General features: G+C 46.2%; 1 protein-coding gene and 4 pseudogenes across 1 annotated transcript; 2 read left to right on the forward strand and 3 right to left on the reverse strand.

The window, feature by feature from the left end:
• Window positions 1-9,018: 9,018 nt before the first annotated feature.
• LOC127756378 (glycine-rich protein DOT1-like) lies at window positions 9,019-9,375 on the reverse strand. The gene has a single exon (XM_052281726.1). The coding sequence runs from the start codon at window positions 9,373-9,375 to the stop codon at window positions 9,019-9,021; it is 357 nt and encodes a 118-aa protein (XP_052137686.1).
• LOC127758172 (uncharacterized) lies at window positions 9,228-10,079 on the forward strand (annotated as a pseudogene).
• A 326-nt stretch (window positions 10,080-10,405) lies between these two features.
• LOC127756380 (uncharacterized) lies at window positions 10,406-19,359 on the reverse strand (annotated as a pseudogene).
• A 22,259-nt stretch (window positions 19,360-41,618) lies between these two features.
• Window positions 41,619-45,318, forward strand: LOC127757962 (uncharacterized; annotated as a pseudogene).
• Window positions 45,319-53,199: 7,881 nt separating this feature from the next.
• LOC127756381 (uncharacterized) lies at window positions 53,200-54,985 on the reverse strand (annotated as a pseudogene).
• Window positions 54,986-72,089: the final 17,104 nt, after the last annotated feature.

Consider the following 72,089-nt stretch of genomic DNA (forward strand, 5'->3'; position numbering starts at 1 on the left):
TAAAGGATGAGGACATGGCTGTGTTCGGAGGAGGGGTTAGGAACCCCTCCCCGGCACGTATAAAAGAAATTCGTTTTATTGCATGACTAATTAAGTATTAACTATTTTTTTTAAAAAATAGATTAATATGATTTTTTTAAACAACTTTCATATAGAAAGTTTTTGTATAAATTACACCGTTTAGCAGTTTGAAAAGTGTGCGCGCGGAAGACGAGAGAGGTGGGTTAGGAAAATAGACGAAGAACACAACCTATTAAGGGCCTGTTTGACACAGCTCCAACTCCAGCTCCACCCAACTCCAGCTCCACCCCTCCTGGAGCTGGAGCTCAGCCAAACAGTTTCAACTCCACCAAAATTGGGAGTGGAGTTGGGTGGAGCCCTCTCACAAAATGTACTACAGTTGTGGAGCTGGGTTTAAACAGCTCCACAATTTCACTCCAGACTCAACTCCTGGAGTTATATTTAGGAGTTGGAGCTGTATCTAACAGGCCCTAAGTCAGGAGCTTTGGGACGGTAGCAACGCCCATTTATTTGACACTCTTAATATAATTAACAACAAGATTCCCTATAAAATATTTTATAGATCTCGTCAAGATTTATTGAAGAGTTTGAAACGTAGTTCAAAGAGATTTTCTAAAAATTGATCCAAGATTTATAACAAATATTTGGAGCTCTGAACAATATTAAGTAATCAGTTGTCAACCACCAAAATTACGGATTTCATTGAAATGCATAATTTTGATAAAATATTTGACCTCGTATGACCTATTTTAAAATTTATAAATTCAAAAATCGCATCGTTGCGTGGCTCGTGTGACCACGGACCATCCCCATGCGCACGATAGAATTGATATTTTTTTTATAAGAATAAATTATATATAGTTCATTTTACCTTCGACCTAGTTTGATACTATATACGGGATGGATTAATATTGCATGCTCTTGGAAAATAAAATTGTTGCACGTGCTCCTGTCGTACAGCAAAGATGTAAGTACCCATGTTAAATACTCTATCCGTCCCAAAATATAATTAATAATTTAAGATTGAATGGGATGTATCCTAGTATCATAAATTTGAATAGCTCACTAATTTAGTAATATAAATGTTGCTATATTTTTTTATAAACTTATCAAAATATCAAAATGTTTGACTTACAAATGATTTAATAATATGAAATGGAGGATGCATGTAACCATTGCAGAGCACATACATCTGACGACGGCTTGCCTGGGAAAAAGATGTTCTTATAGGGTACGTATAAAATATTCAGATAGACATGCATGTTATATGTAGCTTGACCAGTGCCGAGACATTAATTTGGTGTTATGTCGCAGGTGTACTCGCAGGTGGACCAAGGAAACAACCAACATGCAGTCTCTATATAGGAGAGGAACGGGATAGGTACATGTTGCATCCCATTAGAACATAATGGACGTGATCCATCCTGATAAAATACATACACGTGGCACACTGATGAGCAAGGAGCATATGAACCGTGGTTCATATTATCCACGTCCTATATAGGGTCAATATGAACCACGGTTCATATGCTCCACACTCATATGACTGACACGTGTATGTAATGTACAGGAATGCTCTGGTCCATTTTGCTCCTAATGCAGCTGAGATGCACCTACTCCGTTTCATTACTCGTTCGCTTGGTACAAAATGTCTTGTAGAAAGCTTTGCCCTCCTTGAGTCCAAGTACAACTGTCACATCCAGACACCAAAGTCTCTCTACAGGAGCATCTCTCTTATCAATTTTTTTATGCCAAGCCGACGTCACACATTAGTAGTATGTCAGTAAGGCCGAGTTTTTAAATGGGTTTTGGGCTGTGTATAGATTCAAAGTTTGGATTCAAACTTCAGTCATTTTCCATCACATGAACCCGTCATACACACACAACTTTTCAGTCACATCATCTCCAATTTCAACCAAAATCCAAACTTTACGCTGAACTAAACACAACCTTGGTTGAAAAAAAATCTCTAGTTTAACGTTAGCATGTTTCTCGAACTACTAAGACGATACAAAATATTTTTTATATAGAAGGTTTTTATAAATCAAATAAATTTATTTTTCAAATTTATAATAATTAATACTTCAATTAATCGCTAACGACTTATTTTGTTTGGGCATGTCGTAAAGTACTTTTAGTTTTTAACAGTTAGTCACCGTGTCTATCGGCTATATAAATGGGTTATATCACTTGGCACTTATTAATTTTTTTTAAAAAAAACGCATGTCTGATATTTTATACATATACTATATGTTACATTCTAAAATATTGTTTTGTCATAGTCTACATAGAAAATATATCAAGATGAATGTTGACTCACCGCCAAAATATGATATTTGAGAAAATGACATTCCAAAAATGTTAGTTTGCAAAGTTATGTCCAAAAATGATATATCGCTTTGTTATAGTCTATATAGAAAATATATGTTACATCCTAAAATATCATTTTGTTATAATCTATGTATAAAAAAATATATCAAGATGAATATCGACTCACCCCCCAAATAAAATATTTGCCAAAATGACATTTCGAGAATGTTATTTTTCGAAGTGATATCAAAAAAGGATATTACTATATATATCACTTCTGATTTATTGAAATAAAAATTACGTGACTAATATTTCTACAGATTATGCTGCATCACAAAATCTTTTTTCTAATAATCTAAAGAGAAAATAATGTCTATGAGATAAAATAGCATATGAGTCCATCAACTAAAGTACCCAGATTTTGGTAACTTATTGATGGTTGTTCACTTTTAGTATCCATTAATAGCCAATCAACTTGTGCAGCCCGTATACCTCTTTCTCGCCAACCAAATCATCCATGCTATTGTAATTACCAGAGTGATATAATTCGACCAAACAAACACTAATCTCAACCCCAATCACACATTACTGAGCAGGCCATGTCTTTATATCAGGGAGGAAGTAGTCTAATGCTCTGTTTTGGTTGGTCAAAAACATGAGTAGCCATGAATAAGTGACAAGACAACACAGCTATGTTTGTCAGGACTTTATGGTAGAAAGTAAAGTGGACAAAAAAAAAATTGCACCGTACATTTGCACCGTAACAGGCTGCTCGAGCAATTAACGAGTAAACTGTCTTTGGAACGTTTGCATCTTGGAACAGCTGGACGGCCTAGATTTATGGAGCACATGGACCTCGGTTCACATATGCTTTTCCATATATATATATATACATATATATACTAGAAAAATGCCCGTGCGTTGTAACGGTTACTCATTCTTTTTCAGCCCTAGCTTAGTCCGCTACCTCTTTTCACTCAACCTGCCTCTCTTCGTCCAGCTCACACAACCGATTGTCATCCTCAACCTTCAAAAGATAGTCCCGTGACCATACGATGCCAAAGCCAATCCTCCCCATCAATTCCAGTGAATTAAAAACAAATTAAAAGGTAAAAGTGGAGCATAGAAAAGACATATAAAAGAAAAAAAAAACAATGTAGCATCGCCTTGGCTAGCTGCTCATACCACTTCGCTGAGCCGCTCACTATGTCATTACTCACCTCTCGTGGCTCACCAACGCCAGATGGTTGGATATGGCAGCTATAAAACATTATATCCACTGGATCCAATTGCCTGATGACTACAAACGAATAAGAGGATTTGAAGTCAACCTTGATAAATAGGGAGGATTGAGACTATACTCGGAGAAGAGCCAATTTCTATAAGGTATAAGATATTGGGAGAAAAGATTTATATTAAATTATGAGAAAATATAAATATAGTAGAGAAGAATTTTATTTTTAAATCACCAAGAGAATATAACTTCACGTCATATCATATGCTATGTGGTGGCTAAGGACAGCAGACCCATTTGGCTCAGGTGGAGACCCGCTGAGGAGCTGTTGTAAACTTGCAGTTAGGGGCTGTGGGCAGATGGCCTAGCCGGTCCAGAGAGGAGATCAGCAGCGACGCTGGGCAGAGGAGACGCACAAAGCTGGGCCCATCTCTAAGCTAGCGCGTACGTGCGTGAGGAAAATCGGATAGGGATGATTTTTTTCGTAGAGGAAGATATCGGAGACGAATGGTTAATCTAGGACATACGGACGAAAAATTTTTACGGAAGCCGTACTTATTTTTTAATTAGGTGTATGTATCTATATATATATATATATATATATATATATATATATATATATATATATATATATATATATATATATATATATATATATATATATATATATATATGTATATGTATATAAAAGTATATTTAACAGTGAATCAAATGATAGGAAAAGAATTAATAATTACTTAAATTTTTAGGGACGGAGGGAGTATTTTCTTGTTGACTACAAGAAAACGAAGCAATAATGCCAAGAACAACCATTTTATCATTTTCAGGGTGTTTACAATCACATGCGGTAGCTTCAAAACTAGCTAGGACGGAACCGTAATCTTTAACTACCCAAAAACTGGTCATTTGGATGAGCAGACCAGACCATCCAGTTTGCTTGGGATGTGCCAATTGTGGCTGTCAACACTATGTTTGTCGGACAATTCGACTCCATCAACACATATCCAGTAACAGGAGGATAAGAGGGATGTAAGGATGTTTCCATACATTATTAATTAGGCAAAATTTGCAATAGTACATAAAAAAAAGTGTAATTAGCTAGGGGACATTGTAAGAACGTGTATTTGCTGTAGAACATCATAAAAAATTGGTAATTAGCTGCTGGGCACCGGCAGAATTATTTTATTATTTTTAGAAAAATAGGAGAGAGAAACAATCATTAAAGACCAGTTTACGCTTAGCTCAAATTAATCCAAAGTGGGTGTACCGTAGAGATTGGCATGGCTGCCGTGGTGGTGGTGGCGGCTTGCTTGTCCCCTGTGTGCGCTGCCGCTGCCTCCGTCCCACGCACTCGGGTTTGCTTCGTGAGTCCCCCAGGTTCTTCGAGCTGCCTCGCCGCGAGCAATGGCTGCGGGTTGCTTCGCGGAGGGAATGAATGCGATTGCAGTGGAGGGCACCGGTGTGTGCCAAGGTGGACGAGGTGGACAAGGACAAGGAGGTCAGGTTGGGGTTCCGCAAGCCGAGGAGGATGCACCTGTGGCTCCGGCGGCTCTTGCCGCGGGACCTCCCCGGGGATGCCGCAATCGCGTTGCGGTGAGCCGTTCGACGCGTGCCGCCTGCGGCGTCCTCGCCCATCGTCCTAGCAGTCCTCCTCCTAGCCGCTCGCTTCGCGCTGCCCAAGAATGCAGCCAAGGAGGTGGCCTACTCGGACCTCCTGGCTGGCCTCCGCGCGGGCGCCGTCACCGTCGTCGCATTCGAGGAGGAATCCCACCGCATCTACTTCCATAGGGCTGTGGACGATGGGGGCGGCGGCGAGGATGCCGACACTGGTGCGAACGAGGCCTGCAGAAGCGGCGCGGAGGCGAGGTGGCCGTGCTACGCGAGGAACGTGCCGCACGACGAGGAGTGTTTGTTGGGGCTGATGCGGGACGACGGCGCGGACTATCGGTCGGCGCCGCGGCCGGCGGGGAGGCTGCTGGTGGATATGCTGAACACACTGCTCACGGGGAGGAGCGGCGGCGGCGAGCGAGTGCCGTGATGACAGGCGAAGCGGCGGGCGAGGTTGAAGGCGGCAGTTGAGAGCAGAGACGGAAAGAGAGAAAGAATGAGAGAGGGAGAAAATGATAAGGAAGAAAAATGAAAAAGAAAAGAAAAAAAATCAAAGGGTTGAACCGTACTTACACAGCTGTTTCTCTCTCCAATTCTTCCAGATACAATAAAATAATCCCACGGGTGTCCAACAGCTATAATTATCAGTTTTTTGCAGTACCCTATAGCAGAAACACGTTCTTGCGTTGTCTCGTAGCTGATTACACATTTTTTGATATCCTGTAACAAGTTTTGCTTATTAATTAAGAAGAATTGTTGTGCCTTCACAATTCCTGTCTACTGAGTTCATTAAAACCTGATGATACTCCATATTTTTTTTTCTTACAGGGTCTTCGATGTCTTCATGAAAGAAAAGCTGAGCAGTATTTGGGACGGCTACAGAGGCTTGTTACAGACAACAGTGAGGGCATCAGTTTCACTAATGAACGTTTCAAGCTACCTGGATTGCAACACAGCTAGGGGTTCCTGCATATTCAACATCGCATGCATCCTACTGCACTATCTAAAGCTGGGAGTTCAGGTGGTGGTGATCGCCGTCCTAATGTGCCCTCTGGTGGTTCTGTACATGTTCGGGATCTACATCTCGACGGCGCTCTCGCTATGGCGCCTCGTGAGGCGTCGGGACTACTACTCGGTAGCAGGAGAGGGGGACACCAACATGACACCAGCCTTGGACGTCCTCTACTCGTTGGCTATCTTCCAGGGCGTCATCTTCACCTACAGGGTCAGCTATTCATCTGCAGCAGAAGCAATAGTGAATGATGTATGCCGATATATTACCACATGGACGCGCGGGAGTCGGTGTGGGACTACCTGCGGGACACCATGATCGGATGCGAGAAGGACCCCTCGTTCGCTCGAGGGAGAAACATGGTCACCTACGCCGTCGAGCAGGTGGAGTCGTCGAGGTCACCTGATGGCTACCTCTCCGGGCTCAGGATACTGAGCACGCTCGTCGGGGAGATAGCGTCCAGCTACGCTTGTACCACGACTCGTTGAGCAGCACAGGATGATCAAACATATGCTCATTTCTCGCCACCATGTCGTGATGCTGAAACTGATGCAGAAGCTGGAGCCACGAGACCCGCACGACGCGGAGGCGAGGGAGCGCGCTGCGGTGATAGTGGCATACATCGCCGGTGGCGTTCACCTGGAACGGCTACCCCGAGCGCTCCGCTGCGTGACCTCACTGCTTGACGACGACTACCGTCTCGCCGAGCCATACGACCGTGATTTGGTGCTCGAGAAGCTGCAATTGAGACCACCACCATGCCCTGATGAGGAGGTTGAGTTCGTGGAGATGTACAGGCGGGTCTACGAGCGTGAGCCTCCCCATCTGTCACTCGAGAGGTACAAGAATCTGGTGGTGCAGGGCCAGCGCATCCTCGGGAAGCTCGCCGCCGACGAGGACAACTGCAGGGTCATGAGCGACACCCGAGGCCTTGTCTCCTCGATCATGGCACCTATCAGCTCCGGCTCCGACCATGGAGGACGACGACGACGACGACTCCACGACGACCATAGATATGAACTCTCAGTCATGGCAAAGGGGTCGATAAAACTTATTGGCCAGCTTGTCTCTGTTCTTTTCCAAGAGTCCCGCGTGAAGCTACGCCGCCAGATCTCGAGCTGCAAGCCTGCAATCAGCACCATCGAGAGCATCCTCAAGTGCGACGGTTGTGATGCAGAGCTGCGGAGGCTAGCTGCACATCTGCTCACAGTTCTCTCCCTCGACAAGTCTTCTGGTGGTATGAGCAGTGAAAACATACAGGGTCTCATCAGGATCCTCATAGACATCTTTGTTCATGACAGCAAACGCAGCTCCGTCAGGAAATGTGCAGGCGAAGAGCTGGTGAAGCTGTCTCTCGAGAGCGAAAGCAACGCCTCGGTCATCCTGAAGTTGAAGCTGAATGATAGTAGTGTTGTCGATCACCTTTCTGAGATGGTTATAGATGTCGAGGACAACACATTCAGGACAAGTGCAGCAGATATCTTGAAGCATCTTTGTATCAATCACACTACGGATGATGAACATTGGGACAAACTGAAGAACTCCATGCCCATTGCAATACCTAAGGTGATGATCGATACCTGTCAAATTAACACAAAACGAAAGAGTTTTATGCTGAAATACCTTGGGGTTAATGTTTCAGGTGCTCAGAGAATTACTTGGCTGTGACTGGAGACGACCAGAGAGACAAACAGTAGCTACACAGCCGAACAATGCTGGGAATTTCTCGCCGCCAGATGCAGACATAGAAGCCCTACCAGACGGTGAGCCTACACGAGTTAACAATGGAGTCAACAACGCCTCATCTTGTTCCAATCAGCAAAACGGCAAGCAATATACTCCAGAGGAAATAAAAGTGCAGGAAGCATTGGCATCCCTCTGCGTGATAGTATGCGAGAAGCTGATCGCCACGGATTCTGTTCTGGCTGCTCGGTTCGACGAGATCGCAGCCGGCATATGCTTGGACACAGGGATGATGACTGCCAACATGACCTTCGCTGCCCTCGCGAAAGAAGCAGGAGAAGTCGTGGAGAAGAGGAAGGCATAATCGTTGGCTAGCTCTGCATGGTAAAACCTGGTCGTTAAGCTAGCTCTGGAGGTTTCTATGTCATCTGGGAAATGATCAAACTTAACTACGTGATGTTTTTTTTTTTGTTGACAACAGGCATATATTACCCGGCTTTAGAAAAAGCGCAAACGAAACAGAGTTCTTACCATGGTAAAACAGTAATTTCTGAAATTTCAGTAATTTCGCCCCCCACCGGCATGCTCAAATCTCGCCCGAAATTTTTTGGTTTTTGCAATTTTTTGTGAATTTGGTCAAATTTTATTCAAATTCAGTCAAAATTTCAAATAATTTCAACCAAAAAATTTTCGTAATTACCAAAATCCCCCAGCATAAAATCCAATTTCGAAATTGATAACCCTGGTTTTTACAGAAAAACGAAACAAAAGGAAACAAAGGACCAGGGATTCCAATTTTCCAAACCAGCTCAACAAAAGTAGACATCCACTAAACCTAGCCCCCTTCCAGACATTTTAACACCCAAACAAAAGACCATATATTTCAGGGCTCAGTCCCATGAACCTATCCTATATCATCAGGAAAATTATCAGTCGGCTTCAGCACTTCCAATGTCTGCATTATTGAAAGACATCCAAGCTAGTACACTCTTTTTCTTTTAGCAGCACCTTCCACCTTTGCATCAAAGACAGAGACCTACACACGACCTGCAAAAGTGATTTGATCAGTTTATTACTCCCTCCGTTTCGTTTTATTTGACGTCGCTAGGTCAATCCGGAATCATTCATTTTATTTGACGCTGTAGTTCAATCATACTGCTGGTTTCCATCTTTGCCCTCCTCCTCGCCCTGATTCCTCAATCCGGCCGCCGCCGCCGCCGCGAGGGATGCCGGCCTCGCCTGCGCGATATCCGCCGAGGCCAGCGCCGTGCTGGCCGTCATGCGCCGCAGCCTCCGCCACCCGCGCGCCGTAGCCGACGACGCCGCGGCGGACCACCCGCTCGTCTCCTCCCTCAAGGCGCTGCGTCGCCTCGTCTTTTCCCCCGCCGCCGCTCCCGCCGCGCCCGTGGCGGTGCTCCCCGCCGCCATGCTGCAGCCCTTCCTCAACGCAGTTCGCTCCGAGGACGCCGGCGTCGCTGGCCGCGCTCCACGAGGTGATGGCGCTCATGGGTCCATCCTTCACGAGCGCCGCGCTGCGTGAATGGGCCTGTCGCCAGCTGCTGGTTCGAGGCCGCCGCCGAGGAGGCCGTGCTGATGCGGATGCTGCAGTCGCTGCTCGCCTGCCTGCGCGCACCCGCCGCCACCGCCCTCGGGAACCAGCACGTCTGCACTGCCGTCAACACGTGCATCCGTGTCGTCCACCAGGCCGGCGCCAAGGGCGAGCTCCTACAACGATTCTCGCGGCACGCCATGCACGAGCTCATCCGATGTGTCTTTGCCCGCAACCGGTGAGGAGGAGAAGATACGCTCCTGGTGCCCTGGTGTGGTTTCTGTTCTTTGTTTGTTGTTCGTCGACAAATTATCAACTTCACCTAAATCTTTTTCAGACGATTTTTTCTCTTCTTTTCCCAGGAACATGTTCTTGATTTCTGATTGCAGTTCATTTTGGGTTACCTGGATAACTGCAACTGCAATTCAGTGCTATGAAGTCACAATAATCCCAACCTCCCTTCAGAACAGAGCAAGTCCTGAGACTGAAAATGCGTTCAACGATGCCTTTTGGGAGAGCCTGGATGCTGTTGTCAATGCGTTGGACAATGTTACTGCAAGAATGTGCATTTCCAGAAGCCACTCTTGGAATCTGGAACTCTTGGTGCTAAATGTAACACACAGATGGTGATACCTCACCTAACAGAGAACTTATGGTAGAAATTTGAGATGTGAGCATGCCTATTTGAGCATTTGGAGTAGTTTTCAATAGAATCCTGTGAGCTTGAAAATTTTGTATTGTGTAAGTATGACAATTTGGAATTGTGTCTGTAATATCAATTGGAATAATGGCAATATGAATGGCTGAATAATGTCAATTGGAAGAAATTATACTGTATCTATAGTCTGTCTGTATTGTCAGTTACAAATTGCAAATTGGAATACTAAATGTTGAATGCACATGAACTAAGATTTTTTACACAATCCAACTTTTTTTTCTCCAAATATAACAAGGTCAGAAATAAGCATCAGTAATCACCGATCCGGAATCAAGAATCAAGAATCCCAGTCAGTCGCTCCAAATTCCTGCTCACACAGCAAGCAGGAGTATATGGAACAAGAGACAGTGGAGAATCATGCAGAACAAGAGAGACAGTGAACAAGAGACAGTGATATGTTCATATCAACAACAGCACCAGCAATTGCTAATCTGGATAGTGTTTCAGATTAGCAATTTCAATTACCAAAAAGCAATCTGAAGCACAATTTTGGCAACGAATAAATGATCAGCACATGAGTAAAATTGGGTAGTCATTGAGCTCAACATTCACTGAGTACCAGGGAGTACAATGTAGAGTAGCACAATATGTTAAGCTAGAATACTTAGGTCTAATCCAAGAATAAATTACTCTTGGAATAAATTACACATGAAGGAAACTTGAACACATGTTCTTTTTTCCTCTATCATTCTTCTCCCACTGATTCTCCCCCCCCCCCCCCCGCCTGTAGAGAAAAGACACCGATAATAAGTGATCAACACACATCAAGCATTTGGTCAGAAGACTTAATTTACAGTCTAAGTTTTAACAAACAATGCTAGGGAGCATAAAGTGTAACATTTCTGATTTCATATGCTCAGGATTGTTACAGGAGGTGGACTTAGGGAACTCCAAATAGCAGAGAGAACTCAAATTTGCCGCATTCTGTACCTTCCTGATCACAAGAACACAGTCCAAAATACAAGCTCAGAAACTTTCAAGCAAGGCATATGAACAAACAGCAACCAAATACTACTAGTCCTATGAACTTCATAATACACTGAATAAAAGAACAAAGATTGCATTAATGAGCAAGCCACGGAGCACAGAAAACTCTGCATAAAAAAAAAAGTACCTTTCGGTGGCTCAGGAGAATGGTGCTGCCGGCGGCTCTGGCAAGGAGGGGTGGCAGTGACAGCTCCGAGAGTACGGGTGGCGGCGGCGTCTTGGGGGTGAGCCCCGGCGGCTGGTGCGGCGGCCGGCGTTTCTGCCTCTTTCTTTCCGCGGCGGCGGCTTGATGTTGCGGCTTGACGAGGAGAAGGCACAGGAGCACGGTGCTTGGAGCAGGAGGGCCTCGCCGGCGTCTTGGGGTGAGCCCCGGTGGCTGGCGCGGCGGTCGGTGTTTCCGACCTGGGAGAGCTCGAGGAAGGAGGCGTCGGGGTCGAACAGGCCCGGCGGGATGGGATGGCAAAAACGAGAGGGAGGGGATCCCGGCGGGCGGCGGCGTGCGCGCCCGCACCTAGGAGACGCGGGCGCGGAGGTCGGAGAGGAGGCCGCCCACCGCGGCAGCGCGTCGGAGGCCGGTCGATTTTTGGGGATTTCTCCTGCGCCGACGAGGAGAAGACACAGGGGCAAATATATAATTTCACAGCTTCCTTAATTTTGACGAAGATGTCGGAAACGTCAAATAAAACGAAACGGAGGGAGTATTAAAAACCCCAATCATTTCTAGCAATCCACAAACCCTAGGTCATTCTTGCAAAAACCACCATTCTCCCTGAAACCCCATTTTCTTGGTTACAACCTTGATAAAATCCCAGAAAGAGATAGATACATTAGGCAAATTTAGAACTATAGCAATTACACTCCAAGCAAATTTAGCAATGAGACAAGTAAATAAAACATGTGTAGTGCTTTCCTCCCCTAGACAAAGTTTGCAATTCTTATCTCCCCCACTCCATTTTCTTTTAACCAATTGCTCTGTACATGGAATCTTGTTTCTCCCTGCCATATAGAGGAAATGCTTGATTTTAGAGGTATCTTGCACCTCCACACACATTGCATTTCTTGATCCACCACCCCTCCAAATTTTAGCATCCTATACATAGATCTTGTGGATAAAATTTTCTTTTAGTCATGAGGCCAAATCACCATGTCTCTCTCTCTCCATTTGGAGTAAGCCCCTCCAGCTCCCTCTGCAGTTTATCCAACTCTAGTCTATCTTGACTGTTCAAGTTCCTTCTGAAATATAGATCCCAATCCCCCCATCCCACAACTCATTCACTATTGCCTTTTGTTGATAACTTACTGAATACATAGATGGGAAGTAGGTTTTTAAAGACACTTTGTTTAGCCACACATCCTCCCAGAAAAGGGTTTGATTACCACCTCCACCTTTTTCTCAATTAACCATTCCAGAACTGCACCACAATCATGTAAACCTTTCCAAAACTAAGAGTCCCCCCTTCCAATTTCATAATCCATTTACTTAGCAAGCAAATGTTCATATCTTTTGTGTCAATAAAACCCATCCCTCCAAAATCCCTTGGTCTGCTAAGAGCAAGTTTAATAGTATAGCCAACTACTAGCTACAAATCATCTATAGCCAATGCAATAGCCAATTCATACAATAGTTGTTTACTATACTATTAATAACTGGTCCTACCTGTCATACACATAGTACGTCTTGGAGTCCGTGCTGCACCTGGCTACAGATCTGTAGCCCGCTTCTCTTCTCTCTTCCTTTATCTCTTAAAATATGTTTATAGCTGGTTTATAGCCTGCTATTGTACCTGCTCTAAGGGTTGTCCAACGAATCATCTGATATTTTTTCTTTTCCCCTGAGCCTTGCCAGTAGAATCTCCCCCTCATAGTGTCCATTTTATGATGGAAGTCATCAGGAAGTTTATAAAAGCTCATGGCATAAAGAGGAATACTAGATAAGCAAGAGTTTAGCCTTATTTCCCTCCCCCCAAAAGAAAGATGACCACGATACCAAGATTCCAGCCTCTTTTCTATCTTTTGCATTACAGGAATAAAATCTTTTTTCCCCAATTTCTCCACCCCCATTGGTAGGCCAAGATAACTGAAGGGCACCCTTCCAACCTTGCAATTTAGCATATTAGCTATCTCTTCCTCCGCATCTTTTGTCACCCCCAAAGCATAAACTTCACTTTTCTGATAATTGATTTTCATTCTAGACATCTCCTCAAAACAAAACAGAAGAAACTTAAGAGCTAAAATATTTTCTCTGGTAGTTGTAGTAAAAATAATGGTGTCATCAGTATATTGAAGGTAAATTAACCCCCCCTCCTACCAAATCTAGGACTAAACCCTCTAAGACCCCATTTCTGGTAGCTTCTTCTAAAATTGCTGACAGAGCATCCCCCACTAGGTTAAACAAAATAGGTGACGAACGTTACACTGTCTCAACCGCTTGAAAGTTTTTTAAAAAGGGCCCATCTCCCCATTTATATTTATGCTCACCTTACCCCCCCCCCTCATTGATCTTTTTAATCCAACTTATAACCTGCTGGTGAAAGTTTTTCTTCTGCATCGCCTTATACAGGAAATCCCATTGAACTCTATCATATGCCTTTTCAAAATTAATTTTAATAATCACCCCAGGATCTTCTTTCTGTTAATGTCATGGACAACCTCATGTGACACCACACACCCATCCAGTATAAACCTTCCTGGAATAAAAGTTGTCTGAGTCCAATTTACCACTCCACTGATCACCTCAATCAGTCTTAAAGTAATAGCTTTGGTAATAAACTTAAGAATAACATCCTGTAGACATATAGGTATGTATTGTTTGATAGTATTGGCATCCATAATCTTAGGTAAAAGAGAAATAACCCCATAATTGATTCTACAGTATCAACACCCCCACATGTAAGTATCTAACATTTCCTTGATCAAAGGTCTAAATTAACCCCATAGATATTTATAAAACCCCACTGGAAACCCATCTGAACCAGGGATTGTATTACTCTTCATGCTTTTATCACTTCATCCACTTCCTCTAGTGTAAAAGGTCTAACAAATCTCTCATTATCACTATTAGTAAGCCTTACAGCATGCCCCCACACCCCTTGAGATAGATGTATGTTTCTTAAAGGCTCTTTACCAAACAACTGTTTATAGTAATCATAAACATGTTCTTGAATCTACCCCCATCAGTGATTAGTTCATCCCTTTTTTAATGAGAAAATGTGGCTTTTCCTCCCGTTGGCTATCCCATCAAAAAGTTTGAGCAACCATTCTTCCCCATATCTCCTTTGCAACAGATTTCCTCCTGGTTATAAATTAGCTACACCTTCTTTTCAATCTCATACCTCTCCTGCAATTCTTGAGGGAAAAGCTCTCTTTTTTCTGCTCTTTTTGTCAATCTCAACCATTTTTGCTCAACTCCTTCCTTTCCTTTCTTAAATGACGCCCACCCCTCATCCATCTCCTCAGAAAGCGTATTAAGAAATGCCAGTAATCCAATACCCAGCTGAAATCTCATAGGCCATTTTTCCTGAATAGATTGTGAAATCTCATAGGCCATTTTTCCTGAATAGATTGTTTAAAACCTTCCTGTTAATAGGGAACTGACGATCGTTAAAAGATTCATTTGTTCCCACCTACTGATAGGGCTCAATTGCTTATTTGTCCGTGTAAATTTCTGGTTCGTACATACTTGTTGTAAAAATCTTGTCCAAAACACTTTTGATAGGACACAATTGTGTTTATTTGTCATATAAATTTCTCCCCCAACCTAAAAGCTCTTGCAGCTCATTTGTAGCAATAGAATTATTAAAAGCAACCATATCCTCCTTTAATCAAACACCTCATTTAATTTCTTATCACAAAACAGAATAAAATTTTCCCTTAACTGCATTGGGTAGACTATTTTCAACTATTCCAGAATAAAATCTCCCTTTAACTGCATTGGGTAGACTATTTTCAACTATTCCCTTTAAGTTAACTATACTATTTTCAACTATTCCCTTAAGTTAACTATACTAGCCGCCAACCCGTGCGTTGCACGGGCTCTATCAATATAATATAAATAAATATATAGGTTTTAATCAGATGTCGAAACTTTGATTATTTGTTTTTCAAAATATCTCTCTAAAAGGCAATTAGCAGGATTGCCCCTACAACTTTACCTTATTTATATTCTTGATTTTCCCACACAACTCTTTAATAGATAGATACAGAATAATAAAAATATCAAGTAATTTAATTATCGTAGAATAATTAAAAATTTTGATAATAGCAATAAAATCTTAGCCCACGTTGAACTTCGCGTGTGGCAGGCAATGCTTGCACTGCAAGATTTTTGTAATTATTGAATTGCTAAAGAAGACACCCTTTTGATTATCTATTTAAATTAGTAATAGAAAGGTTTACTGGTGTCGTAATTTTAGATTTTTTTTGATCAAGTAAATTCAAACTGTAGAATTAATCAATGAAAAGTACTGGAGCATAAACTGTTCTTTGGGTATATGATCTATACTTCCAAATTTTGAAAAATAATAAGTATCATGATATACTTGTCTAAATATCTATTTTGTACGCTCAAAATTTAGAAAAAAAACTATATTAGTGAGTCATAACTAATGTGACCCATAGTTAACATGATTATGTTGGTCGCCAACCTGTGCATCACACGTGCTATTATATAATTATTATAAATATTAAAAAGTTAATATGCTAAATGTTACTTTTCTAATTATACCTATTTAAACCAAAAAGGGTCCACATCAAGGACTGCATACAAATTATTAATTTCAAACTTCGGAATTAAACTAATAAAATACTATAAAACAGGAGTCAACTTCATATTTATTCATTCAAATTTTGGAATTAGCATTTTTTTAGGAAAAAACTGAAACTAAAGAGTGTATGATATTTATTAATTCAAATTTTGGAATTTTTCGAAAAAAACTGAAATAAGGAGTGGATGATATTTATGTAATATTCTATTGCTCTAGAATATTTCAATTGAAACATATTCTGTTGTGTTTTACTTAAAACTATACTTATAGTGAACAGATTAACAAAAACTAATTAATATAATCGAGAGTTAAAATACTAAGTTATTTATAATTCATGCAAAATCTTAAATTGAGAGTTGATATTTCTTAATATATGCATGTTTGTAAATAATGACATCTAATTGAAACTGCAATGAAGTTTTATTTATATTTGCATCATAGGTGCAACAAAGTTGTTTTATTTTGTGGATCAATACCTAAATTTTATATTATTAGATGTGATGATGGTGTGGTTGAGTCCTGATCTCATTTCAGATGAGAAACATGTAAATAAAACAACCAAGATGAAAAAAAAAGATTAACTCAAAATCTGGATGGAGAAAATAGTCTGAACCTACAGAGTCTGAGGTTGCGTGTATCCAATTGACGTCGTCAGTTGAGCAGTATATGCACACACCGGCACGCTGCTGATCGTCATGTGCAAGACAAAGGAGGTCGATGTGGCCTCCATCATGCCATACTCCAGCGTTGTGAAGAGTAGGTTGTTGGCTTTGTCTATGAGTAATGGAGCAGCTCCTGCTGCGGGCAGAGATTGATGAAAAGTAAAATCGTAATTACCTGTGGATGACACGATGAATATAAGATCCTCATAGTTAAAAATTGCCCCTTGACATAGATTAGTTAAATTTAATAATATCTTGAAAATTGAACGTGAACCATATATATATATACATATATATATATATATATATATATACATATATACATACATATATATATATATACATATATACATACATATATATATATATACATAATATATATATATATATGTATGTATATATGCATATATACATACATATATATATATATACATATATACATACATATATATATATATACATACATACATACATATATATATATATAATGTATATATATATATATATGTATGTATATATATATATATATATATGTATGTATATATATATATATATATATATATATATATATATATATATATATATATATATATATATGTCGGTCCTAGGATTAAATCGCATCTTGCCTGACAAATAAAATTAGTAATGAAATAACCAAGCAAAATGGTTGAAGCATAGCCAATCTTTTTGGAATGATACAAAAGGAGCAGTACATCATAAAAAGTGTGGAAAAAAAAGAACTAACCTTAAATGAATCTGCATGATATGCATGATAAAGATAGCTATAACAATTATAGTCATCAAACTTTTGCTCTAAGAAACATAGCAAAGTAATTAGCTTGGCTAAAAACGATAATATGTAACTCAAAGATAAACATTTGCATGTACCATTGTTTACTGGAAAGTAATTTGCAAGTACCAAAGTAATTAGCTTTCAGTTGAATCTGATGCAGATGCCATTGTCTTGCTGATTGGTTACCGCTGCAGATCTATTTAATATATACGTACGAAAAATAATGATATATTTGTAATTACCGGCACATGATGTTCAAAGAGCAGCTTTTCTATTTGCATCACTGTTATTTTGGCTGCAAGAAGCAAGATCATGTCATCGGTCGAATTTGTGTACGCAAATATACCGTGCGGCCACTTGAACCAAGCAATCCGTATTATGAATTAGTAACGACAGAAAATAAAATCAAACAGTGCAAGCAGTTATATAATCGCCTCTCCTGATGTGCTTTCTCTTCATAATTGTTCTCTCTCCTTATTGAGGATCTGCCTGCTCCTGCAGCAGCGCTGCATATATACACGCATGCGCTTCTTGTTAAACACAGATAAAGACGGTTAGGGAAATAAAATTAGCATTACTTTTTACCTAATTTTGAAGCAGAAAGATTGAAGGGCGATGTCCATCTCCTCGCGTGGAACGAAGTTGTCAGTATTCTGGGTTTGATCGGATTAACGTTGATGGCCAGCCGGCGAATGCATCTGCCTGGTTTACGCTCTCGTCGTTCCCATCTATGTTCCGCTCGTATAATCGACTGGCTATTTCAGATGGGATCGATGGGGGTAGGCGCTACCGAGAGATATGATATAGTGCGTTACATATAGCGCAAGGTGGATGGGCTTTAACGTGGGCCATAACATTAAGCGTAGAGACTGGATTTTACATTAACGGTTACAATGGTACGATATATCTAAACAACGGCTAGATCTTTCTTGTTAATATGAGATATCGTAGAAAGTTCCCAATTAGTATAGGTATAGATAGAAAGTTTCCAATTAGTATAATTATATGTTGTCGAAGCGACAACTGCATACGTCGAAAGACGTGGTAACTCAACAGTGGTTGGAAAAACGAAGTGTATTAAAATTTGAATTTCACTAGGGATCCCCCCATTACATGGCCCTAGGGGACTATTTATAGCCCCATTACAGGTTCTTACTACTAGGGTTTAGGTTGTACAGAGGAATTTACATGATTACCCTTACAAAAGGGACATTTATAGGGGTACATAATGTTATAGGGGCTCATGGGCCCCTGATGGGCCGTCTGGCGATCGCCGGTCCTATAGCCTTTAGCTTGATGGGCCGGAAAGGCTTCCTCGGCCATCGCGGGGACGAACTTGCCATGGCGAAGTCGTCTTCCTTCGGCAGGTAGTCTTCGCCTTGCACCCTTCGCCTGAGACGCTTCTGGCCTGGCAAGGCACTCGTACGACTCTTCGCCCCACGCCGTTTTTGCTCCATAGCCTTCGCCACGGGTTTCGGCAGATTTTTAGTCGAAGGGCCTCATACCATCCGCCAACAAGCCTCTCACGGGCAAGGGTGAGATTGGAGCTTCGGCCGAGACCGTGCAAACCATGTGGTATGGTATGCGGCGCCCCCTTTCGACCGATACTCCTGCCGAAACCTACATTATTCCTGCGATTGAAGTTTGTTACTTGTGCGGCTGGTATTATTTTGCCGCGCTTCGCCTCCTGCGATTGGTGGTTATATATATTCTCTTTTCCCGGGCCGAACGGAACAGTATTGGGCCTTCCCATCGTGGGCTTTTTACTGTGCCGCTCGGTCGGTGGGAATTTACCGTTTCGCCTACCCTTGCGACACGTGGTGCTTTATTACTGGTGGGTAGGCGAACGGTCGCCTGGGTGGGCTATATATTCCCACCGCTCTTTCCTTTTCACCGCCACACCTGCCGTTTTACCGCACGCGCTCTCTTCCTCCATCTCTTCCTTCCACAGCATCTTTCGACCCCTCAAGCGTTTCGCCCAATTTCCTTTTTCGCCACCGCAAACGCACCGTTCACCATGGCCCCTCGCAAGCCAAATCCTGCTTCGGCGAAAGGGCTGGATCCTGGCTGAGTCGATGATGACAACACCGCCTTTTTGGGGGTTTCTCTTATGGACGAAGTCGAGCTGGCGAAGCTGGTCAGCTCTGGGGAGTTGGTTGAGGGGCAGGCTTTCGCCCCAGGGAAAGCCGTGGTGCCGAAACCAATCGACAATCGGACGGTGGTGTTCGCCATCTTTTTTGAGGCAGGGCTACGGTTTCCCTGCAACGTGTTGTTGCCGCAGATCCTTCGCCTCTTCCAGGTGGAACTTCCACAGCTGAGCCCGTCGGCGCTTGTTCGGATCGCTATCTTCAACTGGGCATGCCGGACTTCCGGGTTTGAGCCTAACGCCGAGCTTTTCGGCACCATATTCTTTGCCACCGTGAACTCGAAGACGGTGATTACCCTAGCTGGGACGAAGAAGACTGTGTTCGGGAGTGTGAACTTCAACGTTCGTCCTGAGCGGTCCGATCTCTAGCCGGTGAACGCTGCCATGTCGAAGTGGGACCGCCATTGGATGGCTAGGTGGTTCTATCACACCATCCCCTTCGAGGCTGGTTCTGACCCGGCGAAAGCCCTCCGGTGCCGGCGCAGGTTGATCGCGCCGAACCAGAAACCCAAGATCGCCGTGGACGGCGCTATGGAGGCGCGGTTCGTTCTGCTGCGCAAAGTTTGCTCCCGCCTTAGCTGCCGTGACTTGGTAGAGGAGTTCTGTATGCTTCGCATCTTTCCCCTCTCCTAGTCATGGCAAGTCACTGTTGAGCAAGGCGAAGAGGTTGATGGTTTGCCGAACTTGGTTCTTCCTGAGGGGACGAACAGTAAGACTGTTCTTTTGCTATACACTCCTGTGCTTTGTTATTTTGCCTTGTTTGACTTTTTAATGTGATTCCCCCTCCTTGCCTTTACAGTGCTAACCCTTGACCAAGCTGAAGCCGAAGCCCGCAAGATGATCGGCGATGTGTCTATCGTCGAGTACAGCCAGTTGCTGACACGGCAGGCAGCTGGTCGGGCGAACCGGGTTTGCAATGGCGAACTGCCTCCCCAGGCAAATCCCCACAAGACCGATGACGAACCAGGACCTTCGCGGAAACGGATGCGCGGTCAGGTAAAGCTTGCCCCTAGGAAGCGTAGGGATCCTGCTTCGTCGGACTCCGATGCTGATGACGAGGAGGATGCCGAAGGACATGACGTCGAAGAGGAGGGGGGTGAAGAAGAGGAGGTGGAGATCGCGGTCAAGAAGGCCACGGGCGAGGCGGTCGGGGGCCGCACTGAGACTCCCGGCTATACCCCTACTCTGAGTCCTGGCCATAACGAGACCGGGGTGGAGTCGAATAGCTCCCCCCTTCGCCAGAAAGACTTGGACGGGGCGAAGGCCCTGGTTGCATTCTCTTCGGGTGCAGCGGCGAAGGGAGGTCCTGTCAAAAAGGTGGCTAAGAAGAAAGGACTCGTCGATGTCGCTCGCGTTTTTAGCGACGATGAGTCCTCTGACGGGACTCCGACTTCGCCTGCTGGCCGCAGCCTGGATCTTTCGGCCGCCCCCGTTCCTCCACTCGGCGCCGCTGGAGCGGGCGGTAGTACCGCCGCTGGGGCTTCGGCCTCTATGGAAAGAATCGTGACGGCCGCGGCAAAAGTATTCGGCAGTCCTCCGCGTCAGCCGGTTGCGTCGCCGCTGATTGAGGCGAAGGGAAAGAGAGCGGTCGTTGAGACGTCCGCTTCGGAATATTCGCTCTCGTTACCCCGCTTCGCCCCTGGCGATTTCGAGACGCGGGCGGACCTCCTTCCTTTTGTGAGGGGGTAAGCAATCTTGTACTGCCCGCCAGTGCCCCGAGCTTGTTCACCGAACTGAATGAGTTCGATGAGGGTTGCTCTGCTATAAAAAGCCTGGCTGTTCGGGTACGTTTTTCCCCCCTTTTTTTATTTTTACTCTCCCTCTCTTTTTTTTTATAACTGACACTTGTTCTCTTCGCCGCTCCTACTCTGCACCCAGATCCTCGTGGCTCACTGTTCAATGGAGCGAACCGTGCGAGCCCGCCTTGACGGGTTCAAAAGCCGTCTTCGGGCCAAGGATGATGAATTAGGCCGCAAAAATTTGGAGATGGAGGCCCTTGCCAACACCCTTAAGGAGGCGAAGGCCGAAAACAAGCGGCTCCAATCGGAACTGGAGAAAGGGAAGGAAGCTAGGGCCGAAGTCGATCGCTTAAAGGCCGAACTGGAGAAAGAGAAGGCCCACACCGCCGTGCTCATAGATTATTACAACCTCACCGAGTCGAAGATGGAGGCTCTTCGGCAGGAGGTTCGCAAGGCCGAAGCAAGCGCTGCGGAGGAGTCGCGGCGGTTTTCGCGGGAGATGGTGAAAACCACCGAGTCCGCGCGGACAGCGTGCCAAACGCTTCGCCTTGCCCTTACTGATATGGGCGCGAAAGTGCGGGGTGTCCCCTCCGAAGATGCCTCAGCCTTCGACTTCTCCGAATGGACCCAACAGGCTGGTGGTTCGGTTTTGGACTGCGCCACCGCATACGGCGACTGTTGTGCGCGCGTGTCAGCGGCCTTTACCATGGGCCTCCTGCAGCAGTTCGGCTGTGAGCACATCACCAAGTTCCCCAAGTACGCGAAGGGGGATTGGGAAATCAGTGCGCAAGACATTTTGCCTGCACTTCGTGCATGGCGAAAACAATTCTGGCAGAAGGACGGTCGCTCCGCCGCTAAGGCGCGCCTTTTGGAGCAACTGGCGCAAGCAGAGGTGGCGGACCTTTGTGAAGAGGAAGGCGCGGCGGCCGGAGGGGGTGGAGGCGATGCCCAGGACCACCCAGAGGTGTGAGGCCCTCCGCCCTTCTCTTAGATTTTCATAGTTTTCTTTTGGTGTTCGCTAGATGTGGCGAACCGTTGTATATTCGGCAAGCTGCCGCTAAACCTTAGAAGAGGCCTTTTTGCATACTTGGACTGTATGACACAATTTTAACCACTTTTTAATGATCAAAGCCTTTGGCATATTTTTATTTCACTCGTTTCGCATTATGCCATACCTTCCCCTTCTTTCGCCTATTCTTACCATGCAAGATGTGTTTTGCCTTTTCTGCACTGTCTACCAGGGGGTTCGCCGAAAATCGTGCATTCGGCCCCCTTCTGGGAGCTGGCGAAGTCAAAACGAGAAATTTGTGGCATTGAAGGGTCTGCCGAAGATGCGATGTCCATTTCGGCCTGTTTATCGCGAAATGGAGATAAACGGTCGCAGCTATAAAGTTATCAAGGTTGCCAACTGGCTACGTGCGCACCCCGGGTGAACCTTAGAAGATTACGATCTTGTTCATTCAAAACGTTTGGAGGATATGACTCGCTTTTGGCGAAACCATCAGAAGACTAAACGTCAGGAATCGATCTTTCAGCGTCGTTAAAGTTTAGTCTGTGTTTCGCCCCCTACTCCTCTTAAGGTTGTGTATGATATTAGTAGTGATGACGAACCTAGTTCGTCTAACCATTCCTTAGGGAGGGATAATGATTACGGGGGCGAAGATGTAATTTACTTGTAAAGTGAATTGTATCGGGTTGTGAACCTTGTATTCTTCGATTATTTTTTCGAAGTTAATAAAGATCGTGCTTTATTTCCTTTTCGCTATCTTTCGCATCGTCACATTTTGTGCTTTTGTTAGGTCGGAACATGCCGGTCCCTTTGCATATATTAGCGAAATAGGTGTATTGACTTTTCAGCTTTTCGTCGTTCGTCTTTGATCTGTAGCGTTCTGTATCGAGAGAAACGCTTTTGCTTTTATGCTGATCGGACGTAACGTCGTTCGGCTATTTATTTTCCGAGACAAGCTGTTGCGGTTTCAACGTTCGGCGAGCGATTCGTTTCGCCCCCCTAGCCTTTTTCGCTGATCAGGCGTTTGCCTTGAGGTTTTTCCACAAATTATCAATCACACGAAAAGATATAAAAAGAAGGCAGAGGACACAAAGATTTTATACTGGTTCGGGCCTCCATGGTGGATAATAGCCCTACATCCAGTTTTTTTTCTTTTTCTCTCTTTCTTCTTTTTTTTTTCTTGCCGAAAGGCTTACATAGTGCCGAAGGGCTTACATAGTGCCGAATGGCTTACATGACAGTATGTACATTTTTATAATTTGGCGATTTGGGTGCCACCCATTCTAGACATAGAAGCGCTTGAGAGAGGCAGCGTTCCAGGAATGGTTGAACTCCTCGCCTTCGAGTGTCGCTAGGTGAAAAGATCCCGTCCTAGACTTGTGTTTGATAAGGTATGGCCCTTTCCACTTTGACTCAAGTTTGCCAACCGCTACTGGGTTCGCCTTCTTCCTTAGAATGAGATGACCAGGCATCAGCTCCGTGGGTCGAACTTTTTTGTTGTAAGTTGCCGAAGTGCTTGTGGCGTACTTGTGCATGTGCTCGAGCGCTTCGACCCTTACCCTTTCCAAGAGTTCGAGCGATACTTCGCGCCTGTCTTCGCCCCCAGAGAACATAACCCTTGGTGAGTTAGCCCCTAGCTCTGCTGGGGTCATTGCCTCATCGCCATAAAGAAGCATAAACGGGCTAAACTTGGTTGGTCTTGTGGGGGTCGTCCGAAGGGCCTAGAGAACCGATAGCAATTCCTCTGGCCATTTGCCTTTCGCTGCCCCCTCGAGTCTTTTCTTTAGTGCTTCTAGGATCTTGCCATTTGTACGTTCGGCTGCCCCATTTGACTGCAGGTGTGCGACGGACGCGAACCTGATTTCCAGGTTAAGCCCTTCGCACATTTCTCTGAACTTATCAGAGTCAAACTGCTTGCCGTTGTCGGTAATGAACTCTTTTGGCACTCCGAAACGGCAAATAATGTTTTTCCATACAAACTTCTGTACTGCTGCCGAAGTGATTGCCCCAAGGGGTTCGGCTTCAATCCATCGAGAGAAATATTCCACAGCTACAATTGCGAATTTATACCCGTTTCGCGCCACCGGGAACGGCCCAATGATGTCCAGTCCCCATCTAGCGAAGGGCCATATTGGCGCAATGGGCTGCAGATCATACTGGGGCGCGGCTTGGCTTTGGCCATGACGCTGGCAACTTTCGCACTTCTTGATTTGCTCGACACAGACTTTCAACACAGTGGGCCAATAAACTCCTTGTCTAAATACTTTGGAGGCCACTGTTCTTGCAGCCTGGTGCGCGCCCATAGCCCCTGGTGTATCTCCTTTGCCATTTCTTCGCCTTCGGCAAAAGAGATGTAACGAAGTAAGGGTTGAAGTACCCTGGAGCGGTAAACTGACCCGAGACCATCTTATACTTCGTGGCTCTGAGCTGCAAACGCTTCGCTTCTGCTTCATCTACCGGAAGCCAGCCAGTTTCAAGGTGTTTCACAAATGGGGTTCGCCAGTTATATGAGTCTTCGCCCAGTTTCTCCTGGTCGATTGCCATGACTTCGGAGCTGTCCATGGGCACACTCGGAGCATGCAGGACTTCGAAAAAGATGCCCGGCAAATGTGGGCCACCACAAGTAGCGGATTTCGCCAAGGCGTCTGCTTCCCTGTTCGGGTCTCTAGGCAAGTGTTCGACCGTTATGCCGGTGAAGCATTTTTCCATGGACTGAACAGCCTCCAGATACCTCTTCATTCCCTCTTCTTTTGCCTCGAAGGATTTGTCAACATGGCCTGCTACCAACTTGGAGTCAGTTCGAATTAGCAGGCGCCGGACTCCCAGTGTTTTCGCCTTTCTTAGGCCCAGGAGAACGGCTTCGTATTCTGCTGCATTGTTGGTTGTGTCGAACTGCAGTCTTGCTGCGTACCGAATCGGCACACCATTCGGCGAAAAGAGGACTGCCGCAACACCTGCCCCTCTGTGCGACCACGAACCGTCAGAGCACATCTCCCAAAATTGTTCGGCGGGCTCGGGGTCGGGGGCAAGTACTGGTGTCCATTCAGCTACGAAGTCAGCTAGCACTTGAGACTTGATAGCAGAGCGTGCAACAAAATGCAAGTCGAACGGGGATAGCTCTGCCGCCCATTTGCTGAGCCGGCCAGTGACTTCCTTGCCTCGGAGTATTTCGGCCAAGGGGTACTGTGATGGCACTATGACTTTGTGGGTCTGGAAGTAGTGCTTAAACTTGCGCGAAGCCATCACTAGAGCGTAAGCGAGCTTTTCCATTTCAATGTACCTTGTCTTCGCTCCTTGCAGTGCTTCGGAGACGAAGTAGACCGGTTTCTGTCCGGACTCTGTTTCTTGGACGAGTGCCGCACTGACTACCACCGGCGAAGCTGCTAAGTATAATAGCAGTTCGCTTCCTAGGGGTGGGCTTATCAGAGCTGGCGGGCTTTGCAAGTATTGCTTTAGCTCGTCGAATGCTGCTTGGCATTCTAGTGTCCAATTAAACTTTCCCGCACCCCAGAAGGTCTTGAAGAAGGGCAAACCTCTTTCGGCCGCCTTTGAGAGGAATCGACTAAGTGCCGCAATTCGGCCTGCAAGCTTTTGTACTTCATGTACACTTGACGGAGGCTTCATTTGCTGGATGGCATCGATTTTCTCGGGATTCGCCTCGATGCCTCTTTCGGAAACAAGGAAACCCAACAACTTGCCTACGCGGACGTCGAAAACGCACTTCTCCGGATTCAGCTTTATGCCTGCCGCACGCAAGCTGTCGAACGTCTCCTGCAGGTCGATCGCATGGTCGAAAGCCTTGCAGCTTTTTACCACGATGTCGTCGACGTAAGCTTCCACATTTTGCCCCAACTGCCTGCCAAGGACCTTGTACACCAGCCTGGCTAAAGTTGCTCCTGTGTTCCTTAAGCCGAAAGGCATCCTGAGGTGACAAAATGTGCCGAATGGAGTGATGAAGGATGTTTTGGGGATGTCGAGTGGGTTCATGTGGATCTGGTGGTAACCGGAATATGCATCCAGGAAACTCATGAGCTCGCATCCAGCTGTTGAATCCACGAGCTGGTCGATTCGCGGCCAGGGGAAGTCGTCTTTCGGACACGCTTTGTTCAGGTCTGTGAAATCGACACACATGCGCCATTTGCCGTTTGACTTCCGCACCAGCACTGGATTCGCCAACCACTCCGGATGGTCAATCTCTTGGATAACTCCCGCCTTGAGCAATTTTTGTACTTCGGCTTTCGCCGCTTCTTGGTGATCGGCAGACATCTTGCGCAACTTTTGTTTTCTTGGCTTAATGTTCGGCTTGACTGCTAGGTGATACATGATGAGATCCGCCGGGACACCCCCCACCTCGTCAGGGCTCTAGGCGAAGATATCGATGTTCTTTTTGAGCACCTCTAGGATACTCTCAACTTCTTCTTCGCCCATGTCGCCCCCCAGTGATACGAGGTTTGTGGGATCGGCATCATCAATCTGCACTTTTGGTATCTTGCCGTGAGGGGTGGGCTTCGGCATGTGCTTCGGCCGTTCATGCAGTTCGGTCTCAACACTGTGCACTGCTCTGTTAATTATGGCTAGATCGCCTTTTGAAGCGGCCGAAGGCTGAAGCCCCTTGACTACAATCATCCCTGTCGGGCTGGGCATCTTGAGCTTGAGATAATTATGGTGGGAAATGGCTTCGAACTTGTTCAGGGTTGCGCGGCCGAAGATGGCGTTGTAGTTGTACGGGATGTCAACGACATCGAATAGTATTTGCTCTTCACGTTGGTTCTCCCCCGAGCCAAAGGCTATCAGCAAGAGTGCTTGGCCGAGAACTTGAACTGGTTCCCCGCCGAAACCGCGGAGTGATGCTGGTGCTGGGGTAAGGGCTTGGGAAGGCAACCCCATCTTGGCATATGCTTCAGCAAAGATAACATCGGCCGAACTCCCTCCGTCTATCAGGATTCGTCGGACTTCGAAACCAGCTATTTCAGCTGAGATTACCAGGGGATCTTGATGTGGGAACATAACTCCTTCTGCGTCTTCTGGCCCAAAAGAAATTAGCTGGTTCAGATATTGCGGCGCTCCTTCACCCGCCGAAGTGATGCTGTGGACCATACGGGTCTGCATCTTCTTCTGCCGTTTCGACAACTGGTTTGGCGGGTCAGCTCTTGTAATCACTTGGATTACCCTTCGCTGTGCATCCTGGTGTTGTTCGGCTGGGGGTGTTTGTTCCTGAACTGCTTCGCGGGGTGCTTCGACAGTTGTTCCCTGCTGCGGCCTTGGGTCTTGCGTGTTGCCACGTTGCCTAATGTTTCGGCATTGCTCCGTGGTGTGCGAAGAGCGTCCGTGAAAGGCGCAGTAGAGGTCCTTTCGGACCTTCTTGCGGGCTGGCTGCTGATGGTTGCTCACTTGCTGGGCGTCGAACTCCTTGCGGAGGGCTTGTACTTCTTCGACAGCCATCACAGCCTTGCCCGCACGGTCTGTTCTGAACTTTCTCCAAGTTATGGGGGCTTGGCTTTGCCTTGGTGGCTGTCCTTGGATCGCCGTCTAAGACTGGCGGACAGAGAGGGGAGGTGGTTCGGCAACTTGCACTTGTGCCTGAGCTTGAGCAGCGGTGACGGAGGCTTTGTCGTACTTAGCTTGTATAGCCTGCCGTCGCTTGGAATCCTCCTCGCCCCTTGCGAACCCGTCAATGATGCGAAGTAGGTGTTCAAGCGTCTATGGTTCTTTGTTGGCGATTTTTCTCGTTAGTTCGCCCTCGAGCAAACCGGCTGATGCGGCGTTTATAACCGACGCCTCGGTTATGTCTTGAACTTGGCACCGGGCTTGCGAGAAGCGACGCATGTACTCCCTTATCGACTCCCCCGGCCTTTGGCAAATGCCGAGTAAGTGTTGCTGCGTCTTCGGCTCCTCGTAGGTGCCTCAAAAGTTAAGGACAAAAACATCGCGCAATTGCTCCCATGAGTAAATGCTATTGGCTGGTAAATTGAAATACCAAGAACGGGCGATGCCGTCTAGAGCGAGATGTATTACCTTCGCCTTGGTATTCTCGTCACCATGAGCCGCTTCGATCGCTGTCTCGTAGATGGAGAGGAAATCCTTCGGGTCAGTTTCGCCCGAATAGCGCGGGACGGGTGGGAACTTGAACTGGGGTGGGATTGGACGAATCTTGATTCCCCCACTCAGCGGCAGCCCCTTTTCGCCTCCCGCCCTGTTTACCACACCTTGCTGCGGGTACGGTGTGGCAAAGGGCGAAATCGCAGCTTGTGCTTGAGGTTGGGCCATGGCGTTCGGCTGCCCGGCTCCAACTAGTGGTACTTGCTAAGCCGCCATGGACGGGTCAAAAATTGGCTGTGACTACATCATGGCAGCTTGAATTGGTGCTTGATTTGTTCCGAAGCCTGGAGTCGGATCTTGCTGCCAAACGGTTGGCGCCTGAGTAGCATTGACGAAGTCGAACTGCGGTCCTTGATTCCACGGCGAAACTCCCAGGCCCGGCTGAATCGGTGGCAACCAATTAAGCGTACCTTGACTTGTAATCCCCTCCGGGCGGGCCGATGGGGTTGTACTTGAAATGCAGTGGGGTTGGTTGAGCTGCTGAAGGAAAACTTGGAGTTGCGCCTACAGAGCCGAAGCCCCTTCCGCCATTGATTGTGGCGCTTGGCCGGGTGGTTGATGCTGCCTGGCGAAGTACACCGGCGCCTGTGCGGCTTGTGGCGGAAAGGGCTGGGTCGTCACTTGCAGATGGACTTGAGGTGGGACATAGCCTGCCGAATACTGTAGGATTGGAGCCGACGTGGCCTTGGTCCGCCTTGCCGCCTCGTACGCTTGTTGTTGTTCTTGCATTTGGCGAAGCATGTCTTGGAGCCGTGTCATGTTCTGCCGCATGGCTTCCATGTCGGCTTCGGCTTGTGCTTCGGGGTCAAAGCTGATTTGGGCCTGTACTGCCGGCTGCGATGGAGCGGCTTGGGGCACCACCGGTTGGCTTATCGAAAGGATCTCCGCCCTGGTCTGGAGTGCCCTTGCCGCCGCAGCCGCCTTCGCCACGTCGGCCGCGTTCAACACTTGCACAGAGGTTGCAGGGGCCGAAGGCGGTTGTGACGGCGCTTGTGCTCCTCCATCTTCGGCCACGGGTGCCGAAGGCTCTGCTCCTTCCTCGGCGGCCATGTCCGGTCCGGCGTCGCTCTCCTTCCGCCTGGCAACCTTCTCCTTCACGACCCTCGTCGGTGGCATTCGCTCTCAGTGGTTTCGCTCGGAGGTCCCCACGGTCGGCGCCAGCTGTTGTTGAAACGACAACTGCATACGTCGAAAGACGTAGTTACTCAACAGTGGTTGGAAAAACGAAGTGTATTAAATTTTGAATTTCACTAGGGATCCCCTGTCACGCCCGGAATTTCTATCCAAAATTCCAAACGCTTACATGTGCGCGAACCCTCGTCCAGGAATCAGCCGAGGCACACAATAACAAATTGATAATAGAGTACAATTATTACTCTAATTAATAAGCGAATAAAATGTCATTACAGAGGTAGATAGTTCCTCTCAATCAATAAAGATGTAAGCAGCGGAAAATAAGATAAACGGCGCAGACGATTCCACTCCACAGGCAGCTTGACCAGGGCTACACCTAATCCTCCACACCATCAGCATCACTGTAGAACTCCTCCTCTGATGAATGATTGCAAGGTGAGTATATGACATACTCAGCAAGCCATGCAGCAAATATGCAAGTGCACAGGATAACAAAGGATGGCATAGTAGGGTTTCATTTGCATAAACAGCATTTAATAAACATTTCAGAATTTAGTAAAACAGTTGAGTAATAATTAAACAATATTAATCCAACGCTATACAACATACCCTGTTGCATAGGCCCAACCATTCTGAACAACCAATCCCGGCTGCACAGTTCTATCTCCAAACCAGGAATATACCATTCCAAACCAGGAGCTAATCAAATTATTACCAGTCATAGTATCTTTTATTATGATGAGAGGTGTGAGACTAATCACGAAAGACATTGTTAAACCCACCCATAACCGCGGGCACGGCTATTCGAATAGTTTTACTCTGACCAGAGGTGTACCACTGTACCCACAAGACACAGCCCCACGACATGTCACCATGCGCCTTGATACCACCACGGTACCTCAGAAAGGAGCTGTGACAGTACCCCTCGCACAACACAATCCACCACAGCGCACCGTTCCTGGATCATAATCACCCCCCTTATAAACAAGGCATGGACTCCCCAGCGACCCCCGTGGGCTTATCTCCGCCACTTCTCAGTCTGGTGCCCCGCAATGAACTATGCTATACAAAAGGTAAAGCCGTTGCCCACGCTGGCTTGTGGTTGGCACGGTTAATGTTTCACAACCGAAACTCGTGAACCGGTCCTTAATTGTCATGAGCACGACCATCAAAACCATGTGCTCACAACCCACCATTATCAGGTTTTAGTTGGCAAATTAATTAATTTACCAATCATGATTAACCATCATGAGTCATCATTAAGCCATCATTAAATAATAGTGAGTCATAAGTTATCCCAATAGTGTGCTAAAGTTTCTAAGCATGGCTAAGCAATCACATCTAATATCTAGCTGAACCAATATAAAGCTCAACTAGTCAATTTATAAGAACCCAAGGTATCAAGGAATAAAGTAATCAAGAACAAAAGGGCTATAACAAACAATAGGTTAATTCCACCCAATGACCTTCGAAAATAAATGCAATAGTTGAATAGAAACAATAGCTTTAAATGGGATCAACATGCTCAAAGGGGTTGTTTGGGATCTGTGTGACTTGCCTTGCTGGCCTTGGAACTCTTCAAATTCTTCTCCTGCGAAAACGGACTCTCCGGAAACGTCGGAATCTAAACAGAAAAGAGCAAAACACCAAAACAGCACATAAACAAGCATGAACAGTACATGTGGATATTTTTAACATGTAGATCTCAATTTTAGAAAAATTTAGAGACTTGAACCAACTAAATCCGAGCTAAGATGAATTAGTTATGAATTTTTAAAGATCAAATCAGATTAAAACACTTATATGGATTTTAATTGAATTATGACGCAATAATGAATTATTTTTGAAAAGGAAAAGAGGATTTATTGCGTCAGCGGCTAGGGTTAGCGGTGGACCGGGTGCACGGCGACGGTTCACAGGAACGGACGGCCGAGATCGATCCATTCAAAACGAACGGCCGAGATCGACCGGTCCACGGCCGGACCACGGCGGATGGCATCGATGACGTCGGCGATGACGTCATCTCCGGCGGCGACCGAACCGCGCGAGTTCGCCGGCGAACGACGGCGCGGCGACGCGAACGGAGAGCACCTACGGGTAACGGACGGCACGGCGAACTCACCGGTGACCAACGAAGCGGCGGAAGAACAACGGACGGCGACAGCGGCGAAGAAGAAGCGGCGGCGACCTCCGGCTTAACGATGGCGACGGTGTTCCGGCGGTCGACAGCGACGGCGGAGGGGCGGACGAGGACGGCGACGCGACGACGACCACGACGGCGGCCTCCCCGAGCGACGGCGACGACTGGAGCGACGGCGGCGCACGGCTGGAGCGGTGGCGACGACGGCGGCGCGAGGGCTCACGGCGCTAGGGCTCTACGGAAGACGAGAGGCAAAGGCGAGGGTGGCGACGGGTAGCGGAGACACCGGGGATCCTTTTAAAGGGGCAAGGAGGCGGCGGCGAAGGCCCACGGCGACCGGCGACGCGAGGGGAAGGTTAGGGTTCGGGAGAGAGAGACGAATCCGATTCGAGATCGAATCCTCCGCTTTCCAAACGATTTTAGCCGAAGTTCCAAAAGGGAAAAGGTAGAGGAGATCGAGAAGATCATTTCCCCTCTATTGATTTCACCGGAAACGGAAAGGGGCGGCTGGATTTGGAAGGAGACGACGGCGGCACGGCGCTAGGGTTTCGGGCGGCGGCGGCGTGAGGAAGACGACGAGTCTGACAGGTGGGCCCCACCTGTCAGCGGGCGGACGCACGCGCGAGCGACGGCTGCGGCTGCGGACTGGGCCGACTTGGGCCGGGGAGAGAGAGAGAAGGTTTTGGGCCGACTTTCGGCCCAAAGCCAAAAGAGACTTTTTGAAACTTTTTCCAATTTAAATTATTCATGAAATGCAATTCCATTTATTAAAAATACTTCCTTAGCTCAAATAAATCCCAGAAAAATCTAGGAATTATAGAATTAAGCAAAGTATTTAATAAAATTTTATCTGGCCCCATTTTATATTGGAATTTATTATTTAAAATTAGATCTTCTCTTCTAGGCTTTTAAAATCAATTCTAATAATTCCAATTAAACAACAATTTATATATTTGAAATTTTTAGGGTGTGACATCCCCCCATTACATGGCCCTAGGGGACTATTTATAGCCCCATTACAGGTTCTTACTACTAGGGTTTAGGTTGTACAGGGGAATTTACATGATTACCCTTACAAAAGGGACATTTACAGGGGTACATAATGTTATAGGGGCTCATGGGCCCCTGATGGGCCGTCTGGCGATCGCCGGCCCTATAGCCTTTAGGCTTGATGGGCCGGAAAGGCTTCCTCGGCCCTCGCGGGGGCGAACTTGCCATGGCGAAGTCATTTTCCTTCGGCAGGTAGTCTTCGCCTGAGACGCTTCTGGCCTGGCAAGGCATTCGTACGACTCTTCGCCCCATGCCGTTCTTGCTCCATAGCCTTCGCCACGGGTTTCGGCAGATTTTTAGTCGAAGGGCCTCATGCCATCCGCCAACAGTATAGATAGAGTTTTTTTAGAAGAGCAATTTTGCGGTCCTTGAGGAGGTACAATGAGGTACCACTTTTTCTATTGTAAATTTGGTATCTCTTGGTACCTAAGTAATATGAAGTACTATGAGGTACCAAATTTTACACTAAGTTTTTGGTACCTCATGGTACCTCCTCAAGGACCATATAATTGCTCTTTTTAGAAAGAGAGGGGTCTCTCCTATTTTATTAGTGAAAATGAGGCGATTACAGAGTTTCTTAAAACCGAAGGACATAACATAACAAAGATCATATATGCTCATATTCAAGATCATATATGCTTATATTCCCAGAGCCACTTAAGTTATTGTCAGCGTATTTTCATCCTCCAAACTACTCTAAGTGTATGATATACTGGTTCCATCCACGCGCAGCGTTATAGATATCAACGATCACTTTTGTAGCGCCACTCCCATTGAAGCTTTCTTCACGCTTCCTCCAATTTCTGCAAAATGGACCATATCCAAAAACACACGTAGTATGGATTAGATATATAGGCTCCTGTGTATTTTCTTATCTTTGAAACAAGCAGCATTTCTGGACATCCATATAGTCCAGATCATAGCCGCAATACCCACCACAACTATTTCTGATCATTATTCCCAAATTAAGCTCTTTAACCAGCTCCCAAACAGCTGATGTGTATTATTAATACGAGTCAGAGCAAACATATATACTACTAACCACATTCCAAATAAATCTAACAATAGGGTAATATATAAACATACGGTAAATCTAATTGGAGAGGCCTCTCTAATTAGTCTTAACCAGAGACACCCACGTGCTAGTACTTTAGGAGTTTTGGTTGCTATTAATCCATTGAGCAAGTAGGGCAAATATTCCTATCATCTATGCTTCAAATAAAATTTTCTCTTAAATTACTCATCCGATTTACAATCCAATTATACCGTTGTGTTCGTAACAATTAAATCTTTACAACAAGATCTCACATGATTATATTTTGATGAAAAATCACAAATTACTTTTATGATATGTCTAAATTATTTTTATATTTCACTAAGTTACTTCTTAGACATATAAAAGTAAATTCAGTAAAGCCTAAAAGTAATTTACATATATTATAGAAGTAACTTATAAAAAAAGAAAGTAACTTTAATTAATGCCTTTTTTCATTGAACAAATTATCATATATATATATATAATATATATATATATATATTATATTATATATTATATATATAAAAGTTACTTTTAGATTTGATTAAAATATTTCCTATACATTCATAATGCTATAAGGTGATTACTTTTATTATTATTATAGTTAATTCCATAATTTGTGCTGGTTAATTTAATTTCTAGATAGAGTCATGTTTTTATCTCTACAACGGATTTACTTCAAATAACATGCTAAAGTTACCTTCGTTTTGTTTTAAGTTACTTCTAATATATGTAAATTACTTTTAGGCTTTACTGAATTTACTTTTATATGTCTAAGAAGTAACTTACTGAAATATAAAAGTAATTTAGACATATCATAAAAGTAATTTGTGATTTTTCATCAAAATATAATCATGTGAGATCTTGTTGTAAAGATTTAATTGTTACGAACACAACGGTGTAATCGGATTGTAGATCGGATGAGTAGTTTAAGAGAAAATTATATTTGAAGTATAGGTGGATGGTGCCTCTTATAGATGGAGTGATAGCTGGATTGTCTACCACTAGCTGTGTAGTTACATCCTCATATGCTCAACATTTTCATCACATATACAAAATTGGCATTTTGATTCCTTCCCCCTTCCACCCTCTCTTCAGCAGATTATCGTTTGTTAGAATGCTATTTCTCAAAAAGCAACCACAAGAAAACTTTTACTCTTGGTGGAATCTTAAATATCCAGACTTTCTTAAATTGAAAAGATGTATTCGGCAGCATCATAGCTCTATAGATTGGCAGCAGCGATGGCTGGACGACCGCCGATGGGTCATTGGAGACCGTAGGGTGACGAGCAAGGAGCATCGAGGGTGGGTGAGCTTCTGCAACGTGATGGTTGCAACGACGGACGTCCACAAGGGGGCACGGTGACTTAGCGGAAGAAGATGAGGTGGATGACGAGAAGACGGCTGACGTTGATGTGACGAAAGGATGAGGCGGCCGACGACGAGGGGGCTTGGCAACACGCCGTGATGATGGGGCTCTGGGGCGAGGCGGTCGACGGCAATGATGGTGCTCGGTGACGAGGCAGCCGATGACGAGGTGGTCGACGAGATGAGGAGGTGCGGCCGACAGTTGGGGATGGGGACTAGGGCGGCGACTGTGGGTTGGTTAGGGATTGGGCGTCGCTACCGCCACCGTCGGTGCTCTGCGCCTTGCTGCAAATGCAAATGCGCCGCCCCCCGGCAGTCGGCGCGGATGTGTCGCCCCTCGCCCCCCCGGACACGCCTAGCCATCGCTGCTGACGCGGATGGCCACGCATGGCCGCCGACCTAGCCTCTCGCGCATAGCTGATGACGCCACCGCTGTTCGTTCACCGGAGAGAGGTTGGCCGACTGCAGGTGGAGACTGGGGAGTGTTGGTTGGGGGCTTGGGGTGGGGTGAGGAAAGAAAAGAGGATAAGGTAGAATGGACAGGAAAATTTAGGGTTTTGTTTATATAAGGTGGGCAAGATGTGTACTAGTGTTAGTCTAACTAGCTGGGTGGCCCACGCAATTACGCGGCTAACACACATACAAAATTATATTTTGTACTATGATTTTACTTAAAATTTATTAAATAGTTATCTCATTGTCTGAAGACTTTGAAAGATCAAACCTTATCATCCTCGTGTTTGTAATTTTATAATTTTTAAAAGACACACCAGTTGCTACCCCTTAGTTATGTCATATTCTTCTTTATTTGCTTGCTCGATTTATCACTATTTCTATTCATTCTCCTTGAAACCTTTAAAAATTGGATCTTATAGTTTTTAGAGTTTATTGTCCTGGTGGGTTTTGTTTTTATAATTTCTAGAAGTCCCATCAAACGCTGCCATTAAACTCCTCTATGGCCGTCTACTGCTTCTTCCCTTTATTTTCATTGGTATTTGAAAAATTGAACATAATTATCATTTAGGTTCATTTTTTTACTTTCTAGAAGTTTCGCCAAAACGTCAACGACTTTGTCACTGTACTCATTTACGGCTCGCACGTGGCCTCCCTTCTTTATTATCATTGATATTTTAAAATCAAACATTGATTATCATTGGGGTTTATTTTTTCACTTTTTAGAATTCCAAACCTTTAGAAATTGGACCTTATAGTTCTGAGATTTTATTTTCTCGTTGGGTTTCATTTTTTATAATCTTTAGAAATCACGTCAAACGTTGTCACTGCACTCCTCTATGACCTATTCGCCGCCTACTCTTTATTGTCATTGGGATTGTAAAAATCGAACATAACTATCGTTGGAATTCATATTTTACTTTCTAAAAGTCCCACCAACCATCGGCGACTTTGCCATTGTACTGCTGTACGACCCGCCCGCAGCCTTTCATTTTTGTTGTCATTGAGATTTTAAAAATTAAATATGATTATCATTAGTTTCTTTAATCTCTAAAAGTCTTGCCAACCGCCTTTATCGATTGCTACATGACCTGCCCATCGTCATTTCTTTTAATTGTTATTAGGATTCTATTTGGTGTTTTATTAATAGCTTTTAGATGTCCCATCAACCACCACCACTCTACTTCTTTATACGCCTGCTATGTAATTAATCTCGTCATCTGTTTTATATGGTCTTTTCTTTCAAAAGTATTTATTTTTTATCACCAATTTTATTTACTTATAAATTATATTCCTAGTTGAAATCTTTTTTTGTACTTTCAGAATTTATTTTATTTTTTGTTTCGAGTTCTAACTAATATTGTATTGTATTCTTTTAATATTTTTATTTTTTTATTTTCAATTTCAGTTTTTTCAAAATTGCATTGCTACTTGAACTTTCTCTTTTTAGTTTGCCTAATTTCGGTTTGCCTAATTTCGGTTTTTATTTTATTTTTTTATTTTGAATTTCAATTATTCTCATATTGAGTTATTATATGTACTCTTCTTTCACTATTGTTTATATTTAATTTCTATTTTTAGTTAATTTTAAATTGTATTTCTACTTGAACTCTTCTTTTCTTTTCTTTTCGTTTCTTTTTTCTAATTTCTATTTTTTATTTTTTATTCTGAATTTTAGTAATCTTGTATTGGGTTTTTTTACATGGACTCTTCTTTCAATATTGCTTAATTTTAATTCCAAGTTTTAGTTATTTTTAAATTGTATTTCTACTCAAACTCTTCTTTTCCTTTTTTTGGTAATTTCAGATTTTATTTTATTTTTTATTCTGAATATTAATTAATCTCGTATCGGGTTCTTGTAAGGAATCTTCTTTCAATAGTGCTTGTTTTTAATTCCGAATTTCAGTTATTTTAAAATTATATTTCTAGTTGGATTCTTCTTTTCTTTTTCTCCGATTAATGGTGGAATTTATAGCCCCCACAGCGAATATGGTGCCTCCTTTCAAAGCTGTTTTAATAATATAATAGATATACACCACCCGGGGTCTCGCGGGTGGCTATCCTCCCCCATCCTCGTCCGCGCCCATGGTCCAGGCCCGGGCTCTGACTCCCCGCGGGTTGAAATCATCACCCGCCCCGACCCCGTAAGGGCGGGTTCCCAATGGACCCAGCCTCATGGGGGAAATTGCCACCCCTACGATGGACTCTTCTCGACTTTAGAGAACCTGCCCCCCCCCCCCCCATCCCCGGTTACTGTTGCAGGCTTGCTATTGTCACCTCAACTTCCTCTATCTCTATTTCCCGAGATCAGTGGTTGAGGTCAACTGTGGCTTGTTGAACTCATGGGCCCGTAGCTGTTGGAGGGAAAGGGGAAGGTAGAGGTCTATGCATGGCGGCGCCAAATTAATGTTGGATCCCTAGCTAAATGTCTATGATTACGTTGATGTAGGAGTAACTAATCTTGCTTTTGCTTCATTGATTCAAAGTATGAAACAAATCTTGACATAAATATGCTCCATGTTGTGATCACGGCAAATACAGCGCTACACGTGTGGGTCCTCAACTCCTACGTGCGAGCCCTCAACTCTTCGTTGTGCCATGTGGCATCTTCAGATCGTTTTGAGGATGTCACCTGACAGTTTGAGAGCGTTGTTAGTGAATAATAGATAAGTGGTTTAATCATGACCATAGATCATATTATGTTTTTACATCGTGGAGTGGTTGTGGGCTCTTTCAAAAAGCCCATCTAATCTAATCTCCAGCCAAGGTGATCGGGTGAGGCAGAACCATATGCACACTATCTCCAAGCGCACATATCAGGAGAAGAAGAGATGGGACACGAGGAGAGGAATTCGCTGGAGGTAGCCACGATCGGTGCTTCTTCGCCAATGATGGGTGTCGCTCCACCCATCGATTCAAGCTCCATCAACTCAGACCCTGGCCCCAGTTACTATTTTTCCTCTATCAAAAATTGATTTATCATCTGAACCGGCCGAGATCAATCAAGATTCCTTCAGGCAAAGCGGTACGGAATACACAAGTTCCATGCAGGCTGATGCGTGAAAGTAGTGATTCTGATGTTAGTGATTGCAGGCGCAAGTTGCATGGCTTGATCTCCTCAGAGGAACCGCTGTATGTTGCGCGCGGACGAATGCAAGGGAATTACATATTTTTGTGTGTGCATGCACAGGCGAGTTACACACCTAATCATTTAAAACTTCACTTTTCTTTGGCGTTAAAACTACCAAATCCGACGGCAAGACATGTGGCGCCAACTACTCTCTCCGTTTTTTTAAATATTTGACGCCGTTGATTTTTTTAAATATGTTTAACCGTCGTGTTATTAAAAAAAACTTTTATGTAATATGTAAAACTAAATGTATACATAAAAGTATATTTAACAATGAATCAAATAGAAAAGAATTAATAATTACTTAAATTATTTTAATAAGATAAACTGTTAAAATATTTAAAAAAATCAACGGTATCAAATATTCAGCGAGGGAGGGAATAGTAAGCAAAGACCGTGTCCATCGTCAGTCGTTTTATAGTTTTGCCAATTTTGATGATAATGCAGCCTGGCAGCTACCTCCTACCTACGCAGTACAACTGCGTTTTTATATTAATTAATTACCAACTTGTTGCTAGAAGATACTGCTACCAACTATACAAAACTATTATATGAGAACAATGAAATGGAAATATGGAATCTGAAGAGACTTTGGGACAGAGGTGACAAACAGGTTTGGTAACGATCCAATCATCCCATGGAAGAATCTTTCCGTATAATCGTTAACCGTTTTGAAATCCCTTGTCGATCGGCACAAAATTAAGGACAACCCAGCCAAGTTGGCTAGGATACCGAATGTCCTCACGGGCGATCGATCGCTGGGCACGATCGGTCCCCCTCCCCACATCGATCATCTCCTACTCCATGTGGTTTTCTTTTTTGGCACCGCATTAGTTTTCTATTTTAGTAAATATATACACCTAAAGTTTATACACCTTAAGTTTACACATCTAAAGTTTATACACCTAAAATTTAGAGACCCAAAGTTTATAAGTCAAAAGTTTATATATCTGATTCAAATTTGAATTTAAATTCAAATATTTATATATTTAGTATTTCTATACATCTAAAGTTTGTACATCTAAAGTTTAGAGACCCAAAGTTTATAAGTCAAAAGTTTATATATCTGATTCAAATTTGGAAATTTGAATTCAAATATTTTTTATATATAGTATTTCTATACATCTAAAGTTTATAGACCCCAAAGTTTATAAGTCAAAAGTTTATATATCCGATTCAAATTTGAATTTGAATTTAAATATTTTTTATATAGTATTTCTATATATAAATTTGTATAACTTTTGTTTTTTTATTTTCTTAAAATTTATAGTGTAGTAGGAAGAAAAGAAGGGGAGAAGGAAGGGGGAGAGGAGTATGTTAGGGGGGATGGGGGGTGATCGCTATGGGCGATCATCCACCCATTAGCACCTTCCTTAGAATACGCACATGCAACTTCAGTCTATCCTTTGTTATTCCTACAAAGCAAACCAGTCCTTATACAGAATCACTAACCTTCATTCAATTTTCAGGTACGACAACAAATATTCAATTCCATAATGAATTCCCTATAACGAACAAGAAAAATTGTCATTGTTCTACGATGATTTTGTAGATTTCGTAATATTGATTAATTAGCCCCGAGCAATTTTAGTAACAGCTTTAAGTTAGCGTCTTATAAAAAAGGTCACATTGCCAAACATCTTTACCTTTTCTTTTTAGGAATGTCATGACTTCAAATCGATCAACCTCCGTCTCTAAGATCAACAACGCAATTTAAGGCCAGAGGGGTTATATCTTATATCTGATCTCCCTAGCGTCCGCAGCTGATGGTTACGGCTTACAAGCAGGGAAGCAACATTGATGACAGCAAGGAAAATAAGGTGATGTTTGGATGAGATGGACTAAAATTAGTCCCTCTCACAGAAATATAAGTCCCTATGGGAAAGACTAAAATTTTTATGAGAGGGACTGGGGCCTAGCATGCCGTGGTGATGGCCAGGCACGGAGATGATGGTTTCACACCCTTTTCTAGCTCATCTATAACGTCTCATAGTCTGTAGACTATTAAAAGTTAATGTTATATGTAACGGTTTATAATTATAACCATTGTGGGTGACTTATCACTAACGGGTGTTTATCCATTATAGTTATACTTATCAGTGAGCAATAGTTAGTATAACTTCACTCAACACCATTGTGGAGAATTTCTGTACTATGGCCGTGTTTATTTCCTTTTCAATTTTTTTAAGTACACGAACACACATTTGAAGTATTAAACGTAGACTAATAACAAAACAAATTACAGATTTCGCCTGTAAACTGCGAGATGAATCTAGTAAACCTAATTAATCCGTCATTAGCAAATATTTACTGTAGCACCACATCGTCCAATCATGGCGTAATTAGTCTCAAAATATTCGTCTCGCAATTTACATGCAAACTGTGCAATTGGTTTTTTTCGTCTATATTTAATGCTTCATGCATGTGTCCAAACATTTGATGTGACGGAAAAGTTGAAAGTTTGAAGGGAACTAAACATAAGGCATATATAATAGATGGCCTAGCTACCCTGTGATACCCGTTTCTTCTTGGAGTTTGAAGTCAACCAAACATAAAGTACTCCTTAAAAAAACAAAAGCACAAATAGAATATGATAACTAATAAGTTTTACTTTCACCATGATATAGGTACCTAGTGTTACGAATAATCTAATAATCTAGACCTACGACACACGAAATTTTATCATGTATAGATTAGTTAGTACTAGGTAGCTGTATTTTGGGATGGAGGAATTGGTATTACTAAAGGGAGGAGAGAGTAGCTCATTTGGTACCAACTAGCTAGCTAGACTAACAGGCTAGACATTAATTTGACAAAGACCTTGTGTGCGCGGTAGGTCAAATTTTATTTTCATTCTCAGAGTTCATTATTTTCCGGGTTGTCTGTATTAACAACTAGGATGCTGAGAGCTTGTGAGGTTCTATATATTTGCTTACTGCATTCTCCGGTCCGCACCTCTGCATGAGAAGAAAGAATGGGTAGGTTCATTGACTATTCTGATTGGGAGGAGGTAAAGACTATCAACAATTATGCTCTGTTTATGGGATACATGTCAATGGCCGTCAGGGGAATGGGCTATCTTGTGGTTTTATGGACAACTGTTATCCTCCTTGGTGGCTTTGTGTCCGCGCTAGAGAAGAAGGATTTTTGGAGTCTCACAATAATTACCCTCATAGAGACAGTCGGGTTAGTTTGCTTTCCAAACTAGTCGTTATCATTTGATTATCAACATTGCCCCATGTATTAGCCGAGATAGATTTGCTATAGCATTGTATCAAATGTCTGTATAATTATGAATTATAAATTGTGCTTATCGCTGATAGTAATGCTCAGCATCAATTTTGTAGTTACAAAAAACTACGAAAAAAATATAGACAATATAAATTGTTAGTGGTTATGTCTATACTCTATATATCATTTTAAAATACCCTAATGATGGTGGCACCCGGCTACAACCACCCACTGGTGGAGAAACTGTCTTTACTTCTGGTTTATAACCCCTATAGTCCCGGTTTCCTAACCGGGACTATGAATCCGAGACTAAAGATCGCTATCTTTAGTCCCGGGCGAAATAACCGGAAGTAAAGATATGTCTTTAGTCCCGGTTGATAACACCAACCGGGACTAAAGAGAGGATAGGGACAATCCCGGATGGTCCTTTTTTTTTTTACTTTTTTATTTTCTCCCGAATCGGATGGCATGCACATCCCAAATCAAACCCCAAATCCCAAATAAAGTAACATCTCAAATCCACATCACAAATCCCAAATCCACATCACAAATCTTAAAGTTACTTATACACACAAATCTAAAACATCACAAATCCTAAAAAATTTACATACAAATCAAATACATCACAGATTATACATCTCAAATCCATACAATGAATCATAAAATTACATCTCAGTGAATCACAAAATATCAATAAAAAAAGAGACGGCCGTCTGCGCCGCACGCCTGCGTGTCCGTCCGTCCACCACGTCCGCGCGGCGCGGCCTCATCCGTCTCCAGGGGAGGGAGGAGGAAGGGGAAGGAAGGAGGAGCGGCCTCATCTGTCTCCAGGGGAGGGAGGAGGAAGGGAAGGGGAAGGAAGGGGAGGAGAGGGGAGGGGGCGAGAAGAGAGGAGGATCGATCTGTGGGTGGGGAAGTGGTTGTGATTGTGGAGGAGAGGATAAAGACTAGGGATTATATACTATGTTGAATTTTAGTCCCGGTTGATATTACTAACCGGGGCTAAAGATCAAAATGATCTTTACTCCCGGTTGGTACTGCCAACCGGGACTAAAGTGGTAATCTTTAGTCCCGGTTGGCGGTATCAACCGGGACTAAAGATCCTCGGTCCCCTAACATGCCTCTGACAGAGGATGAACCGGGACTAAAAATCATCTTTAGTCCCGATTGGTAACACACCAACCGGGACTAAAGATCAATTTTTTTTTTAATCGGGACTAAAAATCGTTTTTAATCCCGGTTTTTAATGAAACCGGGACTATCGTGGAATTTGGTCGACCGACCAAAGATGGTTTCTCCACCAGTGACCTTAGCACTGACGTGTAGGCCTTCATTGCCACTATATTGCTAGCATGTGCTTCAGCCACTGGCATTATGTGGTCCCACTTTACTATGGTCCACATGTCAGTGGCTCGACTCCACAACAATCAAGTCACGGGATCCTGTTTCCTAGGTCACATTTAGCCACTCACACACTGATCGTGGTAGGGTGAAGACTGGTAGCTATCTCCCTTGATGAATGGATTATTATATAGGCACTAATGTTTCAATCCTTCCCTTCATATTGAAATATATCATAAGAGAAAAAGCATTCTTTAGAATATCAATTTATTTTGTAAGGCCTTAATACTACCGTCACATTTTCTCCATGCTTGAGACAATGATCAAAGTCTAGACACATATGACATGCAATAAACGGGTGGATGTTTACCCGAGTAATTAGAATCCGTCTCCTTGTTGTTTTCACTCTTTCAAGAAAAGGTCCATATATTAATATATACTTCCTCCGTATTTTAATGTATAACGCCGTTGATTTTTTGATCATTTGTTTTATTCAAAAATTTTGTGCAAATATGAGAATATTTATGTCATGCTTAAAGAATATTTGATGATGAATTAAGTCACAATAAAATAAATGATAGTTATATAAATTTTTTGAATAAGACGAATGGTCAAATGTTGGATAAAAAGTTAACGACATCATACATTAAAATATGGAGGGAGTACTATATTTATCGTTACACTCTTTCAGGGTCACCACGGTGTTTCCGAGTAAAAATTTCAAGAAAATTGTGTTGTCGTACATCGGAGGCTTCGTCTCGACTACGTTTACTTTCTACATACCCAAGAACAACGGTAAGGACTTGTCTCGTTCTCGTGATGACGTCCGCAGGCCCATCGAGGAAAAGGTAGAGCATTGCCCGCAGTGGCTTCTCCCATTGGGGGCATGGCTGCTCCGATTGGGGGCATTCGTCGCTTATCTGGTGCAGCAGCTGGTGTTCGCCGTCGTAGCGGGGCCTCTCGCGCTCGCCGTCACGGTGCTCTACGCTTGCGGGCTCGTCATCACCACCGGCATCGCCGCTTGGCGTCTGCTGCGTCGCGACTACGGCGGCGGCGGCGGCGGCGGCACCAACATGTGGGCGGCGTTGGACGTTCTCTACACCCTGGCACTTGTCCAGGGTGTGCTCTCCTACTACCGCTTCTCCTCGCGCTTCTGCCAAGAAAGGCTGGCGCTCGACGTGGCCAAGGCGTACAGCTTCCCCGACCCGGAGGCGTACGAATCCAACACCCAGCGCTGGAGATATTACACTGTGCAGAATTCATTGCGTCGATACGTCCGTGAGACGAGGATCGGGTGCGAGAACGACCCGTCCTTCGCCAAAGGAAGGAACCTGGTCAAGTACGCCGTCGACGCGATGGATGATCAGATTGCAGCTGAATCCTCGAACTGGTCGCGCTCGCGCTTCATCCACGGGGCAAGCATCCTGGATGTGCTCCTGTCGAACCCCAGGCTCGAGGAGCAACACAGGCTCATCAAGAAGCACCTCATCTCGTCGCCTTCCTCCGGCGAGTTGCTCCGGAAGCTGATGCAGCTGCTAGATTCCGCGGTTGGATACCCGAAGATGTATGGTGTGTGGATCATGACACACCTCGCCAGCGACCTCCGCCCGGATGAGCAGCTCCCCGCCGCCTCGCAATTGATCCACTTAATCGCCTCGCTGCTCGAGGCCCCCGGCGAGGACGAGAGGAATACCTTCTACTTCATGCAAGAGGTGATTGTGGAGGTCCTGCGCCTCCTCGAGAAGCTCGTCGCCGCGGACGACGGCTGGTGCCATGCCGTCGCGGAGAAGGAAGGCATGCTCGCCAACATCATGCTACCCCTACGTTCCGATCTGCAGCACACCAGGTACCACGGTCATGATAGGGATTGGATGCCCACCAGGGGACTGATCGGCGCGTCCATCCAAGTGATGCGCCGCCTGGTGAATGCTCCTGGCGCCACCGGCGACAAGCTGCGCCGTGAAATTTCTGGCACCAGGGACGCAATGGCCAGCATGGAGAGGATTCTCCGCTGCGACCAATGCAATGATTGCCTGCTCATGCAAGGAGTGCTGGAGATCTACACTAAACTAGGCGGGGGACCTTCGATCATAGCAACAAGGAGGAAGCATCTCATCAAGAAGCTGGTGCTCATCTTCACTGATCAACGACAAACTGAAGGCTCAATGCTGTTGGCTGGTGAAATGCTTGCAACGCTATCTTCGCAGGGTGAAGAAAACATCAAGATAATACTGCAAGCGAAACCAGATGTGGTCGCTGATCTCACCAGAATACTTGAAGAAAAAAACACCAAGTGCAGAATAATCGCAGCGCAAATCCTGGAGCAGCTGTGCATTCATCACACTGATTATGATGATGAATATGTCCAGAACCTCAAAAAAGACCTCAAGGTTACGATGCCAAAGGTAGTCTGTTTAAAGCAAACGAAACAAAAACTCTTTATATTTAGAGATTTGTTCCGGTCCAACAAAAGGTACCTCAAGATACCGGTATCTCACGGTACCAAATCATTTTTGATTGTTGGATCAAACAATGCCCATCCGACCTAGTTAGATCCGATGATTAGAAATGATTTAGTACTACCGGTAGCTCGAGCTACTTTTCGTTGGACCGGAGCAAATCTCTTATATTTATCAACATGTCATACTGATGAAAAAAATTAGTAATGTTTTGCAGGTTCTTGCAGGAACAATCCCTAGGAAATATGTGAGTGGAAAAAGTTTTCTCTGGTACGAACAGAACAGAGAAATTCTGGTAGCAGTTTTATCTCTAAGTGTGACGATGTCACTCAACGTATTGAATGCCCATGAATTGGCTAATCTTGTCGTTGAGATTACCCGTGAAACCGACGGCTTCAGCATTCTAGGGAACCTGAATCTGATGGTCGACCACTTAGGACGATGGCTCAATACCGTCAACAATGTGAAAACATGGAAGCTTGTCACGGAGATATTAATACTAACTGTTAAACATGGAAGCCGCGACGCCATACTAAACGCAAGGAATTTGATGGAATCACTGTCCGTGGTTGTCAAAGAAATATCGGATATTGAGAATTTCATGATTATCACTGGCAGTAGCGGCCCAAAGACCGTTGATTCTCTCGTGAAAGAAGCAGAAGAACAACTCCGTCGCAGAGTGGATGCACCAGAAATGGCAGTAGTATAGTAATCGACCATGCTAGCTCTATCAACGGAACCCAGACTCAGTCTGTATTATGTTAACTAGACGCCAACCCGCGTGTTGCACGGGGCTAATAAAAATATTAAAATTTTAATCACAAATCGTATATAATAGTTGTTCTTTTTTGAATTTCAGCAGCTTAAATTAGAGAATAATCCAAGTCGGAGACAACTCACTTTATCAGTTTCAAATGTAGGAATTAAATTAATAAACTGTTAAATTGAGAGTCAAGATGGCCACAACATTATTAAAGTTTGGAAACATTATAATTTAAGTTTTAATCATTTGGTTAAATTGTTTATTTGAAATAAAGGTCATATTTAGCTTGAATACAATAGGGTCTTGGATTATATGGTACTCAGAGTGAGAAACTAATAACCGGATTTTTTTATCTGAATACATGCATACCACTAATTACAAATATGAGCACGCTAAAGTTAGAGTTCTACTTCTAAGTAACCTGCCCACGTCACCACTGTAAATCCGGTTGGCCTGGTGCTAACTGTCAACGATATGGGCTACCTATTTGTTTAAGGAATAAGTCTATTATATCTTCCTCATCTCATATCCGGTTGGCTTTTTGCTGTCTTATTTTTAAGCAGGAACATGCAAGTAGCCTAGTGTTAATTTTCTATTTCTTTGTTAGTCAAGGTGATGCTCATTCAGACAAGGTGTGGGTCTATATATATACTCATGCACGCGCACACACACACAAACACACACACTATGCAAAACTATCTGTAATGGCTCGCAAATGAGCCATTATAGATGAGGTGGGCATCTTTAACGGCACATAATACAGAGTTGTTACAGATGAGGTTCTCACGTCTCTAAAAGTTCTCTATTATGATCTGATACTGGTGGAGGTACATCTACAATGGCTCCTAATCGAGAACTATTACAGATAAGAGGGCTTATACCTGTAACGCTCTAGGTTTCAAGCCGTTAAATATGCGGCGGGGGAGGGGGGCTTTACTTCCATCTCGTACCCAAGGGGGGGGGGGTACCAGTACCAGGTGTTACTAAAACAAATCCGTTCGCCCATCATAAGGGGGTAGGATCGGGAATGAGCGAAATAGTGAAAGATCACGGCCCCATCGCGCGAGCCCAATTTCCTTCGTTGCGCCGCCGCATTCTCATCTCTTCTTGCGCTCTTTTTTCATCCCTCCATCACAACTCCCGATCCATGCCGCCACGGCAAAGCAACCACCAGCGCCCATGGCCAAATCTCCTTCACCACCGCCGCTGCATTCATCATCAGCAGCCACCCCGCATCAACGCCCCCACCGCTGCTGCTTTTTTTTTCTCCATCTCCCAACTATCCCCATCCCTCTGCGCAGGAGCAACGGTGCCGTTGGCATGGCAGTTTGTCCCCTATCCCCCTCGATGCCTCCAACAAGTATCTCCACCGCTGCTCTCCCTCCCTCTATGCATGGGCAACAGAGCTGCCGTCGACACTGCCTAGGCCCCCAACCGGTTTAGGGTTTCCCTCTCAGGTGGTGCTCAAGAGGTATGTGATTTTTCTAGCGGTATAAAATTGTTTGTATTATAATCCATTTAGCAAGAGCTAGTGAGCAGTTTGTTTGTTGATTTTAGATGACTTATGAGTATTTTTGTGTTTTTTTTATAGATTTGGTATGGGTGATTGAATGGGAGAATTTTTTGAGACTAGAAGAACAAGAGTACTACAAAATGATAGCCGATATGACATGTAAGATTGAGAATGAAGGTTTCTCCTTCTACAATAGGTATGCCAAAGAAAAAGAGATTAGTATAAGGAAGAACTATGCTAGACGTGACCCTGTTACTGCTAGGTAACCCTTAGGCGGTACCAATGCTCTAGAAAATGATATAAGAAATAAGTGTATATGGACATGGCTAATAGAACTAGAGAACCAAGAGCATTTAGTAGATGTGGTTGCAATGCTCTTTTTGCGATTAAACTAGACAAGGGTGATTGGTTTGTTGTGAAGTATGTGGCCAAGTATAGTCATCCGTTGGCTAATTCAGATGTATTAGTTTTTCTTACGGTCACATCACATAATTAGCAATGCTCAAATGGCTAATGTTTTGGAATAATGAATTCTGACTAGGATTTTCTACTGGCTGGCCCAATAAGTGGCAAAGCCGTGCTTCTTTTCTAGTGCTAGTTAAGTATTAGCTCCAGGGTCAGGCACACTCATTAGGCGGCATGGGACGGCCGGCCCAGCTACAGCCTACGTTGCCCCACACCCCCGACCCCTCTCCTACTTCCTGGTCTAGGCCTAGGCCGCATATTATCTAGTACATTCCATCGATCCAACCAACTGATCAGTTATTCCAGCCTTTGAAGCACGACGAATTGATTGATCGATTCATCTTCCGCAGTCCACACTTGTAGCATCACATCTTTGACATTGTCAGTTCGTCTTCTCACTCAATCCACTAAGCCTTGATGCAACACTGGAACCGTGGTCCAAGGCAACGAGCTTGCGCCGTGCGTAGGCGCCGGTGTGTGGCTCGACAACTGTGCCATTGTTGCAGCACGACAGCAGTGCACCAGCTCCAACGGCCTAGCTATAAACAGGTTCCAACTGCTTCTGCAGGAAGCACCTCAACAGACCCAGTGCTAGCGGCTGATTGTTGGTGTCATGTTTGATATGTATTGCAATTGAAATATATTGATTGCACATTATTTCTGTGCAATTGCAATATAAATATGATAGGGTTCTAGGATTCAATTGCATAAGAATTTCAGGACCTACTAAAATAGACAAATTTTAACCAAATTTTACCAAACATCGTAAACTATAGACGAAACAGGAGGTCATGTCTTGGGCCTCATCGAAATAGACGAATTTCGGAGCATTCGGTATGAATCCCAAAACCTTATATGGTATATGTTGCAATTAGCTATTTTTATCGAGTATATCCGCCCCATCTATATTTTAGGGCTGCGTCCGCCACTGATTAGCTCGCTATTTGGCGTAGCGCTTCCATGCTCACAAAGTTACAATAGAAGAGAAAATGTTATACAAATAGAATTTACACGAACTGATTTGTTTTCATCTCACAGGAATTTAACTCCAGAGGTATCATACATCCCGCAAAATGACACAAAGATATAGTGATAGACTGGTTCCGGTCATCCCCGTTGCCGTTTCGCAAAATAAACAGAGTGAACACGAGTTACAGTTTTTCAAATGGTGTCATATACTCTTTTATAGATTAGCTTATGATGGATCATCTCGTGTATTCTGCAGACAGAACTATATTTTTTTTTTGAAACTTAAGACGGCAGGAGATTTGCCGGATATATTAGAAGGAATAAAAGTTTAGTTAAAGTACAAACAAGAATCTTGTGAACACAGGGTTGGGGAGGGAAGGAGCATCAGCTACAACATAAAGTATTGAGAAACATCTTAAAAAAGAGGATCATGACGGGGTCAGATCCTAGATTGCTCAATTAGGTCGATATTTTCCTTCACCAGAAAGGTGACTTGGAGTTCATTCTTTGAAATCTGTTGAAAAATTCTTCTGTTTCGCTCTAGCCAAACGTTCCACCATGTTGTGATCAGAGCTCCCAGAACCTTGTTCCTGTTTTGTCTTCGCGAAATAGTGTAGAAACTGCTCCACCAGTCCGATAGATTTCCTTGCAAATGATGTTGAGGCAGCTGAAAATTCATCCAAATACAAATCTGCGTCCACACGGTCACTGTGAAAGGGCATTCTTTTGCAAGGTGGGCTGCATCTTCAAAGGCACTATTGCACAAACAACATATCCAATCACATGGCCAGTGACGTCGAAGCAAATTTCCAACAGTGAGAGTTCGTTGATGAAGGATAAGCCATCCAAAGAAATGATGTTTTGGTTCCGCAAACGCGCTCCACAAAGGTGTAAATTCAGTTATACATTGGATCCTTGGAACTGTGCAAGGTATGCACTTTTTGCTGAATATTGTCCATTCGCTGTCCATCTCCAGGAAATGTCATCAGTTTGTCCAGCAATTAGATTAACGTTTTGTAACAAACCTCCCAGTTGAATTAATTCTTCAATTTCCACTAAAGAAGTGATCGGGTGGAGCATTGCAAGCCAGTGATTGTCCTCTAATTCCTTCTTTAAACTGTTTGACTTTCTTTTTGCTAATCGATAGATTGCTGGTGCTATATCCTTTGGAGATTGTCCATCCATCCAGTTATCATTCCAGAAAGATATTTTGATACCATTTCCAACAGTTATCTTCGTTCCAGCTTTGAAAAGGCACCTATCCATCTCATCGCATGGAAGATCCATATTTTCCCATGGCTTTTGGTCCTCCTTCCAATTGAACCAGAGCCAACGTAACCTCAGGACCTTAGCAAACTTTTCCAAATTTGGAATGCCAAGACTGCCCAAGTCTTTGGGTTTGCAAACTTGTTGCCAATTGACAAGGCTGCTGCCTGCACTAACCTTCTCCGGGTTGTCACCTTTCCAAAGAAAAGCTCTCCTGTAACGATCAATTCTTTTAAACACCCATTTCATCCGTGGCAGCACGGTAAAATGATAAATTGGTGTTGCTGAAAGAGTTGATTTTACTAAGACCTCTCTCCCTGCTGACTTGAAAAAGCGTCCCTTCCATCCCGGTATCCTTGCTCCAACCTTTTCTAAGAGAGGTTGCAAATCAATTTTTCTCAGTTTCTTTGTATGCAGAGGAAGGCCAAGATAGTTGCAAGGGAAAGTCTTCAGGTTTCCCATGAAAGAAGAAAGGAGATTGCCGAAGTCTAAGTTGTTGCAAGCAATAGGGTAAATCTCAGTTTTGCCCGGGTTTGTATGTAACCCACTGATCTGTGCAAAAGTCTCAAGAATGCGTTTAACCGCTATCAGATCATTCTCAGATGGAGTGACGAGGTCTAAGTTGTCATGTATTGCTCTTTTTCGAATGAACGCGCTTTGGTTTGGTGAGACGAGTTCATGAAGCTTAGGCGCCAATCTATTGGCCAACATTTTTGCTAATATCTTGGCGAAGCTGTGCATTAAGCTTATGGGTCTGAAGTCCTCCACCCTTGTTGCTTCACCCTTTTTCAGAATTAGACAAATGTTTGCTGAATTTAGGTCTTCCAGTCTATCTGAGTTTAGAGAGCTGAAATGGTTAATGGCCTATAGCAAATCTGATTTAATCACCTCCCAAGCTTTCTTGAAAAAAGCCCCTATATAGCCATCAGGGCCAGGTGCTTTTTTTGGGGGGAAGGTTTGATATTGCTTCTTTTAATTCTTCTTCTGTGAAATCTTCCTCTAGTTCCGACAGATCAAGGGAAGGGAGACTTAATTCTGACCAATTAAGAGTTAAGGAGCGTGGGACATACTGCCCTAATCTCTGGGAGAAATATCTCTCAAGTTCAGCCTCCTTTTGTTCTGTGGTTACAGCTATGCCCGAGGGAGTGATTAGAGCCGGAATGAAGTTTTTCCTTTTTCTTGAGTTTGCTTTCAAATGGAAGAATTTTGAATTAACATCACCACATTTTTACCAAGTTAGTCTGGCTTTTTGTCTTATTCTTATCTTCACTAGTGTTGCAAGGCCTAAAACTCTAGATTTTAGAGTAGATTTCAGCAGAAGCTCTTCGTCTGTAAGAGCTCTCTCTTCTTGGGCCACATCAAGTTGGAAAATAACCTCATTTGCGATTGCATGCTGCAATCTGATATCTCCAATCCGAAATTTACTCCATCTCTTCAGATCTCTTGCTAGTCTTTTCAGTTTCAAGTTGAGCTTTGCAAAGGGATTTGACCCTCTAATTGGTCTATTCCAAGATTTAGAGGCTACTTCCAAAAACTCAGGGAATTTAAGCCAGTAAGCTTCAAAACGAAAAGAGGTATTTAGTTCCCTCTGTTCACAGCCCACCAAGAAAAGAGGAGCATGATCCGAACTTGATGAGGATAAAGCAGCCATGTAAGCAGATCCAAATAATATGTCCCAGTTCGGTGTGCAGAAAGCTCGGTCAATTTTTGTTTGTGTCGGGTTTGCTCCATCTTTAGCCCAAGTAAAACGACTACCATTCAGAGCCAGCTCCTTTATCCATAACCTGTCAATTGCTCCTTTGAACCTCTGCATCATTCTTCTGTTAAGACGGTCATTGTTTTTATCAGAGGCCAAATAAATAAGATTGAAATCTCCAAGTAAAAGCCAGGCAGGGTGCACCATGCTTTCTAAACTTCTCAGTTCATCCAGGAAAAGGATTTTTTCTGTTTCTGCCTGCGGTCCATATACTACAGTTAAGGACCAGCAAGTGTTATCACTTTTCATAGTAACCGAAGCAGTCAGATTGTGGTCTTTTAGGATAACATCTGAGATTGAGAAAAAGTTGTGGTCGCAGGCCAGAAGGATGCCTCCTCTCGTTCCAATTGCAGGGAGGAAAGCAGATTCCTGCACAAAGCGCTGCCCCAAGGATTGAGTTATCACAGAATCAGACACCATTTCCATCTTTGTTTCTTGCAAACAAACTATTGTTGCTTTCATTTGATCCACTAACAACTTAACATTATCCATCTTACCCTGACTATTAAAGCCTCTTACATTCCAATTGAGGATGAAGCAATTTAACTGTGACATAAGCAAAAGGGGCAGCAAGCCTGTTTCACAAAAGACCGAGACCCTGCTAACTGAAGAGTGGGGGACTGCATACTACAAACTCTGAAACACAGCCAGAAGAGGTGGCAGAAACACAGAGATTTTGTAGATAACAAGTCGCTGCTTCGGGGGTGGCGATGAAAAGGAAAGAAAACTAAGGACCACATCTTCATGTCCATGGATGTTCTTTTGCTTGCTGCTCAGGCTTCATATGGTTCTTCAGGTCTGAGTTGTTGCAGGCACTGGCGCAACCTTCCCCTTCCCCTTGCCGTTCAGTCTAATTGCCTTGCAGCCGCCTTTCTCCACCAAGGCCGAAATGGTCTTCATAGCAGCTGGGGACAGCGGTTTCTTGTACTGCTGCAGATAAAGTTTTTTGATGCGGTTATCAAAAGGTTTGCCAACATCAAGCAGACCAAAATTATTTGAGAGAATTTCCTGAGCAATTGTTTCAAGTTTTGAGTTGCACCTAGCCTTAGATGCTAAACGTACGCTGTGCCTTTGCGTTGAGAAAGTCACCTTTTAAGGCAAGGTCAACGCTTCTTTGTCTCCGGCATCTTGAGTAGAGGCTGCTGCATCGGGGTGGAGAGGTTGTTGAGGAAATCAGCAGCCACACTCTGATTCGCCACCATCTCCGGGGCCTGGTTGCCTACAACAGAAGAAAGCACGAAAACAGGGGAAGGGGGTGCCGGCGAGGAAGTGTCTGGAGAGTAGACGTTGTTGCGGATGGAAGCTTCATGGAGCATGGGATCCAGGTGTTTCTCCAGCAAGTTGAGGATCACACCCGAATCCTGCGAAGAAAAAGTCAGATCAGCAGGTGTCACGGAGGAAGAAATTCTGTTGCAGGCCGAACCCCTATCAGGGCTATCATTTCGGTGAGGAGGAGGGGTTTTGCAGGGGGACTGGACCTGCACGATCTCCTTCTCCTTAGCCACAGGGGTAGACTCTCTTGATTGCCTACGCAGTCTTGTTTCTCCCGGCTCTACAGAGCGCGAGAGATGGCGGTTTCGGCTTCGGTTCTCGTCTGAGCTATGCTTCTCTGCCGCCCTCTGTTGTCTTGATTGTACTGCCGGCGATCGCCCCTGTCCGGCTCCCTGCTTCTGCTAGCAGAACGGCCACCAAGACGGTCCCAAAGCGACCTGCTTCTGTGCCTCCTCCTTGATCTTCTCTCATGATCATCTTCTTTGTCTGACCGATGATCTGGCTCCGGCAAGGTTCTGTAGGCTTGGAGGGGTAAAGCAATTACCCTAGTTCTTGCAACATCATCTGCCACTCCATAACGCCACTGGAAGCAGTGGCCCTGTCAGGACACCAGGTCTTGCAAAGTGTCAATATGAATAAGAACAGGATAGTTGAGACCTTTTTTTGTGTCAGAAGGAGCAGGATGCATAGCTTCCAGCTCTGGGAAGGGAGTGTCAACTGGGAGCCCCTCCTCGTCTGCTGACGTGATTGTCAACCTTGTTGCTCATGGGATAGAGCTCGGGTCTGAGCTCCATACCCAATAGTCAAAAGTGCGGTTGTAGTTTCGACGCCTTGAGTATTCTTCAATGTAGTGGATGGAGCTCTTCTTGCCGATGATCTTTGCCGCAATCGCATCTGTTCTTGCATGCATGGGGATTCCTTCCACACATACTCTGACCCTGAAGCGAACGTCGACGCATTCAGCACCGCGCCTCTCGTCCCATGGACGGAAGCGATGCACACGGCCACTTCTCAGCATTAGTCTTGGTTCTTGCAGGATGGCCTCCCGATCACTATGATTAGTGAGCGTGAGAAAGAAATCTTTAGGATGGAACTTCGTGACTTGGATATCAGAGCGGCGGATGCGGAATGCAGTGTGCATATCATCAGCAAATGTGCTCGCCTCCACCCTTTCCCCTCCTTCAACCCAGGCGACAATTGAGCGAGCAGTGAAAAGCTCACGCAATCGCTCAGTCTCTCCAGTGGAGGCCACCATGCAGAAATCAAGGGCAGGACGAGCCGCTAGATCGCCCGGCACCCCAGCCATTGCTGTCGTGGGGGAGTGGTGGAGCGAGGGGGAGGGATTGGAAACACTTAGAGAAGGAAAAGCGGTGGTGGAGGAGAGTGGTGGGGGATTGAGTGGGGGTGCTGGGATTTATAGTTCTTGGATTTGCAAGAGGAAGATATATGACCGAAACCTCGACACATCCAACAGCGAAGAGGCTCTCTGCAGGTGGCGACTTTATGATCTGAGCTGAGGCAGCGAAAACATTTTCCAACCACATGCTTGAGGAAGAGCTGCTTCCTTGAATGCATCGGCTTCTGGTTGTTGGGAGGGTTAAAAGACTGCTGCTTTTTCCACCAAAATCTCGGCTTGACTTCACTCCACTGATCTTCCTTCACCTGGGTAGTAGAGCTTCGCAAGTTAAGGTCTTGTGTAGTCACATCTGCATCACGTCTGGGAACCAGGGATCTAGACGGAGGCTGCGTAGCCCGGCGACCCCATACCGGAGGGTTAAGGCGTTCAGCAACCAGCAGACGGCGCGCGGCGTGGGGTTGAACATCGCTCTTCAGTATGGTGGAGTAATGCCTTCGAATCTGCACAATCTTGCTCTGAGGGTGGAGGATCTTCATAGACAGATTTCGATTTGCCCCCAAATCTGCAGCTGACACATCTTCCTGCAAGGGCGCGGCACAATCTTTACTTGATCTTCGACAGAGCACAATTTCTGAGCCCGAGAGGAGGGGGGTAGCTCCGGATCCGGTCTTGAATACACCTGGGGATTTTTGATTTTGAAAATCTGGGATGGATCTGGGACAAGAGGTGGCACGAACTCACCATCCTCCAACGGGCAAGGGATTCTCTGCGGGAGAGAGAGGGTGGAGCTGGGGAAGGTGGCTGCGTTGGACGGAAAGGACTTGAGAACCGGGGACGAAAGGTGAGGGGAGAGCCCATGGTGGGTGGCCGGCGACGTCGAGGAGGAACGTCGCCGGTGTCGGGGGTGGGTATCGGGGCTTGGAGTGGCCATAGTACCCCAATATTGATTATGATGGATATAGAAAGATCTGCTGGTTTCCCTCGACAGAAGCACATATGAATAGACAAGCTCTACGCGATCTGCTGGTTTCCCTCGACAGAGCTAGCCTGCCCCTTCTTTTTGTCCCAAAGTTCCTGGGCTTCTTTGACAAGGAAAGAGAGTGGCTTGAACTGTGGCTTTGCGCCATGGTCGCAGTCAGCTAAGTTGATGGAGCAGTCTAAATCGTCCATGATGGTGGAATGTCTGCCCAAACAATTTATCAAGCTCTCCATGTCTTTATCATCGTCATTTGCGAGGCTGCTGTCTCTGTGTCTCATCATTGATATGACCATCTTATATGTAGGCTTCAAAATTCTTAGCCAGTCAACCCAGCTAAAACCCTTTCTTACTACGATGTTTCTTTGTAGCATCTCCGCGAGCTTCCCAGCATCTACAGGGGCGACTGCATCAACTAGTTGGACCAAATCTTGAACTTTACTGACCTCAAATATTGTCGCAGTAAGAGATAACACGGCTGCTAGTAGATCCGCGTCCACATATTGCCCACTGTTTCTCTGACGAGATGAAGTGAAGTTGTTCGGGCGATTGCCATCGTCTTGGACTTCAACGTCGACGGTTCCTGGTGGGGAAAAGCTGCCTTTATGATCTGCTTCTGCTCCCGTTTGTATCTCTCTCTCTGTTGCTCCGCACTGAAGCATTTCTTTAAGCACCTGAAAGAACAATCAATATATATACACAAGTTAATTTCGACTTATAATTAATGGTAGGAAAAGAAAGAGGAATTAAGATCGCCCTATTGTCAAAGGTTCATTACTGTGTGACAAGGATTATTTACCTCTGGCATCACATCCATGATAACTTTGTTCAGTTCTTCTGCGAGGTATTCATCATCCCTTGTGTTGCGGCTATGTAGGAGCCGAGGTAGGATTTCTGCTGCACTTATTCTGCTCTCATTCTCTTCAGAATTTAGAAGCATCTCTTCGAGAACACTAACAACATTACCATTTAACTGCTGCAGGATAACCACGGCATTACTTTCCCTTTTGGCAGACAGCATCGCCAATGCTTGACCAGCCGGTTTTCTGATGGAGCTGTCCTTGTTACGATCGGTGAAGATGCCTAGCAGAGACTTGGCTAATTTGTCTCTGCTCCCTGCGCTGAAACTTGAAGATGCATCCATGGTTAGCTGCGCGAGGATCTTAATGGCCAGTTCACGCAGTGCTGGCTGGCATTCATTACACTCAAGAATACCCTCCATGGCTGCAACGGATTGAGTGTTGCTCGAGATCTGACGGCGCAGCTTGACTCCGGTCACTCCACGAGCATTGACAAGCCGGCTCGCCAGCTTCATTGACGCCTCAACAGTATCGCACCAGTTTCGATGGTCGAAGAGGTGGAGCAGTTCGGAGCTTATTGGCGCCATGATCCTGACCTTCAGTATTGCTCATCACTCTGCAGTTGTCCATGTCAACGGCGAGGCTCCAGAGGAGACGCAGGCCCATGAGCATGCTCCCTTCATATGGAGCGGCGTCATCGTGCAGCTCGAGCGTGCTGGAGGTGGACTCGATCCCTCCGGCGAGCTTGCTGAGGCGGATGTCACTGGCAAAGTAGGTCAATATCCACTCGGCCCGCTCCCTCAGCTCTTCGCCGATGCGCTCCCTCATCTCAAATATGAACTTATCTGTGGGCGTGGAGGAAGGACATACAATCTCAAGGAGCTTCCCTTGAATGTGTGCAGAGGACGTGGAGAGCGGTGAGACTGTTCCATCTCTGCATTACGGGAAGCTGTGTGATGCGAGCGGTTGCTGCAGTGGGGTTGCTCAACTTCTACATTGCGGGAAGCAGTACGGTGCGAACGATTGCTGTGGTGAGACTGCTCATTAGCTGACTCATGATTTGCTTCTGGCTCAACTCTACCTTCCTCAAAACCGAGGCAGGCTGGTGCACGAGCAACACGGCGGGGGCGGCTAGCCATCTAAACTCCCAGAAGAGGGTGGGGTAAGAATCAGATAAGCACTTAGGAAGGCAAGGAGCAAAATAAATAACAGCTCAGATAGCACGCACTAGGCATAAACTGGATTTTTCAAATCATAAAAACACCTGATACAACGGGTGTGGACAAGTCACAGGGCTGCGCCGAGCTTGACTGTACGCACACCACCTAGGAGAACCAGACTACCAAACAACACCCACATCAACACACGCACGCACTACCTCGCCACGACTTCAAAAGAGTTGGCGGCGGAACAAAGGGGCCTAACACACGAACGGCTGCTGAAGACAGCCTCCTCTACTCCTCGTCTTCCTGGCTGCCTCCTGTAGTCGGCTCCTCAGTCGAAGAAACGTCGATCGGCTGACGCGAAGGGACCGGCGGAACCTGTCGAGGGCCGGCAGCAGCACGGGCCGCTGGCGGTGGGGGAGCTGGGTAGTCGAAACGGAACACGGTGGAAAAACCAACAACACGCTTCCGTGCAGTGCGGATAAAGCGTGGGCCACGGCGGGAGGAATCAACGGGAGTGTGTCCGGGGGTGTAGGAGGGGCTAACTGGGTGTGGGTAGGGGAGTACACTGGTGAGTATGGCGCACGCGAGCTGGGGGAGCGCGGGCCACTAGGAGTGTGAGCAGAGCCGCGAGAGCTATGGGAGGACAGGTGGCTAGCGTGGCAGAGGCGGCCTGAGTCCCAAGAGATAGTGTCAACTGAGGTGACACCCTCCTCGGCCAGACGGGCCTCTAGAGCGGCGTAGCGGCGGGCAAGGGAGCGGTAAGCCTCAAGGAGTAGGTCGTGCTGAGTGGCCTGAGCCTCCGAAAGCTCAACCATGCGAGTCAGCACTGGCTGAGACTCGCTGTACGGACAAGGGTACCTGGCGTCTGCGTGGCCAGAAGGAAGGTGTGGGAGCTGCCGGAAGGCAGAGCCCCGAGACGGTGGCTGTAGTCGTGGGCCAAGCTACGAAGCGCAGTCCAGGAGAGGTTCTGGTACGCGATCTGGAGAGTGGGCCTGGCCACAGTGAAGTGGTGTCGGCGAAGGCCAGCTCTGTGTATACCTCCACGAGGGTAAAGATACACAGAGAGCTCACAGTGAGGGGGAACACGGTCCACGGAGTACCCCGTGTACTCGGGACACGAGAAGCCAAGGAAGCGGGCGAGGTCACGAAGCTGAGCGACGTGGTGACCCTCACCAAAACCGTGGGAACTGAAGCTGGCGTTCACTGCCATCTACAATTTTGTAAGAGGGAGAAAAGATCAGTAACAATTTCAGCAACAAACTATTGAAAATGAAGAAACCTTAGCTTTTCGCAAGTAGTTTTGAACTTAGTATCCTTAGGGTCGTCCTATACGTCGGGTTTCGCCCTAGGGCCAAGCCTGTGCTCTGATACCATCTCTTGTCACGCCCCGAACTAGTCCCGGGAGGAACTAGCCCGTGACGCTCCAAATTAACCTTTTAATCGATACCAGTCCCAGGAAACAATGCTGGTATCTCAGGAAGATAGAATATCACAGCAACAGAGGTCTCTTTATTATAGAGTAGGAGTACAGTCATGTTGGGCTGCGGACAGATCCCGAGCTCACAACTGCATTACAAAAGGGAAGCGGAAGCCAAGACTTAGACCACACATCACAGGCGCGACTTGGGGACTAGGCCGAAACCCTAAAACTCGTCGTAGCCGGCTTGCCCCTGGAAGAACTCCTCGTCGGCGGGATCCGCTTCATCTTCTTCAGCAACTTGGGGGGGGATTATTTATATAGAGCAAGGGTGAGTACGGGAGTACTCAGCAAGCCATGGGAAATAAGTGTCTAATGCAGGCTTCAAGGAAAGGCTGTTGTTTTTGCAATTGATTTTATTTGAACTCTTTCCTGAAACAACTAAGTGAGTGCTTCTCAAACGACACGGATGAGACAGTGCGTCTCGTCTGGTCGGAGTTTGTGCAATGTATCAGTCTTTTGAATTGATCAAGATTGGCACCCGGCCAACAGCTTTCAAACGGCCACCCGGGCCTGGCTGATCCCATCAGCCGCAGATTTTCCAAACATCAAACCCATTTCACAACAGCAAATTTCACAAGGTAGTAGTCAAACAAAACTACGCTAGGAATCACCACACATCCGCCCATGACCGTGGGCACGGCTGTTCGAACAGTTTAATAACCTCTGCAGAGGGGGTACACTTTACCCACACGACATTACTAACCCGGATCATCCAGCCCGTGCAGAACGGCCACGACTAGAGACCTTAAGGCTTTCATGACAAGGCATTTCGAATGCCGACACAGGTTCACCATATGCCAACGAGAGGGGTCCCAGACCAACACCAGATTAGGTCCCAGACCATACTGTGCCAGGAAGCCCAGGGGTCCTCCCCGACACCACCCCGGCGAATCCACATGTCTCTTGGCATCAAGGCTCCCCCGATTAGCTAATTACTCAGCGAGGGGTGTCCCATTCCACCCATGTGGTCGTACTTGTCTTATGTTCGGATGAAATTCCAAGGAAACGGTCCTTAAGTGCAAGAGCGGGAAACCGTACTCCCGGTACGTTCCCCGGTCCGCGATTTTGGAAATTCATTTAGTTCGCAAGCACCGACCCAGGTGTCGGGTTTTCCAAGTCTTTTGTAAAACCCAAGTTTTACCCAAGATGTTTCTCAGATTTTAAGTTTGAAGGCGACCGTCGATACTCATGCAGAGTGCACGATTACCGAGGCGCAACTAGGTGGTTACAAGGGAACATGGTATAACAATTACAATGGAAGGGTCAAATGCAACAAGTTAGGTATGTCCGCCGATCTGCCTTGCAGACGAGACAAGCAGATTAAGTGCAACCCTAACAGTGCATAATATTTTTCAAGCAACATAATTAAGTTTAAATATAGGCTCAAGATGTTCAAAGGTGGCTTGCCTTGCTCGAGATCTTGAGCTTGATCCTCGAAATCCTCGCACTGCGGGTCTTCGGGCTCCGAAACAACACGCGAAACGGGGCAACTTAACAAACGGCGAAAATAAAGCCCTATTATTGACCTCTAAGCGTGCCATTAGATAGATCTCGAGATTTGAGGAATTTTTGAAAAACGGAGTCAAACGGACTTACGGTTGGGAAGATATTGAATTTCTAAGATTATTGGATTTTTGGTCTAAAGGAAAAGGATTTATTTAAACCCTTTTTGAAAAAGAAAAGAAAAGAAAAAGAAAGAGGGAGGGAAATTAGACTTTCCTCGGGCGGCTAGGGCGCGGCCCGAGAGAAAGGGGCGGCTCGGCCTAGCTTAATGGGCCGGCCGGCCCAAGAGGGCGGCCCAAGGCACGTGCGCGGGCGGGGAGGAGAGAGAGAGCCGGTGGGCCGGGTCCACCCCGCGTGGTCCCGGGTGGGACCCGCTTGTCAGCGACTCGGCTCACCGTGAGCGAGGTGCACGCGGGGCGTGCTAGGGTTTTGGGAGAGAGGCGCGGCGCATGCGCGCGGTTCGCGGAGGGCGCGGTGCGGTGGGCCCACGCGCAGCCTCACGGCTCGCGGTGGACCGCGCGCACGGGGAGGGAAACGGAGGGGCGGCTGGCCTGGTCGGTCGGTCCGGTCGCGGCCGAGGTGGCGCCGACGTGGCGCCTACGTGGCTGCCACGCGGACCGGCGGGAGGTAGACGACGATGGCGGCCGGAATGGACGGCGGACGGCGGTGGCGATCGGCGGAGCGAACCACGGTGATACATGTGAAAGCGAGCACACCGGGAGGTTGCACGGGACGAGGGGAGACGAGCCAACGGCTCGGATTCGCCGGGGGATGCTCGACGGCGGCGGATTGCGGCGGCGGCAACCGGCGGCGGGAGAAGGGGGAAACGGCGACGAGGTCACGAGGGGTCGATTCCCGGCGGTGAGAGCATCTACACGACTACGGGAATCCGTTGCTAGCGTCGGATTGGGCGGAATTGCATCGAGGAAGGCCGGCGACGAGAGGCGCTTCCGAGCTCGGGCGGCGACGGCGGTGAGCACGCGACGAGCGACGGCAGCAGTCGGGGCGGCGCCAGCTAGCTACGGGGAGGCTACTCGTGCTACTTCCCGAGTCTAATGGGGGGGAGATGGAACGAGAAGGGGGAACGGAGGGAGGCACTACCGTGCGGGGAAGGGCGCAGTGACGATGGGCCGACGGCAAGGGAGCGATCTCTCCGGCCTCGGGCCGGGGAAGAGGGAGAAGAGGGCGCGCCCGGAGTCCCCTTCCGCGTCCTCGCTCGTGCCGGCTCCTCCAGCACACACGACGGCGGCGGTCGGTGAGATGGACGGCAATGGCGCGGGCGAAAACGGGGAAGATTTGGGAGGGGAAAAGGAAGGGAGGCGCTTGGGTTTATAGGACGGCCATGTCAGTTTGGAAACCGACCTTGGGGCGGTCAAGGAGATGAGACGGGTGGCGCGAGCAGTCAGGCGGCGCAGAGGTGCGGGAGGATGACGCCGGCGGGGTGAGAAAAGGGGAAAAGGAGGTGGGGAAAGAGGGCTTGCCACTTCGGGAAAAGGAGGAGGGAGAGAAGGCGATGCGGTAGAGGGGGCGGAGTGCTCTGCCTCCGTCCCTTGGAGGCACGCGCGGGGAGTGGCGGGGCCGAGTTGATGACGACGGCGATGACGGCGGGGGCGGCTTGGAGCGGAGCGGCGACACGGGCGGCAGGCGTGGGCAGGCGCGGCAGAGGCTGACGGCGGCGGCGACTAGCCGGTCGGCCACCACGGCGCGCGCGCGCGGGAAGCAACGGCGCGCGGCGACGATTTGGCGGCGTCGGCGGGAACGGCAGCGGGGGCGGGGCGCTCGGCTCGGTGCGGCTCCCGCGCACGCGTGTGCAGCGCTCGGGCAGAGCAGGGGAGAGGGAGAGAGAGAGAGAGAGATGGGGAGGGAGGTGGAGATGGGCCGAGAGGGATTCGGCCCATCGAACCCTAGGGAGGCGAAGTAGACTTTTGCAGAGGGATTTGATTTTGGAAGGATTTGGATTCGGGATTGAACTCGACGATAGATCGGGGATTTGAGATCTGAGATGGCACGGACACTAGACAACAAGCAAAGAAACGGATTTCGAAATTAGGATTTTTGAGAGCTAGCTTTCCCGCTAGGCACCACGACGGAACGGGCGCTACAAACCAACCCCCCTAACAAGAATCTCGACCCCGAGATTCAGCACCTAAGGGAGCAGCTCCGAGAACTCGGCGCGGAGAAGATCTTCTCGTTCCCAGGTTGCCTCATCTTCAGAATGATTGCTCCATTGGACCTTGTAGAACTTGATGGTCTTTCTTCGGGTCTGACGCTCTGCCTCTTCAAGAACCTTGATCGGTCTTTCCTTGTAGGTCAGGTTCTTTTCCAGCTCGATATTACCCAGGGGGACTTGTTCTTCTGGAACTCGAAGACATTTCTTTAACTGGGATACATGGAACACATTGTGCACATCTGCGAGACCTTCAGGTAACTCAAGCTGATAAGCCACTTCGCCACGTCTGGCGGTTATGAGGTAGGGGCCAATGTAGCGGGGTGCTAATTTGCCGGACATCCCAAACCTCCTCATACCACGGAGAGGTGATACCCGCAGGTACACGTGGTCTCCTTTTTTGAACTCAAGATCTCGCCTCCGGTTGTCAGCGTAATTCTTCTGACGGTTCTGAGCTGTCTTTAAACGTTCTCGGATCAGCTTAACTTGTTCTTCTGCTGCCTTGAGTATGTCAGGACCGAACACCAGTGCTTCGCCAACCTCATTCCAGCACAAGGGAGTGCGGCACTTTCTTCCAAACATTGCCTCATTCGGCGACATCTGAATGCTGGCCTGATAACTGTTGTTGTATGAGAACTCAGCATATGGCAAACAGCGATCCCATGTGCCTTCGAAATCCAGGGCACACTCACGTAGCATGTCTTCTTGGATTTGGTTTACCCTTTCTGTCTGACCATCGGTCTGCGGATGGTAAGCTGTGCTAAAATTTAGATCAGTTCCGAGAGCTTCATGCAACTGCTTCCAGAACCTTGAGGTGAACTGAGTGCCTCGGTCTGACACAATCTTCTTGGGACAACCAAATCTACATACGACATGGGTCATGTAGAGTTCTGCTAGTTTCTTTCCATCAAAGGTGGTTTTCACTGGCATGAAATGAGCTGATTTCGTGAGTCGATCCACGATTACCCAGATGGAGTCGTACCCGCTAGGGGTTCTTGGCAAACCGGTGATGAAATCCATTCCGATCTCTTCCCATTTCCACTCGGGAATCGGTAGGGGTTGCAGCAAACCAGCTGGCCTTTGATACTCTGCCTTGACTCTTTGGCAAATGTTACACAGGGCTACGTATTCTGCGACATCCCGCTTCATTCCAGCCCACCAGAAGTATGCCTTGATATCCTGGTACATCTTCGTACTTCCTGGATGAATGGAGTAGGCGGACTCATGAGCTTCCTTTAGAATGAGATCTCTTAACCCATTCTTGGCCGGTACACAGATGCGTGGACCGCACCAAACCGTGCCTTGATCGTCTATGGAAAAATCGGTGTCCTTCTTCTCCTGTATTCTTTTTAGTAATTCTTTTATCCCTTCATCATCTTTCTGAGCTTCCCGGATTTGCGATTCTAGGGTAGGCTGCACTATCAAGCTGGCAGGGACACCTGACTGTACCATGGTCAGCCTTAACTTCTCCAATTCTCTGCACAGGCGATCTTGGTCTGGCCATATTTGAGCTACATTGCAATAGGTCTTGCGACTTAGCGCATCAGCGACCACATTAGCTTTACCGGGATGGTAATGAATTCCAAGATCGTAATCCTTGATTAGTTCCAACCATCTTCTCTGCCTCATATTTAACTCGGTTTGCGTGAAGATATACTTAAGACTTTTGTGATCGGTGTATACTTCACATCTGTTCCCGATTAAATAGTGCCTCCAGATCTTAAGAGCGTGAACCACGGCTGCCAACTCGAGATCATGGGTGGGATAGTTGACTTCATGGGGCCTGAGCTGCCTGGATGCATAGGCCACAACCTTTCGTTCTTGCATTAGGACACATCCTAAGCCTTGTTTTGATGCATCACAGAAGATCTCGAAGTCTTTTCGGATATCTGGCAAGGTGAGAACTGGGGCAGTGGTCAACCTTTTCTTCATTTCTTGAAAGCGTCTTCACAGGCTGCTGACCATTCAAATTTCTTTTCCTTCTTCAACAGCTCGGTCATAGGTCTGGCTAGCTTAGAGAATCCTTCAATGAATCTTCGATAATATCCAGCTAAGCCAAGGAAGCTGCGGATCTCTAACACATTCTTGGGCGGGTTCCAAGCAAGTACAACTTCAACCTTGCTGGGATCTACTTCGACACCGTTGGAGGAGATCACGTGTCCAAGAAATGCTACTCGGTCCAACCAGAATTCGCATTTCGAGAATTTAGCGAATAGTTGATGATCCCTGAGCTTCCCCATTATCAGCCTCAGGTGTTCAGCATGTTCTTCCTCATTCTTGGAGTATATCAGGATGTCATCGATGAATACCACGACAAACTGGTCCAGGTATTCCATGAAGATCTTGTTCATTAAGTTCATGAAGAATGCTGGAGCATTGGTGAGTCCGAAGGACATCACTGTGAACTCATATAGACCATAACGCGTTGAGAAAGCGGTCTTCGGGATATCTTCAGATCTGATTTTCAATTGGTGGTAACCTGATCTCAAGTCAATTTTAGAGAAAACTCTTGCTCCTTTAAGTTGATCGAACAAATCGTCAATCCGTGGCAACGGGTACTTGTTCTTTATAGTTACTTCATTCAGGGCTCTATAGTCGATTAGCATTCTCTCAGAGCCATCTTTTTTCTTAACCAGGAGCACTGGGGCTCCCCAAGGGGATGAGCTAGGTCGCACATAACCTTTACTCTCCAATTCTTCGATTTGTCTTTTGACTTCTGCTAACTCATTAGCTGCCATTCGGTAGGGTCTTTTTGCAATTGGTGCGGTGCCTGGTGCTAGTTCTATGGCGAACTCAATCTCTCGGTCTGGTGGCATACTCGTTAATTCTTCTGGAAATATGTCGGGATATTCATAGACTATGGGCAACGACTCCAAGGAGGTGACTTGTAAACAAGTTAGGATAGACCGACTTGCGGTAGGGGTGTTAGAGGTAAAGCGGACTTGCTTTCCTCCAGGTCCTTGCAAGGTGATGGACCTTTCGGCACAATCTATCTGTCCTTTGTGCTTAGCCAACCAATCCATCCCTAGGATGATGTCCAGGCTTTGCGAGTCTAGGACTATCGGTTTGGCTAGGAAGTCAACTTCCTCAATTCTAAGGTTAACTTCCGGGCATATTTGAGTTGCCCTTATATTCCTTCCAGGGGAATGTACTATCATTGGTACACGTAAATCTTGGGTTTTCCAACCATTTGTTTTCACAAAAGCTTGTGATATGAAAGAATGGGAAGCTCCCGAATCAAACAGGACTATCGCGGGTACGTAGTTGACAGAGAACATACCCATCACAACGTCTGGAGCATCTTGAGCGGTCTCAGCTTGAATGTGGTTCACCCAGCCTCGACCAAAGTTGTTGGAAGCACGAGAACCTTGTCCACTTGCTTGAGAGCTAGGACGAGACTGAGCTGCCGCTGGAGTAGGAGTTCTGGCAGTGCTGCCATTAGCATGCCCTGAGTTGGTGTTGGTAGGATTCTGAGGGCACTGTCTGGCATAGTGACCCATCTGGTTGCACCGGAAACACTGAACTGCTGATAGTCCTGGCGGTGACTTGAAAGAGGTAACACTGTTTGGCGCAGTATTGCCACTTGGGGCACGCTGCTATGGCTGAGGTGCCGGACGGTTCATTTGAGGGCGAGGGGCGTAGCCTGGCTGGCGGTTAGCCTGAGTGACCAATTGGTGATATTGCATGGGTTGACCAAAGCGAGGGCGAGGTGCGCCTCGGGAAGAATTCCCCTGATGGTTAGACTTGCGTTTCTTGTATTCTTCGGTAGCCTCTTTTCTGGCGTCCTCAACTAGAAGTGCCTTGTTGATCATATGTTGAAAAGTGGGGAAATCGTGAGCAAGCAACTGGAGTCTCATTCCAACTGCGATTCCCTTCAAGAACTTCCTGATCTTCTTCTTGTCTGTGTCCACTTCCTCAGGGGCGTACCGAGCCAACTTGTTGAACTGACTTATGTACTCATTGACACTACTATGGCCTTGCTTAAGCCTGTTAAATTTCTCTTTCTTCATATCAATAGCGCTTTCAGGCACATGAGCTGCACGGAAAGCCGTAGCAAACTCATCCCAAGTAATGTTAGTGGGTTCAGGGTGTGCATTGAAGTAATTCTCCCACCAATCTGCAGCAGGTCCTCTTAGTTGGTGAGAGGCGTAGAGCGTCTTCTCAACAGGAGTGCACAGCACTAAGTAGAGTTTTCTATCAACATCCTTCAGCCAGTCGTCAGCCTCAACGGGCTCGACGGTCTAAGAGAACTCTGGCGGCCGAGACCTCAGGAAGTCTGTCAGCCTGGATCTATTGTTGCCCATGTGAGGGTGGCCATTTCCCTGCGCATTATGCTGAAAGCCGGCTATGGCTGCAGCTAATCCTTGCAAGATTTGTGTCTGAACTGCCATCAAGTGCTGCATGTTGTTTTCCACATGAGGTGGGGAAGGGATGCGTTCTTCTCCAGAAATGTGACTGGGAGTGCGGTGAGAGCGGTGAGACTGTTCCATCTCTGCATTACGGGAAGCTGTGTGATGCGAGCGGTTGCTGCAGTGGGGTTGCTCAACTTCTGCATTGCGGGAAGCAGTACGGTGCGAACGATTGCTGTGGTGAGACTGCTCATTAGCTGACTCATGATTTGCTTCTGGCTCAACTCTACCTTCCTCAAAACCGAGGTGGGCTGGTGCACGAGCAGCACGGCGGGGGCAGCTAGCCATCTAAACTCCCAGAAGAGGGCGGGGTAAGAATCAGATAAGCACTTAGGAGGGCAAGGAGCAAAATAAATAATAGCTCAGATAACACGCACTAGGCATAAACTGGATTTTCCAAATCATAAAAACACCTGATACAACGGGTGTGGACAAGTCACAGGGCTGCGCCGAGCTTGACTGTACGCACACCACCTAGGAGAACCAGACTACCAAACAACACCCACATCAACACACGCACGCACTACCTCGCCACGACTTCAAAAGAGTTGGCGGCGGAACAAAGGGGCCTAACACAAGAACGGCTGCTGAAGACTGCCTCCTCTACTCCTCGTCTGCCTGGCTGCCTCCTGTAGTCGGCTCCTCAGTCGAAGAAACGTCGATCGGCTGACGCGAAGGGACCAGCGGAACCTGTCGAGGGCCGGCAGCAGCACGGGCCGCTGGCGGTGGGGGAGCTGGATAGTCGAAACGGAACACGGTGGAAGAACCAACAACACGCTTCCACGCAGTGCGGATAAAGCGTGGGCCACGGCGGGAGGAAGCAACGGGAGTGTGTCCGGGGGTGTAGGAGGGGCTAACTGGGTGTGGGTAGGGGGAGTACAGTGGTGAGTACGGCGCACGCGAGCTGGGGGAGCGCGGGCCACTAGGAGTGCGAGTAGAGCCGTGAGAGCTGTGGGAGGACAGGTGGCTGGCGTGGCAGAGGCGGCCTGAGTCCCAAGAGACAGTGTCAACTGAGGTGACACCCTCCTCGGCCAGACGGGCCTCCAGAGCGGCGTAGCGGCGGGCAAGCGAGCGGTAAGCCTCAAGGAGTAGGTCGTGCTGAGTGGCCTGAGCCTCCGAAAGCTCAACCATGCGAGTCAGCACTGGCTGAGACTCGCTGTACGGACAAGGGTACCAGGCGTCTGCATGGCCAGAAGGAAGGCGTGGGAGCTGCCGGAAGGCAGAGCCCCCGAGACGGTGGCTGTAGTCGTGGGCCAAGCGACTAAGCGCAGTCCAGGAGAGGTCCTTGTACGCGATCTGGAGAGTGGGCCTGGCCACAGTGAAGTGGTGTGGGCGAAGGCCAGCTCTGTGTATACCTCCACGAGGGTAAAGATACACAGAGAGCTCACAGTGAGGGGGAACACGGTCCACGGAGTACCCCGTGTACTCGGGACACGAGAAGCCAAGGAAGCGGGTGAGGTCACGAAGCTGAGCGACGTGGTGACCCTCACCAAAACCATGGGAACTGAAGCTGGCGTTCACTGCCATCTACAATTTTGAAAGAGGGAGAAAAGATCAGTAACCATTTTAGCAACAAACTATTGAAAATGAAGAAACCTTAGCTTTTCGCAAGTAGTTTTGAACTTAGTATCCTTAGGGTCGTCCTATACGTCAGGTTTTGCCCTAGGGCCAAGCCTGTGCTATGATACCATCTCTTGTCACGCCCCGTACTAGTCCCGGGAGGAACTAGCCCGTGACGCTCCAAATTAACCTGTTAATCGATACCAGTCCCAGGAAACAGTGCTGGTATCTCAGGAAGATAGAATATCACAGCAACAGAGGTCTCTTTATTATAGAGTAGGAGTACAGTCATGTTGGGCTGCGGACAGATCCCGAGCTCACAACTGCATTACAAAAGGGAAGCGGAAGCCAAGACTTGGACCACACATCACAGGCGCAACTTGGGGACTAGGCCGAAACCCTAAAACTCGTCGTAGCCGGCTTGCCCCTAGAAGAACTCCTCGTCGGTGGGATCCGCTTCATCTTCTTCAGCAACTGGAGGGGATTATTTATATAGAGCAAGGGTGAGTACGGGAGTACTCAGCAAGCCATGGGAAATAAGTGTCTAATGCAGGCTTCAAGGAAAGGCTGTTGTTTTTGCAATTGATTTTATTTGAACTCTTTCCTGAAACAACTAAGTGAGTGCTTCTCAAACGACACGGACGAGACAGTGCATCTCGTATGGTCGGAGTTTGTGCAATGTAACAGTCTTTTGAATTGATCAAGATTGGCACCCGGCCAACAGCTTTCAAACGGCCACCCGGGCCTGGCTGATCCCATCAGCCGCAGATTTTCCAAACATCAAACCCATTTCACAACAGCAAATTTCACAAGGCAGTAGTCAAACAAAACTACGCTAGGAATCACCTCACATCCACCCATGACTGTGGGCACGGCTGTTCGAACAGTTTAATAACCTCTGCAGAGGGGGTACACTTTACCCACACGACATTACTAACCCGGATCATCCAGCCCGTGCAGAACGGCCACGACTAGAGACCTTAAGGCTTTCATGACAAGGCATTTCGAATGCCGACACAGGTTCACCATATGCCAACGAGAGGGGTCCCAGACCAACACCAGATTAGGTCCCAGACCATACTGTGCCAGGAAGCCCAGGGGTCCTCCCCGACACCACCCCGGCGAATCCACATGTCTCTTGGCATCAAGGCTCCCCCGATTAGCTAATTACTCAGCGAGGGGTGTCCCATTCCACCCATGTGGTCGTACTTGTCTTATGTTCGGATGAAATTCCAAGGAAACGGTCCTTAAGTGCAAGAGCGGGAAACCGTACTCCCGGTACGTTCCCCGGTCCGCGATTTTGGAAATTCATTTAGTTCGCAAGCACCGACCCAGGTGTCGGGTTTTCCAAGTCTTTTGTAAAACCCAAGTTTTACCCAAGATGTTTCTCAGATTTTAAGTTTGAAGGCGACCGTCGATACTCATGCAGAGTGCACGATTACCGAGGCGCAACTAGGTGGTTACAAGGGAACATGGTAAAACAATTACAATGGAAGGGTCAAATGCAACAAGTTAGGTAGGTCCGCCGATCTGCCTTGCAGACGGGACAAGCAGATTAAGTGCAACCCTAACAGTGCATAATATTTTTCAAGCAACATAATTAAGTTTAAATATAGGCTCAAGATGTTCAAAGGTGGCTTGCCTTGCTCGAGATCTTGAGCTTGATCCTCGAAATCCTCGCACTGCGGGTCTTCGGGTTCCGAAACTACACGCGAAACGGGGTGTCACGCCCGGAATTTCTATCCAAAATTCCAAACGCTTACATGTACGCGAACCCTCGTCCAGGAATCAGCCGAGGCACACAATAACAAATTGATAATAGAGTACAATTATTACTCTAATTAATAAGCGAATAAAATGTCATTACAGAGGTAGATAGTTCCTCTCAATCAATAAAGATCTAAGCAGCGGAAAATAAGATAAACGGCGCAGACGATTCCACTCCACAGGCAGCTTGACCAGGGCTACACCTAATCCTCCACACCATCAGCATCACTGTAGAACTCCTCCTCTGATGAATGATTGCAAGGTGAGTATATGACATACTCAGCAAGCCACGCAGCAAATATGCAAGTGCACAGGATAACAAAGGATGGCATAATAGGGTTTCATTTGCATAAACAGCATTTAATAAACATTTCAGAATTTAGTAAAACAGTTGAGTAATAATTAAACAATATTATTCCAACGCTATACAACATACCCTGTTGCATAGGCCCAACCATTCTAAACAACCAATCCCGGCTGCACAGTTCTATCTCCAAACCAGGAATATACCATTCCAAACCAGGAGCTAATCAAATTATTACCAGTCATAGTATCTTTTATTATGATAAGAGGTATGAGACTAATCACGAAAGACATTGTTTGACCCGCCCATAACCGCGGGCACGGCTATTCGAATAGTTTTACTCTGACCAGAGGTGTACCACTGTACCCACAAGACACAGCCCCACGACATGTCACCATGCGCCTTGATACCACCACGGTACCTCAGAAAGGAGCTGTGACAGTACCCCTCGCACAACACAATCCACCACAGCGCACCGTTCCTGGATCATAATCACCCCCTTATAAACAAGGCATGGACTCCCCAGCGACCCCCGTGGGCTTATCTCCGCCACTTCTCAGTCTGGTGCCCCGCAATGAACTATGCTATACAAAAGGTAAAGCCGTTGCCCACGCTGGCTTGTGGTTGGCACGGTTAATGTTTCACAACCGAAACTCGTGAACCGGTCCTTAACTGTCATGAGCACGACCATCAAAACCATGTGCTCACAACCCACCATTAACAGGTTTTAGTTGGCAAATTAATTAATTAACCAATCATGATTAACCATCATGAGTTATCATTAAGCCATCATTAAATAATAGTGAGTCATAAGTTATCCCAATAGTGTGCTAAAGTTTCTAAGCATGGCTAAGCAATCACATCTAATATCTAGCTGAACCAATATATAAAGCTCAACTAGTCAATTTATAAGAACCCAAG

Source organism: Oryza glaberrima, chromosome 12 (genome assembly GCF_000147395.1).
Source record: "Oryza glaberrima chromosome 12, OglaRS2, whole genome shotgun sequence".
Taxonomy (NCBI): Eukaryota; Viridiplantae; Streptophyta; class Magnoliopsida; order Poales; family Poaceae; genus Oryza; species Oryza glaberrima.

Coding starts and splice junctions, on each gene's coding strand:
- LOC127756378 (XM_052281726.1), bottom strand. CDS start 9,375: ATGAGCGCCATCACCTCGTGGAGCGCGGCCAGCGACGCCGGCGTCCTC.